This window comes from Leuciscus leuciscus (assembly GCF_965113295.1).
Source record: "Leuciscus leuciscus genome assembly, chromosome: 17".
NCBI classification, from domain to species: domain Eukaryota; kingdom Metazoa; phylum Chordata; class Actinopteri; order Cypriniformes; family Leuciscidae; genus Leuciscus; species Leuciscus leuciscus.
Window position 1 is genome coordinate 14461926 of NC_138741.1, and position 69084 is coordinate 14531009.

At 36.6% G+C, this 69084-nt stretch overlaps 1 protein-coding gene across 2 annotated transcripts; it reads right to left on the minus strand.

Moving 5' to 3' along the window:
- Positions 1 to 22275: 22275 nt before the first annotated feature.
- Positions 22276 to 60083, minus strand: prkd1 (protein kinase D1). 2 transcript variants are annotated; one of them, XM_082143064.1, is made up of 19 exons: positions 59267 to 60083; positions 42691 to 42829; positions 38015 to 38146; positions 37756 to 37916; positions 37444 to 37467; positions 35028 to 35235; positions 32920 to 32997; positions 32159 to 32357; positions 31229 to 31352; positions 31035 to 31112; positions 30539 to 30809; positions 29322 to 29374; positions 28845 to 28917; positions 28266 to 28372; positions 27515 to 27676; positions 27270 to 27368; positions 26316 to 26583; positions 24512 to 24597; positions 22276 to 23348 (listed from the first exon to the last, which is right to left on the minus strand). In XM_082143064.1, the coding sequence occupies exons 1-19, from the start codon at positions 59429 to 59431 to the stop codon at positions 23130 to 23132; spliced, it is 2646 nt and encodes an 881-aa protein (XP_081999190.1). In that variant the 5' UTR covers positions 59432 to 60083; the 3' UTR covers positions 22276 to 23129. The 2 variants fall into 2 exon arrangements, with proteins under 2 accessions (XP_081999190.1, XP_081999191.1); XM_082143065.1 differs by lacking the exon at positions 37444 to 37467 and having other exon boundaries at positions 22277 to 23348; positions 59267 to 60082.
- Positions 60084 to 69084: the final 9001 nt, after the last annotated feature.

Sequence of the window (69084 nt, forward strand, 5' to 3'; positions counted from 1 at the left end):
TCTTACGCCGCAGGCCGTGCTTTGCAGGTTTTCATGGAACAACTGGGGAGAAGTTATCACGTCAGACACAGAAGGCAAAAAGACGTGTCTGTGCCACTCAGACTCTGTGGTGTGAATGAGTAAGCAGATGTTGAAAATGGAGTGTTGATGCTGGTTCGGGAGTGATGCCCTGACAAAACATGTTTATATTGCACTTGATTGTTATCTGATTTGCACGTCATGCACTTTTATTAATTATTATTAACTGTTGGCAAATTAAAATTGTTTGTAGAAGTTGTTTTCTGTAACTTTCTTAAAAATGAGTGAACACGGAGCAGTTTTTCCGTGAGCGGGACTGGAAAACCCGGAGTGGATCAGGAGCGGAGTGATAACAGAACGCTTAGAGTGGAGAGAGGAACATGCTTTTGCTCCACTCCAGGCTTTGATCACATCCCCCTAAGCAGGGTGAATAGCTTACACCTCTTCTTTCTCATTCAAACTAAAATGAAGACATTTATTACACTATTAATGTAATTGGTGTTGGGGGAATCACTTTTTTTTCTCTTTTTCATCAAACCGCAGTTTTTGCAAGTTTCCGCAATTTTTGCAAGTTCCCGCAATTTCATCGCATAAAATTGCATTTTATCCCGCATATTCCATCGCATTTTTTAAGAAAACGTGCCGCATAATCAAGGATTTTTGCCCGCAACAATCACAAAAAAACTCCGCGTTTTTCTGGGGGGACTGATATACAAGTTAAAATAGGGGCAGCGCAGCGGTGAATGGCAAACTGATTGTAGCGCTGTCAGCCTCCTGCTTGGGCTCTTTCTGCAGATGGGGAGTGAGAGGGATGGAGGTGGAGGGGCAAAGGCACTTCATTTAACTTGCACCAAGCTGATTGGAGTGGAGAAGGCAATTCAAATCTTGAGTGTAGTTCCCATTGCAATGCCTTTCCCCCAATCTCACCCCGTTTCCGCAGGCCTCCTGTCAGTCAAAAAGCACACAAGGCAACCTTGGCAGATCTCTCGATGGTGCCCTCCATCTCCACATAATAGCGCAGTGAAAGACATGGCCTCTGCAAGACCCCCGAGTATGTAGTCTATATGAAGCCAGCGTAATTAATGTCACGCTCTAACGCAATGCGCTAAATGGAGCTTCTAACGAAAGTTTGGGAGGAGTTTGTTCATAAAGATAAACAACTGCTTACCCCTTCAAATGGACATTTTAACTGAGATGTCAGCACTCCATTTTTATAATTGGTGTTGATGCTAGAACATGACTAAAGCATTCTCGGAAAAACTAGTCTAAAAACAAAGTTTCTTTTTATGACTATTCATGCACATGAAGTCCTCAGTTGCCCATAAATACATTGTGTGCTGCCACTGTAAAACAAATTATTTTTGGTTTAACTTACCTGGTTGCCTTAAAATGTCTAATTTAATTCTGAACCACATAAATTATCTAAGTTGATTTGACAAAAGAAAACATTTTGTGAAAACAATTCATGAAAATAATTTTTACAATGTGTTGAATCGATACACAAAATTATTTGAGCAAATAAAATACAGATTGTTCATAAAACGTCACTATCAAGGAATGTCATGGTGGACAATTGTCTGAAAACCATGTCGACACTCCACATTTATTTTATAATTAGTCTTGACGGTGGAACCCGTGGCCAGTGCATTCTCGAAGTCCCTCAAGACGAACAACAATTCAAACTTATTCCGTTTATCGGTGTTGATGACTATTCCGGGCCGGTTGCATAAACTGTTTAGACTAGTCTTACAAGTAAGTCATCTAATTTTTTCTTCTAGACTGGGGCCAGTTGCATAAACATAGTCATTAAGTTAAGAGTATGTCTTAAGAACTAGTATCACCAACTAGCAGTTAGTTAGGGTTAATCAGTCTTACTTTTCGGTATCAGATTAGACTAATCTACATTTTTATGTTACTGACTTAAAAAAGTTATGAAGTCTTAAAGACATTTTTTTATGACTAACTTGTAAGATTAGTCTAGCAGTTTATGCAACTGGCCCCTGGTCATAACTTTTTAAGTCAGTTACTTAAAAAGGTAGATTGGTCTAATTTGATTTCAAAAAGTAAGACTGATTAGCCCTAACTAATTGATAGTTGGTCAGACTAGTTCTTAAGACACACTCTTAACTTACCGGCTATGTTTATGGCCCCTGGACGTGAACTTCTCAATTGTTAATTGATAAATAGATTGTGTGCTGTTGTGAAATGGACACACAAAATTAAAATGCTGTCCAAGCATAGCAACTATTTCTGCATGTGAACTCCTTCAGTTGGCCATAAATCAATAGGTGCCCTGCACTGAAATGGACACACGCAAAATAAAAATTCAGATTCATGTTCATAGCAACATCTCTATCAAAATGTTGTGCCTTCCGAGAGTAACTCAATCACGGTATTTTGTTGGGACAATTATCTGAAAACCTTGTCGACAAAGTGTCACATTACTCATCAAAGTACTTTATGGGTGAATAATGACCGCAGGTTGCGACCTCTGACCCCGCTAGACGACCTCTAGAGATATAGAGTCAATTTCACGAAGGTTTACTGCCACGCTATTCCCTAGCCCTGCTGCTTCGGAGCAGAAATTTGACTCCGCAGCCATAATCACTTTAGTACTGTTTTTGCTCTTGGTAAGTGGACAAAATATTTGGATGATCTTAAGCAAGCACAATAATTGAATATGTGATTTGGTGGTAGCAGGTGTTTGGAATCTTGAGCTTGTCTTTACATAATGAAGCATTCTGTAAACAAAAGCAAGTTGTTATGTTTCTTCGGCATGCTGGGGATATACTTAAATGAAACAACTAATTTTCTTGATAGCATACTGTAATCATGCTGTTCCTCTACCACGCACTGTGCTGAGTGGTGTGATGCCTATTAATTCATTCTTCCTCTCTCCGGTGGGAGAGAGAGCCCTCCCCTCCTCTTGTAAACTGCTATTATTCATTACACCTCTATAAGTACAAATAATCGCCAGCATTTGAAAGAGAGAAATAATTGTTGTTATTTGCTTTGATATGGTTGAAGTGTGGCTCACACATCTTAAATGGCTCGAACATGCCTGTTTTAACATGCACTCGTTCATTTGTCTCACCGAAGGGGGACGGAGCCTTTGAAATCACCACTTGAGCAGGTAAGCGACGCCTTGATTGAGTACTGACAAATAATGTACAAAACCAAATTTTCCAAAAAACCGCCTACCGATCTGGCTAAACTCAAGCGACAATCACTGCAAATAAATCCAATCATCCAATTTGGCATTTCGCATGTGTTAATAATCCAAAGTCGCAAAGAAATAACCTAACCCTGAGAATTAATTATTGAATTGTCAGAACAAGCAGCTGCACTATTACTTGGCTATCGACCTCCAAGTTTCCAAGCTACCTGTTTCAGTTGCGTCTTAATGAACAACACATGTTAAACAACAAGCTACCATCTAGTGTTGATTTTACTGCATATATGTTCCATTTATGTTTGTTTACCTGTGGAGCCGCAGAGGTCCAAGACTGGGAAGTACTTATTATTTGTGCTTGAAATGCAGTGGGAAACACTTGTGTTTTTCACTTGAGGTTCATGTTGCGGTATAAAATTGATCTATTTAATGTACGGATAAGTCATGAGATGCATATCAGCTAAGTGTTGGCAGTTTGGACACAAGGAATTCGACAATGTGTCTAAGTGCCTCGACTTGACTGTGTGAATGCAGGCATGCTTGAGCGAATGTGCAAGTGGGAGAGCGAGAGAGTAAGTAGATGAATTAGTACGCAGGCTAGCATAAGAAACTCCACAGATAAGGGAGGAGAGTAATAAATGCAGTAAAGTTAAAAGCACATTAAGCTAACATTTGAAATGAAATCATCCTGCACATTATGGGCGGTAATTATCTGCAACGCTAAATCGTGGTGGAACTGTGTTTGTTTATTTCTTTAAATAGGTTCCTACGCTTTCACCTTTTGCTTTAGTGTGACGCTTGTTTGCTTGGGCTCGGAATGTGCTGTTTCCTCCTTGTAGTCATTCAATATCATCATCTTTCTTTCTCACAATGACATGGAGCATGAACAAAGCCCATGGGTCAGATCCCCGTTGCTCTCTGCTTGTTTGGGAGGGGCATCAATTGGTGGTCACTTGCTACACACTCTGTGACCTCTTGGTCCTGCACCTGTAGAGAATCCCCTCTGTGAGCTAAGAAAACAGAACAAGAGTCAGGTCAGAGGTCAAGGGTCAGAGGGTCATGAAGAGGAAGTTGTTTTTTTCAAAATGGCCAGGCACTTATCACTCTCATCTGATTTGACAGCCATCTGTCAGTCATGGCATTAAGATACTTGTTTTGCCCCGATCCATGTTTATCGCTGCTAACGTGATGCCAATTGACAGTATTAACTCTTGCTTTCAGCTGTACGCTGAAATTTATTAGCATGTCAATATTATTAATAATATTATTATAATAATATAAGCATATTTAAAAGATCTCAGATGAGGTGAAATACGACAATGTAGGAAGAATTTTATATTAGGCTAAAGTTTAGAAAGAAAATGCATCCTGCTTACTTGTGCTCATTAAAGGCAGGGAAGGTGATTTGTTCCAGATTTTTTTTGTTTTGTTATCCTGGTTGAAAGTCTCTTCATATCCCGAAAACCATCACTATGTTAAGTGGTCTAAATGTATTTATATGTATTTATATCTGTGGAAGGGGTAGGACCATAAAATGTTATGCAGACATCAGTTACCAATCACGCAACCAAAACAGCAGTCACATTTTACAGTTCCTCTTGAACCAAATCAAACAAGCTTATGCTGCGTTCATGCCATAACAACTGTAATTTGGAATAGATGGAAACCCGTGACATTGTACTCTGAGAGGTTTGTGACTTGAATTTATGCGTTTCAATGGCAACACTATCAACACCGAAATGAATCTACAACAGTCAGGTGGTACAGGGCAGTGCTCTTTAAGTCGTTGATGTTCATTATTATTGTAATGTTATTTGCTTTGAGACATGAGGTAGTTTAATGCCGTCTCTCGTGATGCTTGTATGCCCCCTGTTGTACGCGTTCATGTGTTTTGAAGGAGGCGTGGCGCTCTAAAGGGAGGGTGGGATCTTATGCTTTCAAAGCTAGCTCGCTATTGCTAGCCTCTCCGAAAATTGTAAAAAGTAATGAGAATGTAGTTTATTATTCTCTCTAAAATATTAAAGTTGTTAATTTTTTTAAGGGAGTTGGTTTTATACCTGCTCATTAACTCTACAACATCAAAATGTCTCATTTAAGCTTAAGAAAGCGTGAAATTCATGTAACTGTCACATATTGGCTTAACTTGATAATCCAGATTCAAGATGCTTGATGCAGATGAACGGTGAAATAACATTTAATAAACACAAGGAACAATAATAAGAAACACCTACAGGAAACGTTAACACAAGACACTGAACAGAGTATGACTGAGGGTTTAAATACACTAGATGACATGGGGCTAAATGAAGGACAGGTGTAGGTGATAATTGACATAATCTAACAAGATAACAATTGAGACAAGGTAAACTGGTACATAAAACACAGGAACTGAACATAGGCACAACAAGACAAAAGGAAATCAAAGTGAATTGCGTCTCAATTCACCTATACTACGCCCTAAAATGATGTAGCCCTACTCGTTTTGTGAAGAAAAAGTACATACTTTTGAGTGTGTAGCAAAAGAGTAGACAAGCTTTGGGACATACTATCACGTCATAAAATAGCGTCTTTAAAGGTTGCTCTCTGTCGCATCCTGTCACAGTAATCTGGCCTGTCAGTCATCTAAAATCCTCCACATTTCATTTATTTTCATTTCCTACCGTATCGGAGAGAAATGCAGTAGCACGCTGATCTGCAGTTGCTGGTCTTTCATGCGGAGACCTCTCGTCATATTCATCATAAAGATGCATTTAAAAGTTAATGGCCGAACGGATCTTTATAAAAGTTCACATTGTTATTGCAGATGAAATATAACACGGATAACATTTAAATAAATATTTTTTTATCAGGTTAAACTTTGATTAGTCACACAAACCTTTATTTAAACCTCTTACAGTCAGCCGCGCATATCCGCCATGTTTTGTCGTTTTTTAACACTTTTTACTTGTATTTGTAGTTCCTCCTCCAGCTCAGTGAGTTGTATATTAGCCTTTAGAGTGTGCACGGAGCCACACTTTGAAAATGTACTGGAAATAGTAGACCATCCGGGGACTTTTGACATACTCTTTTCAACATACTATTCTTTAGGACACACTTAATAATATCACATATTTAGGATGGATAGTATGGACATTGGGATGCAGGGAAGGTAATCGTGACAGTAACATGTAAGCAGCTGGCTCAAACACATCAACAGTCCACTCTGTGGAGGTCAGATCCCCTGAGACCACTAGACCCTGAGAAGTGAGTGTTTAACAGTAGCATGACGACTTCATCAGATGGCTTATTCACGGTAATTAATGGCATAATAACCCGATGAGAGATTGTCATCAGCAAACTCTGAGTTATCCTCTTTTTAGAGGTTTGGCTGATTTGAGCAATGTGTGTGTATACCTAAATGTGAAAAATATATTAGATTACTTTTTTTTCATATACATATATATAAATATATATATATATTGATTAGGGGTGTAACGATACGCGTATTCGTATCGAACCGAACCGTGAATTTTGTGAACCGTTACACCCCTAATATTGATTATAATATATTTGCCAAATTTATGTAATGGGTAACTTTTGGGGAAAAAAACCTTACTGTATATAAAATGTAGTCTGCACTTCTAGGTTATTGATCAGCATTTTCTTGAGGTTTAGCACCTCTATTCGCCATATATTGAAAGAGAAAAAAAAAAGAAATGTTTGTGGAGAGTAATTTACAATAAATGTAATCAAATTGCGTGGGTTTATTCCTGGATATTTGATTTATCTTAAGTGTTGTCTTGCATGACCAGTGCAGAGCAGATATTAGCGAGGGAGCTTAAGTGAACTTTATAAACAGCACTCAAGGGAGTGTTGGACTGGATCAGTGAGGTCCTGGGAAAGTCAAGCATGCCTTCGTGTCAGGTGAAGTGACAAAGTATAGGTAGAGGCTGCTGAAGACAATGAGTGGTGACCGTGCAGGTAAACTCGGCTTTGGAACAGAAGACATTGGATTAGCGGCAGCTGCAAAACCCACGCATTTACTCAGCTGGCACGCCGGTATCAAGTTTCACCCGAACAATGCCATGTGTTTGGAAACAAACATGACTCCCAAGCATCTCAAATGCATCTCTGGTGAATCTGTGACGAACACAGAATATAGAGCCCATGAGTACTGTTTTTATAAATTAAGGATGTATTTCTAGCAGTCTTCGCTTTAAATGTTTTTAAGTTGTTCTGAAGTCTTAAAGTGTCTATTTAGTTTACTGATCATCTATTCTGATTGTTGATATTTTGTTTGCATGGTAACATAGAGGCATGTTTATTTGTGCACAAATGGATAGTTAATTGCAAGAACACATGTAATCGTTATTGCAACTTCCTCTTTTTGTGAATGTATTCAAAAAAGAAGGCAGGAGCCACAGTAGTTTGATGAGACACATCTGTATTTTTCCTTAAGCCATTAATAAGAGGACTTGTATGTTTCAAATAAAGCTAATAAAATCAAAAGCAAGCAGGTCCTGCAGCCCTCCTGCCATCTCTCACTGATCCTAGCAAAATTACCTAGTAAACGATTTGCTAATTCCTATTAAACAAAACATTTTTTTTGCTTCTGCTCCTTAATTACAGTTGAAGCCAGTTTTAAGCTTTGTCACTAAATTTAAATACAAACTTTGAAAAACGCTTTGGAACGTTAGGCACAAATTAAAAAGCAAATATGCTTCCTTTTAGGTAGGACGAGGCTTCTTTTTTTTTTTAAAGACATTACATTTAGCTATGCAATGACAGTCATCCTTGCCTGGGAAACATCCTTGGGAAAAAAAGCCTAATTGGTAGAGTGCCGTTTAACCCAAACTCTCCCACCAATATCAGTATCTTGAAATTGTGGGAATATAAATTCTCATGAGGGAATATGTGTGAGTGAGGCAAACACTTACCGCACCATTATTCCAGACTCTCCTATCGGCCTCTGTGTTTCGTGACAGCAACTGTGAGGGGAGGGGTTCTGATGATGGATTCTGGGATGGTGACACCTGCAGCGCCTTTGAAAGGCATGCTGTTTCTGTTCACCCTTGAGTCTGTGGATGTTGTATGGAGGTGGAGAAAGGAACCAGGCCCCTTACCTGTGCAAGACCAGGGACTCTGGCCGTGCCGGGCCTCGGTTGGCAGATTGGTAATGAGCGGCTGTATGTGGTGAGGCTCAGGCACAGTACCGACCCCCTGGGGAAAATGTGGTGCAGGATAATGAGAGGGCTGAAACTCTTAATGTGGCGGTGATTCATGGAGACCATCCGTCCGGATTACCTTTCTCACTGTGTGCACAATGTGGACAAGGATTCCCAGGGTTAGGAACAACACCACCAGATTGGCCCAGCAAGCCCTCGGGGAGATGGGCCTTTCCCAGGGTACAAACACTGTGGTGCACGTTGGGTTAATATGAACTGTAAATACCTGTTTGTTCCCAAATGCAGCTGCAGAAAAGGTATGGAACACAAACACAAATAACTGCAAAAGGCCACATAGCAGTCTGTCGAACAGTTAAAAGAGAAATGATGAGTGCCACTTTGACACTTCAGATCTATCTATCTATCTATCTATCTATCTATCTATCTATCTATCTATCTATCTATCTATCTATCTATCTATCTATCTATCTATCTATCTATCTATCTATCATCGTTTTTGGTTTTAGTTATGAAAATAATGAATTCTTTTAATTTCAGTTTATTTTAAATCTACCGTCCTTACACTCAAATTCGAATTGGAATTCTGCATCCTGTTTGCTACATCAAATCGATCTAATTACTGAATGGTACATAACCCTGGAGTAAGCAGGAACAATTTAAATTACTACAGTTTTTCTCAGTTTGGTGCATTTCTCACATCACTATTTACATTTGCACAACAGTTAATGCAGTTCTCAAAACAATTAGTACAAACTGCAAAACATAGTTGATAACCTGCAAAAGCGTGTCACTTGCTCAAAATGGATAGCTCATTCCTCAAAAGCAAGTATTCATGTCAATGAAAGTGTCAGTGTCATCAAGATGAAAAGTCCTGACACCATTGTTTATGAACAAGATAGTCAAATGGCTTTGTCATGTTTTCATTATGATAATTTACTCTGTAAATGTTTTCCAATGCAAAAAAGTCAGATCTTGGTGACACTACCTGAAAATGCTCAAGACAGCACTATATACTATTTGCACAGCCATTTGAAAAATACAGTAAAGTTACACATTACTGTATTTAGTGAGGTAACTGAGTACAAGACACTGAATATGTATGTTTCACATTTTTACTGCATATGCTCTTTGCAATTCTAATTTGTTCACAGCATTGTGCGAAAGAAAAAATACACCCTTATTTACAACAAACATAAACTCCCTTTGGGTAGAGCTGTGCAACACTGTAAACAATACTGCAGTACATATTGGACCTGAACATACAACATACATAGTACTGTAATCATTCATGCACATCCAGACGTTCCTCTCTGTCTATGCTGAAAGCTGAAATTCACCTGAGAGAAATTTTTCAATTTAGGAGACATTTTCAGAAAAGAAAAAAAAAGATTAAATTTTTTTTTTTTGCTTGACAGATTTTGACAACAAGTTCAACATTTTTGTATGTAATGACTCAAGCAATGAAATGAGGACTATTAGTTTTATATGGAATGACTATTCAGCATTCACAAGTATAGTTCATTTTGACTGACATGACATAAGCAAATGATAATGTTATAAAACAGCAGAGAGTTGTATGAAAGCAATTGATGCATGTCCAAAAGCATCTGCAATTTGTTGGAAGGAATGAGAAACTGCTACTATGATGTGCACAAATGACTAAATGTTGTGGAGGTTGAACTAACTGTTGTGCAAATGTAAATAGTGATGTGAGAAATGCACCAAAGCGACTGAGAAAAACTGTAATATGATAAGACTTAAATGACAAATTTATGTTTGGGGGAGGCTTTTGAAGTTGGGCTCAATCGTGTTTTTCTCGGAACTTATTATTAGGGTAAAATTTAATATGTGTTTAATAAAGCTGAGAAAGAATGAGAAGGCATCATCTTCATGATAAACTTTGACATGTTACCCTTGCTTGCATCCATACACACCTATTGCTGTGCTTCATTTTTCTTTTTTCTTTTTTTTTTTTGCTAAGGTGCTAAGAGTAGAGGATTGGTTTTATACTTGTTTTGTGTTTGGACTGTGGTTAACTTAAAACCCAAACCATTCACAAGAGGACTTTCATGACTACAGCACATCATTTAGTTAACTGTGATGATTGGATTAGTGCTCCTTTAGAGCCATAAATGTTATTTAGCAAATGAAAGTGGTTTTAACTGCTTATCAAAAGCATATTTTTATTTTATTTAAGCAAACAGACCTTCTGATGGGTTGATGGGTTAACAGCAGACAGAAATGTCTCAGAGAAATAGTTGATTTGCAGTTTTTAATTGCATGTAATATGAGGTCATCTGATTGTGTCCTCTTACTTTAAAAAATGTATGCATGAAGGAACAGTTTGTAAATACATTTAATGAGATTTATAAAGAATTGAGATGGTGGACATGCTATTAGTCATGGTATTATTGTTGCAGATCAGGCATCAGAATTTAAAGTGAAACTGTTAGCTTGTGAGTGAGATGTACAAACAAATGCACCAGACACTTGTATTTTAGAAAAATAGCTTGCTAGTTATGTTGCTTGTTACAGAGAAATTTGTCAGATTAGACAAAAAGAGGAATTGAAGAAAAGATATTTGCCAATATGCACAGGTTTAATCATGAATACTGCACCAAATTTAGATCATGCTCAAAATACCGATACAGTGTAAAGAAAATGCCTAAATTGTTTCATCCTGCCTTTGAGTCCTATTTATTTTCTGGACATATTTATATGAAATGACAAACATATTTGAAAAAAAAAAAGAAAAAAGTGGTCAACAGAAGAATTTGAAGTTAGTTGAGCCCAAGTTAGTTGGGCCCATGAAGGCCCAAAGCGCGCGCGCACAGTCGCACAGTCACACACACACACACACACACACACACACACACACACACACACACACACACACACACACACACACACACACACACACACACACACACACACACACACACACACACACACACACACACACACACACACACACACACACACACACACACACACACACACACTTGTCTTGTAAGAGTGTAATCACTGGTCAGTCTCTCTGAAGCACTACATTGATGAGCTATGATTGTGTCTGATTGGCTGAAACCCCAAAGACAAAGAGACAGTGAAATATTGAAAATGGCAGTTAACCAGTCGCAATCATTTCAAATGTCTACATACTTTGTGAAAGTCCTGAAATTTCATGCTGTTTGTTTCTTTTGTTCTGTTAAATTTGAAGAAAAGCAACTAAAGCTCTAACAGGATTCACCAAGTAGAAATTTTGACAGATTCTTTAAAACTTTCATGTTGTATTTTGGGGGAACCACTAGACCCTTGAGCTGAATTGTTTGATAATGTTTTAGAGGGATGCGAAGAGTTTATAAAATATAATTATTAAATGTAAAACATCCTTATAAATGTTGTATACTTGGTTTTGTTGCAATGTTGCATAAATGGTTGCATAAAAACAGGGATACATAAAATGTATTAAAAGTTATACAGCAAATACATTTATAATGTTACAAATGGTTTCAAATGTATCACAGTTAACACAAAAATATGAAGCTGCACGGCTAGTACTAAGATATCAGTAATAAGAAATGTATATTGAACAGCAAGTCAGCATATCAGAATGATTTCTGAAGGATCATGTGACACTGAAGACTGGAGTAATGATGCTGAAAAAAGGTGGTGTGTATATGTAAACATACGTTTTTTTGCATACAAACTAGTGATTTTGGCATAAAGGTCTCAGAGAATGTGATAACATTTCCAAAAGGGACTGGGTCAGCAAATAGTGTCTGACAGCTCTTGTCCTCGGGACTTATTGTAAAAGCATGAGGCCACTGTGATTTGTTTATGCTTTCTTCCATGCAAGCTGTCTGTTCAGATTCCTGTCAGTGAGCAGAGATTAATACTGTTGGATCTCTAGGGTAAACAACTCTGAGCAAGGCAACCTTAGCTATTGGGATATTTGTAAACAGGCAGTAAATGCATGACATGTCACATGTTGTTCGATGGCGGATATTATATGAATTGTCAGATAGGATTTGCTTCAGGTTTAAGGACCTAGGTACGGACATATAGAGATGCTTATTGTGTTCACATTACTGTATACACCTGTCCAAAAAAGAAAAAAGAAAAAAAAAGGGCCAAGCCCAAAATGGCTTTAATTGTCTTAACCACAAATTATTGTTCAGCAATTTTACAAAACTTTAAGCAGATGCATTACTTAAAAAGCAATTGCTGTCTCAGAAAAACACAGAATATGGGAAGTTTGATTCAGAGTGGTTCAGCAGAGTTGTGTGGAGTGATGAATCACAATGAAATACGAGTTGTCTTTGAAAATATAATAATAGAAAATATAAGAAATATAATAATAAATGCATCTCTACCCCAGTGAAGCATGGAGGAAGAGGTGTCAATGTGTCGGGAGCCTTTTTAGCTCCTGGTATTGGTGAACTGCTTTACTGTGAAAAGTAATTTAATGCTTTGGAGTACAGGAGAATATTGCAGATTGGCTAGCTTCCCACAAATGAAAAGTTGTTATCCAAATAAGAATGATCAGATGTTATTTTTCAACAAGATAATACTCCTGCCCAAATTGCAAAGACAACAAAGAAGTGGCTTGAGAACAAGTCCATCAGACTCATGTTTCGGATTTATACTGAATATTTGGTCTCATATTAAACTCAAACAAACTGGGAGACATTTTTCAACTACTCATGAGTCGTCTTCCTGTAAAAAACTGTGTGCAAGTTTGGGAAGGCGATTCCCTCCTAAGTTACTTTATCTACAGCATTTGTGCAATTCTTGCTCATTTTCGCATTTGATTAAAAGGGTTAAGACCATTAATAGACCACTAAATACTTTGCCACTTTTGGCTTGGCCCATTTTACTTATTTTTTAAAAAAGTAGGAAAAAAGCCCAGGAGTGTACATATTCCTTGTATCCTTAATCCTATTATTAACTATTATTCTATTTTTATTAAGCCTTTTAGCATCCGAGTCTCAGACTCGTGCAGTGAGATAAATGTTTACTAACCAAAGAATCCTGTTTATATACCACGGTCACTTCAGCCAGGGCGACAGTCAAGAAACTTGTCAAAGCAGCGGTTTGAAAAGGTGTTTGATTTGCTGAAATACAGGTAAAATCCCTCCAGTCATACTGAGCAAACAGCAGCTATTTTTGAGCCATGTGACAGTACTTAAAGCTGGAAGCAAAGTGGCTCACTTCATGTGACTTTCTAATTAGAGTCTTTATGCCAACACTGATGTCAGGAAGGCAAAGTATATGTGACGCGTGGTGGGAAAAAAATGTAAATATATACTTAGCATACTTAGATGGTTTTGAATGAATTAGGGTAAATTTATACTAAATACAGCAAAAAAGAAATTATAATACATAACCAAGTCAAAAATATAGTCAAAACGATTAATAATTTTTACGAATCTGTTCATTTACATGAACCTTCCAAACAAACCGATTCACTGGAATAAATCGAACTTTCCAATACTAGATAGGCTATGTGAGAGAGGACCATTGAATGAATATGATTATGAGTTTTCAAGATTATTAAGGCCGAACTGATTTACTAGAATGAATTGGATTTTACAGCGTTCTGTGTTTGCATTTGATCTTTACTTCAACGTTAAAAACAGCGTTTAGAACCATGTGGTCACGCTGTACTACTACTCGTTGGATAAAGAAGTTAATTACTGGTATCAAAAATAACAAAATGTAGTTAATTTAGTAGCATTCTACTTTTAGCACGTCCTACGTACGTACGATGGATGGATGGATAGATAGATTTTTACATTCCTTTAGCGGTTAAATGTATTTATTACAAATAAAATTGTCCCATTAAAACAAGTGTAGAACTGGATGCAGGCCTATGAAGAAGTCTATTCATAGCAGAATCAGAGTTCAGTTTGTCCCACAAACCAAATAGCACCTTTCATCTTCAGCCCTTTATAGAGCTACTGAAGTGGAAGGTAAACTTTGCTCTCTCCTCCCTCCTTTCGCTCCTCGCTCTCCTTTCTTGGCGAGCACTTGGCTTGTTCTTAATGCCACAAAGAGGATAAAGTTAGTGAATACATCACATGGGTGACAGTGATGGTTGATTTTCAGAGGAGCTCCTCACACATTGACCTGTACAACCACATGACAGTCTCATCAGCTGGAGAACAGTTGGAAAGACAATTAAAGAAAGAATGTATGGGCGCTGACAGCAATGGTATTTAGTAACCAAAAATAATTTCTTCATTTCAATTAACCTTTGCTGTCGTTGCACGGCTCCGTATCTGTAGGCTGATGACCTTTGAAAAATATCAAAACAAAGACACTCTTTCAGCATTACAGAGGTTACTTGTGGAGGGTGGGGGGGACTCCTTAAAACACCTTTAAAGACATAATAGAGACAATGCCATTTTCTGCTGAAATAATGGCGTATAGAACTTCACCAGCCGACGTTAGCTTAAAATGTCTAATTTTCACATCTTTTTGAATATGGTGGTGAACACGGATATTCCCCCATCACGGTTCTGCCAGATTACTCTCCTCTGCTCGTCAGGTGTATTAATGAATGAAATCATCTTCTTTTGAATTAAAATTCAGCATACAATTGTTTACAGGAGGAACAGGCTACAACCAGAGAGAGGGAGGAAAACAATCAACAGACTCCTTATTTTCTTTTCCTATCAAATCTGAGCTATCCTTGGATCTCACTAATGGACAGTTATTGAATTTCTCGCACTACCATTGAAATGACGTTCATATCTGCAGAGAGAGAGAGAGAGGGGGGGGGGGAAATGTCCTCATTTTATACCTTAGAACATTGGTTTATCATAAGACCCCTTATTAAATCTTGGACTCTAATTTTCTCCTTCGCACTTAGGGGGGCTTTTATGATTATGGTTACCAAGGTGATGTAAGGCACAGCCTCAGCTAAACAAAGCCAGTGTCACTAGAGCGAATAACCAAGAGCAAGGTGAGCACCACCACGGGAAATTGCATGCCATTACTGTTAATATTTACTCATTAAAACAGCCAGTGGCTGGAGAGATGCTTGCACAATTACTAATTTTTCCAATCAACCAGTGCACATACCCTTCATTATGACCTCCAAGTTCTTTGTCCTTTTGAGAAGATACGCTAAATGAAACTGAGTGTAGTCATGTTGTTTGTCGCAGGAAAGAAATGAGGCTTATGTGTTGTATATATTTGTACTTAAAGTATTAGGAGGCGGATTTGATAGCTGTTTGCTGTTAGCACGCTGCCGCAACGTTCAGCTTCTTGTGGGATAATGGAACTTTGTTTGTTTACAGTGATAGGAGGTTAATGCAGAAAGACTTTATATAGAAAACAGTTTTATATATACAATGTCAGACTATTTCTATGTGAGAGCAGCCTTCAAGCAAAGACTTTTGTGCTTTTTAGGTGGGGAAACACACTGACCAAATCGTCGAAAACGAAAAAGTGAGGAGGACATTTTGAGCCTAGAAAGGCTTTTTTGTCTCTGTGAGAAATTATGTCTAATTTGGTCCGAGTGGTTGGATTGCTTGTCAGGTGCGTTATTTTAACTGTGGACAGTGAATGACAAAACAGTAGGGCACTGAGAGAAAATTGTACAGAGGGTAGAAAGGAAAACGAAATACTGCCTCAAACCCAACTCCTTTATGTGCCGAATTGATCAAATAAAGGTTTTAGAGGTTTTAGAACTTTTAGACCATAGACAAAACTGACAAAATAAAAAGGAAAAAGAAGACGAGCTGTCAGTCGTCACAAAAAAAAAGAAAAAAATTCTGCACATATGCTAGTAGCATGATGTAAAATGGCAAATGGAATTGTCACATGATACCTGCAAAAATAATGCTGTTAAAAAGTTTTGCATAATACACCAGGTATTTATTCAGGCAAAGAACAAAAATTCAACCAATACAATTACATCACTTAAGACTTTCTGGACATAGTTGCTGGTTTTGCTGAAGATGCTTTTTGTTCCGGAAGTCATTTGTCTTTTATTAACATGCTTGCGCCTTCTGTTTTATTTACAAATTTAGTTACAAATGTTTAAAATAAAAATTGCACAACTGCTGAGTGTTATGAAGTGTATTAATTAGTGTCAAAATACAAGCTTTAGGAATGTAGTAGATTTTTTTTATTATTATTATTTTATAAAGCCTAGCTTCACCGCAACCTACATTAACAGTAATTAGCTTACAAACTGAGCATATTAAGAGGCACAAGCTATTTAACAAGGTTTTTAAATCAGAATTGTTTCACTCATTTTAAAAAGAATAATTTCATCTTCAGATAGTTGGTGATAATTTGTACTTTGTTTTTTGCAACCATTGAAAAGCCTGTTGTTTTTTGGGGGGTATAATAGGCCTATCTCAAAACTTTGTAGGGAATATCATTACATAACTCGGTTACACTTTATTTTAAGGTGTCCTTGTTATAGTGTAATTATACAACTAAGTAATAGTAATTAACTACGTGTACTGGTTCATGTTTGGTTTAGGGTTAGCTGCATGTAACTATGCATAATTGACTGTATTACTATAGTAACAACATGTAAAATGTGTAACAGGGACACTGTAAAATAAAGTGTTACCCATAACTCATGTCAACTTTCATGTTTTCTTTTTTTTCCTTCAAAATGTGTCTATATCAAGTATGACATTTTGCTGATAATTGTTGTCCTTTGCTTTATTATCTTAAAACGGTTTACTTATTGTCCAGTTAGATTCTTTAGAATTTGCTGATAAAATGCTCATAGTGCTACATATAATCGATTATATTTTTTTAAAAGTCGTGCATCTGACGAGTCTAGTGTCATACTTCCGCTTTATGTTAAGGAGTCTAAGTCTAGTCTAAGAAGCTTGTCACTAATAAGAAAAGGGGTCAGGTGCAAATTTTTAAGTGAAGGAACGCATTCAAAGGTCTCTTTAAAAGTGCTCAGCTGCTGGATTGCATTGTTAGAATCGGTTTAGAGTGAATGAACTTACGGCTGCATGTGAGAAAAGGAACACATTGAAATGATGTTATAATCATCAGTGAATGACCTACTCACAACATGTAGGCTTACATGTTGTGATATAACTTTCAACGGTTTGTTGTTTAATGTCAAACGCAAGCTTTGCGTGAGGTTTCTGTACAGTCAGTTCTACAGGAGCAGAGCAATCATCTACACACCACAGATATTTCATGTTGCGGTTAAGACTGTCCAGTCTCGCCTGCTGAAGCCGTACTAAAATTGCCCTGCTGTGCAGAGGAAGGCCTTTAATCTCCCACCACCACCCTCTGCCAAGCCTGTAATCCCACTAATCCCCACCACATAGCACGCAAACACGTAGAGAATCCCTGTGCATCCATTCTGCCCAGTCCCTGCAGAAAGTGCCCTATCCTACAGCTTTGGTCTCTGTTAGTATGAAGGGGTGGTCATTTGTTTGGGGGATGGGTTTCATTGGGCGGAAACGGACCTGACCATCGCTCCACTTCCGCTATGAGCCCTTTGCGTGCAAGGCAAGAGTATGCGAGCCAGTGCCAACTATTGAATTCCCATCACAGAGGGACTTCTCAGTGGCCCAGGCAGTGGGTTCTGTCAACCCATAATAACCTCATTTAGCAACACGTTGGGTGTGGTGGAATAACAGAGCTATTTTTGTTTCTTCGCTTCGCTAGAGAAAACGCTTTAGCCGATCTGCACGGAAATTTGCATGAGCCTCTGTTGCCCAAACAACTCTGAACTGATAAACAAACACATAAAAGCAGGGTTTAAATTAAATCTTAACTCAGCTCAGGATTTGTGATCCGTGCAGACATTGGTCGTGCAGCATTTCGGGCAGTGTGAATAGTAAAATTCGGAGTTAACATTAAGGGTGTGCGGAAATGAATACTGACCCCTCGACTCCCACCCCGAAAACCCCACGTTCCCCTTCACTGACTTCCTGACATTTCTCTGAACCATGCACTTGAAATGTTGTACTGTAATTGATGTTGATCCTAGCATGTGTGCAGGCTGCACTACAAATTAGGATGGAAAAGGTTATCATAATATTTAGCTAGTCTAATTTGTCAGCTGAACAACTTCCCAATGGAGAAATCTTGAACAGGAGGATATATTTTAAGTGAAAAGGAAAGTTTTGAGGTGTACACTAATCAACAAGCAGTCCATGGGAGCTATACTTCTCTGACAAAAGTTTTATTGAACCTTTGGGTTTAGTCTTACCTTGTTTCACAGGATTCATTCATTTAGATACTCAAATACCCAGTTCACATATTGCTCCGTTCCATAACTAGATGTACAGTAGATTCATAATTATGGAATATGGTCATACACTATAAAAGAAAAATTCAACCCACTAAAATGGATAGTTTTCATTTAGTTGCTCACTGTAAAAAATGTGGCTGCGATTAGTTATAACAACTTAAAATTTGTTGAGATAACTTAAATATCCAACTTAACTAAAGTTAACTAAACTTAATATTTTAAGTCAAGCATGAACACATACTTTTTAAAGTTGAAACAATGTTGGATTTTAAGTTGTGATAAATAATCGCAGCATTTTTTTTTTTTTTTTTGAAGTAAAATTAAAGTGGTGTCGAAGTGGTAATGAGTGGTAATGAGTTCATTGCACCTTTTAACCACTTTGAATTGATTTAATGAAAAAAATCAAGTTGAAACTCTGAAAACATGACACATGAAATTGAAATGATTGTGACAAGTTATGGATGTTTCTAAAAACATTTTTGCAATATTCCAAAATATATGAATAATTGACTACAAGAATTGTATTATTATTATTGAACAGTTTTCTTTTCTTTTTTATTTGTTTACATATTTACTTGAATATACCCTTTCTTTAGCCCATATATTTTCTCTTGGTTTGTCAAATCTGATCTTTATCAGTTTCTGTTTTGGCGTCCCCTAGCGCACCATCTAAACACTGTAATCATTGTTATAAGACAAAAACCTGCATTAAAAATGTATTGAACTTAAAAGTTAATTGTCAACGTTACTGAACAATTTTTTAAAAATATTTTACATGATCAGAATGTTTTTTTAGTTATTTTAAATTAGGCTAAAACCAAGCATTACATTAGTTGTTTTGGTGTACAAGGCAGTTTAGCCTATCTCAGCATTTTATTTCATATTACGTGTAGCCTATTTTATTCTTATTTTTAATTATGTACATTTTATTTTAGTATAAAATTTGGAGTGAGTTTTATAGCTATTCTTCGATCATTCTATGTTGAGACCAACATCTCTATGTGTTTCTAACTGGCAGAATTTGACTATAAAAGAAAAAAATGTTGAATCTTTCTTTGAATATTCTCCGTTGCAGGAGCAGAGGATAACTGGGGGTTGATGAAGCTGTCGCGCGCGTAGCAGCACACAACTAAATGCACGTGCACATTTAGCAGATATAGCTGCCTGCCACGCGCAACTTGTTTTCACATAATCAAGATTTCAATTGATTACTCGTTTATGGCAGTCCAGAAGCGAGACATGTCTGATTCAAGGTACAAGCGATAAATGCCTACATTATGTCATGGATAACTAAAACATTGCTGACTAAATAGCCTAAGTCAATGAAAAACAAATAGGCTACGCCTAATATTAAATTGCCTATATACTTTTCACCAACGAATAACAACACAATGGCCGCTATTTATATTTAGACTTTAACATTTATGATTTAAAAACTATCGTTTGAAATGAATAGGCCTATCACACAAAGAGAAATCAACTTAACTGTTTGACTCGTGAACTGAAAAGTCATTTATTCGGCAATTTTTTTCTTCTTTTTTTTTTCTTCACCGTCTGGTTTCATGTTTGCTGCTCAACACGGAATCGGGGAAAATATTTGCGTGTTTTGTCTGACAGAACCAAATAATTCAGACGTGCGAAACTATTTGTTTTCCTTTTGGTGAAATTGTCTGTGCCAACGCAGCCAGGATGAAGAAAAACTGAGTTACTACGGCAACAATCCTTTCAGGATATATCTCTGTTTCTCTCCTTTTTTTCCTTCTTTTTTTTTTTTTTTTAATATGCAATTGCAGAACATATGGTTACTCATGTCAAAGCTGTGATTCTTCATTTGCATACTAACTATTTTCCGAGTAGGCTACACATTCCCTAGAAAACATGTGCAACTCCAGCAAATACATCGTATATGGGAGAAAAAAGACAAATGTGTTAATAAGAAATCTTTTAAGGCATAATTTAATATATTTATTGCTTTTATATTACTTGATTACTGTCCCTTCTTGTTCTAGAAAACGCAGAGATATTAAATAGCTGTTTTAGCGCACTGTTAAGCCAAGTTTCTTACTTTTTTTATTCTTGAGAAATTAATGCAATTTGGCGCGTGGTTAAAAGTTCTTGTAGTTGTTTATTTTAAAGACAGCAATTCAATCTCTTCCGATTGTGGACATTCTGTTGAAAGATTTAAAGACTTAATAAAATATTCGTTTAATGTAATAAGGCCTACTCGCGTAAATTAATTTTCATTATCATAAAATAAATGTTTAGCTTAATGACAGGCTTGAACTGCACTGTTTGATCAAAATAATTTTTTTAATTATTGCTATTTATAAATAATCTTGCCCATATAATTTTCTTACATTGTTTGATTTTACTTTTTTTATATTGTTGATGTAATTTATGCTTCACAATTAGTCGAATTTCTTATTTTTTAATTATTATTTGTAATAAAATGTAACAGTCAGTAGCATACATTTTGCTTTGGTTGTGTAACACCTGCACTATTGGCTCTATTCTCCATCTATTGTGGGGAGGAGTTTGGATGAGAAAGAGAAAAAACAGACTCAAATGATGCGTAACTCGATAGACAGCCCATCTGTAAGATTCTTCCCTTTCTTTCAGTCGCTACACGAGCTCGTCATCTCTTGTCCAGGAATAGGCTTCTGCTGGTGGGGTTGTGTAAATGATTCATAAACGACGACTGCTGTTTCAGAATGGGATATTTTCTAATTAAACAGGAAAAAGTCAGGAAAAACACATTTTGCGTTTTCTTGACAAAATACATTTTGAGACGAGTTGATACCCTATAGGCCTATGCAGACTAGCTATATCCCATGCAGGATGGGGGAAAATAGAAATTAGTAGGAGAGCCTGTAGGCTATAGCATAACAGACAAATGTCGCTCAAAATAAGACTATTTAATGTTTACATTAGCCTACATGTATAACCAAACGTTTCTGTTCATAAATCTTAACAGAAAAAAAAAAAAACACGAATGAAAAAAAGAAAGAAAAAAATCCGTGTAGACGTCATAAGAGATTTAAGTCATAATGGACTTTTAAAAACTGCCATATTTAATTGTTCACGACCAGTTTTTTCAAGAGATAGCTAATAATTTGAACTTTGCTGACGATTAATGACAACAACAACAAAAACTCACCGTGTTGTTGAAAATCATGACATTTAGAATAGTCTACGGCGTGTCCCCTCACGGCCTCTTTTTCAAACGCGAATAAATAAATAAATAGGCTATATGGCGTCTATCACGACTAAAGTCTTTTTTAAATCACCTTCAAACTTTCCGTATTTAGGCAATAAAACATTTGTTGAATAGCCTATGCCATGACAAATCCAGTTCATTCCTTGATTTGAGTTGTTTTTACTATTCTTACTATTGTTTTCAACGGTCTGTCCATCTAGTAAAGTGTTGAATTGAGAGAGGTTTGTACTGTCCCACCGAGCCAACTTTTTTAGGCTTTCATGCTGCATAAGCATACAGCGCCATCTGTCGATTAGGAAGCACCTTTCCTGTGGGCAAATAACTCCTACTTGATTTGAAGATGATGCAGCAGCGTGCCAAAAACACTAGACCACAGTATATGATCTTTTTTAAGCACTATGGCTTTATCACTCACCTTTGGCCAGTTATCGTCCAAACTGCCATTCTGTGACTTGCTCTCATTCCAACCCATAATTATTAATTATTATAGTTAACATTTAATCAGCCTTTTGGACAGAACAGCTTATGAGTACATTAGTGTTGCACTTCTTCACTTAAACGGGAACACTGAAAGAAACACACTGAAAATCTGTCATGAGCACATAATACTTTATGCATACACAACCAGCTGCACTTTATTATCCCAACATATCCGAAGAAAGCAAAAGGAAAAACATCTCCAGTCCACAGGCAGTGTTGCTTTGCTCTTACACTTGCACAGAACACTAACATAACCAACCTCCAAAGTACCCCCCCCCCCACCCCACACACACACACTCACACACACACACACAAGCACATAAACACAAAACCACATAGCAGAATAATTTAATATCAATAAGTTAATAAAAGGCTTTATAGGTTCATTTTATACTTCATTATTTTGTGAATTATACAAACAAATACTGTTGATAGTTTTTTTTTCAACTGTGTCGTGCCAGTTAAAGGCAAAATAATAATAATAATAATAATAATAATAAATAATTTTATTCTCAGGTTAAGAACAAGATTTTTGATTGTAGTACTTTAAGTGCAGTTGTTTTGTTTGATGTTTTGTTGTTGTTGTAGTGATGTGTTATTGTTATATATTTTGTCTATGTAATGTATGGCTAGGTTGGCTTTTGTGGTTTAGGCACTGTGTGTTTAATGAAATTTGTGCTTGATCTGTAGTGTACTGTTAAATGAAATTGTGCAGTACTTCTGTTAGGACTTGTCAAGTCATTTACTGTTGACTTAAGTGGTGATTTCGCAGTATACAGTTGGCTTGAGTTCCATTGTTGTGCCCTTAAAGGGGTAGGCAGCAATTTACAGAACACTGACTCTGTCGCTGAGCAGGCCCATCACAAGCTCGTCAGACTCCGCCTCTTCACGGACATCGGCGTGAGGGTTGATTAAGTGGGCTGGGTACTGAAGACCATTTTGTTCTGCAAAACGCTCCCAGCGCAAATCATCGCTTTCGTGGGTGATATATCGCTCCAGCATTTTACACTCCAGAGTCCGCAGGTCCAGCCACATTTGGTAGTCCTGACATAAAGATATATATTTTTAGGGATCAAAAACGTTCCACACTGCTAAAAAATAGGGAAAATAAAGAAATTATAATTATAATAAAAACACTTTGTCAATATCTACCCTTGTGAAAAAACGACTGCAGCTAATAAAACACGAATGAAATAAAAGGTCACTTTAGAGTACAATTTCATTACTATTTAACTCACTTAAATACATTTTTTAAAACGTGCACTTTATAATAATGTCAAATTAAAAAGTACATTTTAAATCTTTGTTTTAATTTTTTTTTTGTACTAAAGCACAGGTACTTGATTATAATTTTAACTGTAGTGTGTTATTCATTATTACATTTAAAGTCAACATATCTGAAATGTACTAAATTGCAACTTCTCCATTATAATTATATTTCTATGCATGACATTCAAGTTTTAATAGAAATGTTATTAGTATATTTAATTTGACCATAAATGCTTGACAGCACAATCGCTAGTGCACTTTAATCAAATTTAGAAGGCAATTCAAGTAATTAAGAAATTACATATATACTACATATATAGATATACTACTGAAGTAGGTCAAAAAGCACTCTAAAGTTCAGCTAATTGCATTTAATATTAATTTAAACTATCATGCACTTTCATTTAATTGCACAATTTAAATGTACATTATTAACATTAACAAATTATCATTTTGGACATTAACTGCAATTGCAATTAATGTCTGAAAACATTACATTCAGTTTGCTATTGTATATTTATTTATATATTTAATGTCTTAGGTTCATTTTAACATGTGAAAATGACAGAAATTATTTTGACAAATTAAATGGGGTGGAAACGAGATATAGTAACATGATGAACAATAGTATGACAGTATATATCTTTCTGATTATAAATAGATGTTGTAAACTTCTTTTGCAAGTTCCCTACTATGTGCGAATATCTATCACATGCTCATCTATGCATGTAAGAACTGATTACGACTCAATTAATCATTGGCACTGGAAGGGTTATTATCGCCTTGTTAAGATGTTAATATTCTCTAACATGAGGGGGTAACTCCACTCCTATTTCAGTTGCCTAATGTGTCTGTGAGGGGAAAAACTGAAAGTTTTTTTGTGTGTATATCATAGTTTTTTTTTTACACAGGGCATATCAAAGTCATTATCTACTAACCTGTAACCAGGGATGGCTGAGAGACTTGTCCACGCTGTAGCGCTTCCTCATTTTGACTTGCAGCAGGTTATTAATGAGGTCAATTGCTGTAACAACAAAACAGGTTGTCAGTGACCAGGCTTTGGTGGAAAACCTGAAGGATTTTGTGTCCAGAGGGATAATGAGCAAAACCAACATCACGTTAACATTATTTCAGGGGTCACAAATTTCCGAGACACTCCAAAGTTTCTTAACCTTGAGGCCTCTGCGCTTTAGTCTGAGGGATCGTTTGGCATTATACACATGAATGGGTCGTAACAAAAATTGAGCACGCTCACACCAGTCTCTTTCTTTAACCCTTGCCCTCTTTTCTCTTCATCTTTTCTTTTCCCCTTCCTTCTCTTCAACTCTCTCTTTTACACATTTAGACAGTTTACCATCAGCTTGGAAGCAGGGTAGTCACGCAAAGTTACTACACATTAATTAAAAAAAAAAACAATTGATTGATTTAATACATTATGAAAATTATCTATATTTAAATTATTTATTATATTATAATAGAAAATATATATATATTGAAAATTACAGAGAAAATGTACATGCTGTAAATCCATTGCAGTAAAATCAAATCTAACTTCTAATTTGTTCTGTAATTTCTCCCTTTGTTTTGCAACTTGTTTTATAAAGCGTTTTTGAGATGCTCTTTGTTATGCCACTTAATTATTTTCACTTCACAGTAAACAGGAACAAATTCAATTAAAACAGTTAAAAAACAGAACGTGATTGTTAAAATGGCCATACTTGATACCAGCCAAACTATATAAATAAATAAAAGTCTTTGTGAATAATTTGTTCCAATTGCCAGTGTTCTTAAGTAAGTAAAGTGTTGTCTCTGGTTCTCTTGCTATTTTAATGAGGAAGAAAGAGGGCATTAGTAAATAAACAGGGTCAAAGGTGAGGGCATCAAAAATCTAGTTAAGGTAATGAGATGAAGGTCAATTCTATTCATACAGATTTTGCACAGATTGCATATGACTTAAACGTTAATATTACCTATACAAGACCTCAACTCTCTGTTTTTTTTCTCTGGTCTTTACTCTGAATTAATCCTGACCATATCTACCTAGATCATGAAACCATGAGCCAAGTAGGTGAGTTGAGGTCATCTATGCGTACAGTCACAGGGCGGCGATAATTAGAACAACAGGAGCTTCAACAGGAACATAGTTTAACATCTGGGCGAATATCAGTAGCAGGCTGACTAGAAATAGCAGTACATAGGTCATATTTGTACGAAATTAGCAGGGATATTAGCTAATGGAAGTTAATTCATAATAAGGTTCTTCGCATGTGAGATGGAATTCGCGAAAATAGCTCTGTGACTGGATTACCGCTTACATTTTTAAGGATTAACACACACATAACGGACTCTAAATCGCTTCCAGCTTAGAGAGGTTAATACAGCTAGCTTCTGACTTGTTTTAAATGGTTATCTCAGTATTTCAAAACCTTTCTAAATCTATGTACTGCTTAATCTAATTTGGCGACTTTCTTCTGTGGAACACAAACTAAGATTTTTGGATTTTTTTCAAACAGTTTTTGTCTATACAATGAAAGTCAACAGGGTCCAGAACAGCATCTCACCCTAATGACTTTCATTCACCAAAAATGACTGAAATGTTTTATTTTAGAATTATACTCTTTTGTTTTCCTCATGGAGTAAATGATGACCGAATTGAAATTTCCGGGTGAACTATCCCTTTAAACTTTACTTTGATTCCACATTCATTGATGGTTTTGTTCCAAAGTTCACCCCAAAACTTACCCTCTGGGGTCACTGTTTTCCAGGGGTTGGGTGGGTACATGAAAGCAGCATTCTGGATTTGATCGTGAATGTCTTCATCCTCATTAAAGGGGAACGTTCCACTGAGACTGACATAGACGATAACACCCACGGACCACATGTCCAGCGAGCGGTTGTAGCCCTTGTTCCGAAGCACCTCCGGAGCGAGGTACGCCGGGGTGCCTACCACCGAACGCCTAAAAGACTTCTCACCAATAATACGTGCAAAGCCGAAATCACACAGCTTCACCTGCAAGACAAACCAAGGAATAATGAGCTTTACAATCAGCAGACACCAGGAGGAACTGGCTATTTTACTCGACTAGGACTGAGATGCACAAAAGACCAAAAAAATAACATCCTTTTGTTCTGGAGCTAGCTTTTAACACCACAGACGTCGTAATGATCAGTTGTCACGGTTTGAACGAAAGTCAAGTGAAATTATCACCCAGTTGGATGTGGTTACAATGCATCTCCTGCTGATCTACACTTTCTACCTTTAAAACATTTGCTTAAGCACAGCAACAAGCGCCCGAGGAAACAGGAACCGAGCTCAGATGTTGACAGCTTCAGTTCTGCTTCCACCTTTGCAAAATATTTGTAAATGACACGCAGTGATTTGTTTAGTATTCTTCCAAAATGTTTGCCTGCTCTCAAACAGTGAGTCATGTTTCTGCTTGAGAGCTTCCAGAGACAAGCTTGTGCAGTAGACAGAAGAAACAATGGGAGGATAATTTAGAAATCTTTCATTAGAATGTAGAGACACACACAACCCTGTGCCTCGAACACACCACGAGAACGCTATAATTACCATCTTTTATTCTTGCACATTTACAAAAACAGATCCATTTATGTTAATTTCGGTGTGGCCTCACTTCATTCAGATATTTCCTTTCTTTTTGTTGTCGCTTCTCGTTCTGTTGGGATTTTACTCACTTGTGGAAAAGAGTCAGCGGAGGCTAACAAAACATTCTCAGGTTTGAGATCACAGTGAACGATGTTTTTGAAGTGAAGGTGGCGGAGAGCGACGAGAATCTGGGAATAGAGCGGAACAGCATTATAACTACAATACGGTGTAAAACAAAAGAAATTGTAAATGAAAATGCAAAACTTTACCATTTTTTACTTCAAATATTTCTAAGGGATTGAGTGTATACTGACTGTTCCGTTGTGAGATGTACCTGCGTAACGAGAAACTTGGTGATGCGTTCTGGCAGCCTTCCCTTCTCACTTGACAGTATCATCTCCAACATGTCGCCATGGAGCTTTTCCATGACAACAAAGACACGCTCTGGTGTCTCGAACATGCACTCGAGGTTGACAATGCCAGGATGGTGGAGGTTCTGTAGAAGACAGATATGACATCTATATTTAATTATAAAATTAAAAAATGTCCAATATTGTAATATAGATGTTTAATCTAAATAAATTTGTACAAATTTGGATTTAATATGCTTTTAATAATATTATTATGAACATATTATAATTATTTGTTATTATTATTATTATTATTAGTAGTAGTATTAAATGCACATATTAAATACACACACACACGCACACATATATACAGTACATTTATATTTATATTCTGACTATTAACTAGTTGTTTATTAGCATGCATATTATTAGGATATTGGCTGTTAATTAGTACTTAGAAAACATATATTAATGACTTATTCTGCATGAGGACATCCCTTAATCCTACCCAACACCTAAACCTAGCAACTACTTTGTACTTACTATTAATGAGCAGTAATTAGGAGCAGTAACAAGGCTTTTATATATATATATATATATATATATATATATATATATACATACACACACACACACACACACACACACACACACACACACACACACACACACACACACACACACACACACACACACACACACACACACACAGCAGTATGTTATTTCTGTGTTTACCTGAAGAATGGCAACTTCATTCCGCAGTTGACTTTCCTGCTTGGTGGGAAATCGCAGCTTATCTATGATCTTGATGGCAACATCTCTGCCCGTTTTCCTGTGTTTCCCTGCAATTTATTGGATGTGAAGTATGGCTATATGTAAATGGCTATTTACTGTAAATATTCAAATAAAGTTTATCCACATTACACTGTAAAAAATTTCTAACCTCTCCAAGTCAAAATTTTCTAGTGACTGGTCACATCAAAATTTTTAATTGGCCCAAGCGTAATTCTTGTTGCAATAGTCTGTTAACATTGGCTCAATGAGAAATAATACGTCAGACTAATTGAAAAATTTAGATGTAACCAGTCACTAGAAATGTTTGACTTGGGGATGTAATTTTTTTTTTTACAGTGTATACATTCATAGATCATTGAACTAGATTGTACCACATTTGTTCTGAAAATCTGTTACGTATTTAAATATTTGAATACAGTAAAATATGCATTAAATATTCTCCTAGTATACAGATTCCAAAACATTTCCTCACTGGGTGCCCATGTCAAAGAACTCCCTGTAAATAGACTGATACATTACCTCCATAGACAATGCCAAATTGCCCAGAGCCAAGTACTTCATCAGGGAAAATCTGATACACTGTGCTAATATCCTGTAAGAAAAACAGAAACAAAATGTAAACGCATGTGCCAAAATGGGCTGTTCCCAAAGCTCGGAAGCAATGCTTGATACATCAGATTTCTTTGGATCTACTATTTTTTTTGTACTGTAACAATGGCTGAATTCAAACCAGTAGCCTAAAGAGCTACAGTATTTCCACATCTCACTTGGACTCTGTTAGAAAGACTTGCGTAACCATGGCAACCCCATGGCCAAGCAGGTAATCAAAATAATCTCCAAGAGGCATTGTGTGTTTATATCACACTGGAACTCAAGGTTGCACTTATAGGCAAACCGACAAGAACGGTGAGCTCTTGCACACAGAAACAAAGCTTGATAGATAAAGAATATGAGATATTTTATGTCTCCAAATATAAAAAAAGCATAAATGTTTACCACATTCTCCTGGATCTGGCAGTTGGATACAGAGATGCTAATGGAGACCTCTTCTGTTTGTGTGGAAAAAAAAAAACACACACAAAAAAAACAAGGAAAAAAATCATTATGTATCTCTTGTATTGAATGCCATAGCCTCAGATTTACACCTTTACTAATTTATTCTACCTGAAAAAGAAACACTTGACAGTAAATAATTCGTTAAAATCATGACATTTAAAATACGGCTTGTCGCCTCACAGCCTCGTTTTTAAAATCATCTCAAAGAAAACTCTAAACAAATGAGAAATGAAACCTGCACGATACTGATGTGAGAGGGGACCGTGTTTTTGTTCATTGAAATAAAGCTGAAATAAAATCAAATATAAATATTCAATGAAAAAGTCAACCTGAAACGATGATTTAGCAAATAACTGAAATAAAATAAGAACCAAAATTACTACAACTGAATTAAAAATGAATTAAAGCCTAAACTAAAAATTAAAAATGAAAATTTTCAAATAAAATCTAATTCAAAATATTAATGAATACTATAATACTATATAAATAATACTAAAGTAACACTGGGAGAGGCAAGCACACTTTTCATTGTTAGAATACAATATATCGCTGCAAGTATTTCATTTTTGTGTACAAAAACTACATTTAAGGTGCTCATTTTGCTGCATAATGCCATAAAACAGTGAATTATCCCAAATGTCTGGATGTGATTTTTATAGATATCGTTTCCAACCAAAAAAAAGCCAGTGTCCAGATATTTTCCTAACACAGTATCCCAAAAGCAGTGCATGAAATGAGTAGTATGTTCATGAAAATACTGCCAGTGGACATTTTACTATCCCATGAGGCCATGAGAGAGGAGTTGTCATATTTGCAAATAGCTGAAAATTGCAGCGCAGTTAATATTGCATGTCTCATAGCAATGCCAATATGCCATATGTAGTATGCATGGATTGTATTCATACTACACTCCTGCATTCTTATAGAATGTATTTTAATAATAAGCAAGAAGGTATTTTTCAAATGCACTACATACTCGTACACAAATTTGGACACCGCTATAGTTGCCCTGCAGTTTTCTGGCAGAAGCAAAGTGTAAAACTTTACAAAGCCTAGAAAACTAGAAAGGGAATATTACAACTGCACTGCATTTCTGTATTCGTAGCGTTTTCCCCCTTGAGGACAAGCCCTTAAATGTTTCACCATGAAGTTCATACTGTGGTAGCTGTGATGGCCGACGTGAGATATGCCCTTGGCGATGACAGGCATAAGTGCATGCTGGATGGCCATCTCCCACATGCGGGCCACGTCCTGTCCCACGCCGCTAACAAGCACACTGCTTCCGAAGCCTGACGTAGCCAGGTTCTCTCCTACATAGTACACTAGAGTTGTTGTGGCAATCTCAAAGCAATGTGGGTTGGCACCCTCAGGGAGAAGGTTGAATGTTTTCGCTGGTTCCAGAGACAGCACCTCAGATAGAGGAATTTCCTGTTGAAGAGAGTCAAGACGTCTATCTGAAAGCTGAAACCTCAATGATATTGCACAGACATGCCTGTGGATCTGATGTGTGCAGTGATCCATGAAACCTATCAAGACAAACTATCAATGTTCTCTAAAGAAATTATGAAAGCCCTCAAGATACTTCCTAGATTATTTAGTTAATGTGAGGTTCAAGTGTCAAACTTAATTTTTTGACCTAATAGTTGAAGTCACCTTATAGTATTTGCTCCCAGTGTCATTCTGGAACAGGGTAATGCACTTGCTGTCTAGTCGCCAGTAATGTCTCTTACGCTAGTGTGAAAAAAACAACAACAGATACTAGAAATGATCAGGTACAGAATGGAAAGTTCACTTGGTAATTCACACATGAATTCATAAGGTTTATAATGGAAACCCAGAGCACTTACCAATGTGTCTTTGCTGGTGAAATGTACAAGCCAGCCTTCTTTCATAACACTGCTGCTTTTCCTCTTGGTGTGTTTGACAGACTGAACTACCCGCATAAGTGGGATGTTGTTGCTGGTGGAAGGGCTTACAAACACAGCGACATGTCAAAACTTTCTAGAAAATGTCAATTGCAGGTCATGATTCATAGCATTCAAATACCTTTGCTGTTTAGTTGCTATTTTTATTTTCTATTTGACCTCAAAGAAACAACGATAACAACAATATGTTTTAACTCAAATTGGTACCCAGAACACAGCAAGAATCCTCGTAAGTTCAGTTTTTATTGTTTTTGTTATATTTTTCCTGTTTGGGAATGTATTTATTTTGCATTTGTCCCTAATATTAGGTACTTTTATTTTATAAAATCTCTGTTATACTGTAATAGTTACCCTACCGTTTAAAAAAAAGAAGAAATTAATACTTTTAATCAGCAAGGATGCATTACATTACAGTTTTTTACTTTCAATTCATCAACAAAATGCTGAAAAAATTTATCACAGTTAAATATTAAGCAATACAACTGTTTTCAATATTGATGATAAGAAATGTTAGAATGATATTAGATGCATTAGAATGGTTTCTGAAAGATCATGTGACACTGAAGACTGAAATAATGGCAGCTGGAAATTCAGTTTTACGATCACAGGAATATATTTCATTTTAAAATATATTAAATAGAAAACTATTTTCAAATAAATGCAGCCTTGGTGAGCATAAGAGCATCTTACCAACCCTAGACTTTTGAACGGTAGTGTATATTTGCAGTCATTTGTTCATTTATTTTGCATTTACTATATTTAGTCACTGACAGAGACAAGTTTTTGGACAAAAGTCAACTATTTGTGGCGTTTGTTTTGTTTATAGGGCTTCTAGAGGTGTCGAGGAGCTACCTGATGATTCTGTTGGATTCATCTGGGTCTTGGTCTTGGAAATCTCCAAGCTCACCATGTCCAGCTTCCAAAAGAGCAGCGGAGTCTGCCACCAGAGACTCTTCCATGTCATCGTTAAGTGGACTATGTCTGTCCCCATCATGGTCATCACAACCCTCCTCCATGACCACATCTGATTCAGCACCAGGACTTAACAGATCTATCAGCAATAATAAGAAGAAAGGGATTGGAGTGAACAGGAAAGATAAGCATGGCAAGAAAATGTAAGTTACGTGATGTATGTGTGTAAAAAAGCTGTCAGTTTAACACCACCAACGCTAGAAAGCAGAACTTGAAAATGAGCAGTTTTGAATTTCCATTCAGAAAAGTACAGAGTAATAATATTATATTATAATATAAATAAGGGATATTACAATAGAGTCCCTTTTGCAGTTATATCATTGTTCTTTAGCCTTTACATAAAATGTTGTGCTTACTATACATTTGCAGAAAGAAATTCCTTCTTTTGTTTTTGCTCTGGTATTATAACTAATAATATAAATGACTGATAATATCAATTTTAGGTTAATCGGTTTCAGTGATATAAACAAACAGGTTCAGTCTTACAACATTACCCTGTTTTTTTTCATCTGAGCACACTGTTATGTATTGAGTATGATGTTCACATAGCATTTAATGTTTAGTAAGATAAATATTGTTGTTTTTGTCATGAAAATGCAGTGTTGATCATTGATTGGCATGAAGACTAAAGTTAGACTTGCCTCCGTTTCTTGACACCTCTCCGAGGCAGTTGTTTGGCACTTTGGGTGCACATCTTTTATGGCAGTTAAATTTGCAATCTGAGACGGTGTGAGGGAAAAGAGAGTAGAGAAGATGACAGAACGACAGAGAGAGGGAGAAAGAGTTAAAGGGGGGAGGAGTGAGGGAGAGAGTTTACTACCAATCTGGCACATAAACATATGAGTTCCTGTTGTGCCGGTGGCTGACAGGCTGAGACCTCGCACATTGAACGCATGAACATTAAAGCTGTTTGTAACAGCCCAGCCAACTGCACTCTTTACCGCTTGGCACATGGCATATATTCCCTTTACACAAACACATCGTATATAAAAGCAGCTGTTGTGTCACTGTATATTTATGTTCTGTTCTAGATGACACAAAAGGATCAACAAATTCTATGATCTGTTAAACTGTACGGTGTTATCAGAATGTAGGATCTGTAAAGCAAGCATAAATATATTAAATATTGGCGCCTGATAGACTAAGGATAGGCTATGTTTGGAATACTACACCTACTATTTTTGCAACATGTATTATGTACTACTGTGCCATATGCAAATTTTATTTATGCATGGAATGCTACATTTTATTGACTACGTTTGCCAGAATGGCAAACACAACAATAGCGCACCATTTTAACATGCTATTGACTAGGCTATTTAATAGTATTGCCAAAGGTTAGAATTTATTTTTACGCTAAACTGGATTAAAATAAACTGAATTTATTTCCAGCATGCACTAAATTAATCCTAAATTAATTAATTTAGAATTAAATTAATTCAAATTAATCTTCATGTTGAAATTAAACATTCAACATGAAGTATTTTTGTATGCCAGAAATAGTAAGTTGTATGCTAATATGCTATTTTTAATTAGGCCAATATTTGCATAATAATACTGTTTGATATTTTATGTTGAAAAAAATACAATGCACTAAATGAAACATTCAACATGAAGTATTTTTATATGGCAGAAATAGTAGGTTTTATGCTATTTCAATTAAGCTAGAGCTTCACAATTAATTGTTAAAAGATCGCGATCTCGATTCAAACACCCATGCGATCTTATTCCTAAATGACAACGATTCGGCTATGTCTATTAAACCTTTGACAAGTATGATCATAGCGAGTCAAATCTGTGCTGCCACTGAGCCAGAGAGCAGTTGACATGTTGCAGTATGAAACAGCTTCACAAACAGTGTTTTCAACCTCAAAATATTATTATTTCTGTGTTTCAATAATTCAAATTATCACAGAAGTACTGGGATGATTAAAGTTTATAGTTGGGATATAAACACTGATGTCTACGGTAATGATCCAAAGTAAATTGACGCTTCAAATAAGGATTATAGGATAGGACATAGGATCATCATTAAACCAGTGGGTGGCGACAAGTGACTGTTAAAAACTGTATTTGTCATTGAATAATTCAAGAGATTCGTTTAATTTTGTTCAACATTTAGTCAGAACCTCTAGTAAATTACATGTTTTGTTGTTGTTGTTTTTTTTTAGTGGTCTATTTAGAGAGAATCATGATCTCTATTTAAAAAAAATTAAAAAAATGATGATTCTCAATTTATCCAGAATCGTCCAGGTCTAAATTCAACCAGTATTTGCATAGTCAAATTGTTTCACATTATAGTAAAAAAATTAATAAAAATGAGTAGTTAGTATACAGTATATTTTGTGCAGTATACAGTTTGCCCTATACTGAGCTTCATTATCTGTCTAATACAATGCAAAACGTCATATCTGCTGGAGATATTATAGTGAATATTATATTAAACACATTTGTGTACTTGTTGTAATTTGTGTAATTAGTTTTATGGATTTTGTGTATGAACTGCAATGTTAATTTGAGTAAGTAATGAGTCACAGCAATTAGTGACCATTATCCAATGTAAGCTCAGATGAGTTAATACAATTTTGATTACAAAGAATTCAAATTACATGGAAACATCTGGATCAGAGGGGATTTAGTCGAGGCACATTAACATGCAAAGCAATAAGACACTAAAACAATTACTGTAAGACAATAAAGACAATAATTTCACAGCCGTAGCTTAAAAATGTTAAGGATAAGCTCCTACCTTTGCACTGTAGACCCTGACGGAAGAGGCCCTTGAGGAGTTTCTTGCAGTGCTGGCAAACGGTGGGGCGTGTGTATGAATGGATGACTAATGTATGTGGCACCTTCACTTTAGACAGCAGGATCTTGTCTAACTCTATTGGCCGACCTATATAGGACTGAGAGTTAGAGCGGCCTCTTCCAGGAAAGATGTCTGATGGTGTTTTTTGCTGTGAACAAATAATATAGATTGTAATGTAGAAATTATATGTAAGAAATATAGGACATCCGCACAACACAAGGGGCTATATGTCACCGGTTCGACTGTGTTCTCGGTACATCAGTATTTTTCATTAATGTCAGGTCAGGGTAAGTGTCACACTTATATTGGGGCAAGTTGTCACATTATGAATTTGTATGTTATGAAGGTAACACTTTAGTTTAGGGTCCAATTCTCACTATTAACTAATTGCTTATTAGCATGCATATTACTAGAATATTGGCTGTTTATTATTACTTATAAAGCACATATTAATGCCTTATTCTGCATGACCATATTCTGCATTCCTTAATCCTACCCAACACTTAATCTTAACAACTACCTTACAAGCAGTAATTAGGAGTTTATTCAGGCAAAAGTCATAGTTAATAGTGAGAATTGGACCCTAAACTAAAATGTGACCGTAATGAATTATACAATTATTTACATTTTGTGACCAATTGTTTGATATTTTTGTGCAGTACCTTTTACATTTTTGCGAATAGTTTTAGGTTTTATAATTGTTTTACTGTGTGCATTTTGCTGAAAAGCCTATAATACAGTATAACAGTGGCAGCTTACACTGTGACAACTTACCCCCATATAGTGTGACAATTGGGGAATGTTCTTTTTTTCCTGGGCAATATTTAAATGTATAACAGATTTTAGCCAATATTTTAAATTATGTATTCATATAGAAATTAACTTCCAAAAATAAACCGTGTAGCCTGGTCTATAAAAAAAAAAACTATGACTGCTTTTTAGTGATATATCATGCAAAGGTTAAATAACAAAGGTAAATAAAAAGGATTACTTTGTCACACAGGTTCTCTGGTATTATTAACACGAGCCAAGTCAGCACTACCCCGATCTCGATTAGGTGAACAAAAACACAAAGGCCCTACGAGGTTCATGCTGAGGGAGATTGTTGTATATGCTGAGCTTTGATGAATTTGCATCAACTCAGAACAACAACTTTCTCATCAAGCTGATCTTTAATGTGCTGCTGATTGGCAAAGATGCAGATGTCTTACCACCTGTTGTGAATAGATCTGACATCACGCAGGTGTGCATAATCAACTATTCAATGTGCTCTAAAGAAAGAAAATGATCAATAGCTTCCTGTTGCCATGTTGTACACTTCACCAAAGGCCTTAAGAAGATTCATGTGAAAGGTAAGGTAATCGTACAGATGCAGATCATTTGCTGTAACCTGTCTTAGGTGTAGGGAACTGATTAGAGAGCAGCTAACAGATGTTTGATTTTGCCGTCAACAGCCGATTAACAGTTTTCTTCAAACAAACTCTACATGTGTACCACAACATTTATGTTGTCAGGTTAAAATGTCTTAACCTCTTAGAGAAAAGAACGACATGTACGGCTCACTAAATTTAAAAGGAGTAAACACTCAGAACTCAGGTTCACTGTAAATGGGGCAGCAAAAGATAATTAGACAGATAAATATAAAAACGGAATATATTTTTAATATATATGTATATAAAACACTTTTATTCAGCAAGGATGCATTTAATAGAGCAACAGTGACTGTACAAACATTTATATTGTCACAAAATATTTATTTTTCAAATAAATGCTGTTCTTTTTAACTTTCTGCTCATCAGAGAGTCCTAAAAAAAATGTATCATGGTTTCCACAAAAATATTACGCAGCACAACCGTCTTCCACATTGATAGTAGTTAAGAAATGTTTCTTGAGTATCAAATCAGCTTATTAGAATGATTTCTGAAGAATCATGTGACCCTGAAGACTGGAGTAAAGGTTGCTGAAAATTCAGCTTTGCTACAGTATCAAAGAAATAAATTACATTTTAAAACAGATTAAAATAGAAAAACGGTTATTTTAAATTTTTTAATAATATTTAATAATTATTTCACAATATAACTGGATTTTTGATCAAATTAATGCAGCCTTGGTGAGCATAAAAGATTTTCTTTAGATTGTGTGGTAGTGTGTATGGTGTATGTTTATATATTTATATATAAAATATATAGTATAGTCAAAGATATTCAAACAGTAAATATGAATAGTAGATGCTTTTCTCTATCACCCCTTTATCAAACAGATTTCTTTTTTTTTTAATGTTGCATTAAAACAGGGGGTGTATGACAGACAAAATATCACAAGGAGGTTAGTCAAAGCTGAATTAGTTAGTGCCTACCTCCATGCTAGGACTGACAGGAGACTGGGCAGGAATGAAAGGATGTGTGGGGAGAGGTAGAGAGAGACAGACAGAGATTGAGTAGTGTTAATAAACAGGACACACATGCAGTGGTAGCATAAGGTCAACAAACGGGCCAAATCTACGATCTATATCAATAACATCAGAGATTATAAGGGCAAAACCTGTTGTATTTATAAGATTCATATGGTCTGTATTTTATATTTGGACACTTATATTTGAGTATTCTATATTTTGTGACTTAACATCTGATATAATGTGCTGTGGATCTGATTTTGACATCAAACTCACCAGTAAAGCTTCATCAGAGGTGCTGGGAGACCGTTCAGCAGACACAGAGCGAGTGTTGGTCAGGCCGGTGAGGGACACGTTAGATAGGCGACGTTTACGGATGCCACTGCAGTTGTTTGGGATTTTAAAGGCACACCGTTTGTGGTAGTTCAGCCCACAGCCTAACACAAATATAGTGACAAAAGATGATCACATTGTGGTCTGTTTCTCCCTCTAATGTAATGCTGACACAAGTTTAGTGGAATGTTTAGACATTTACCTTCACACTTAAGTCCCTGCCTCACTAAACCCCACAGCATCTCTCCACAGTGATCACAGAACGCTGGAGCTCGATATGAGTGAACGAACAGAGCGTGAGGTCTGATCTGAAAATCCTCCACAGTAGCTGAAGCTGAAAGTTTAAAACAAAAAAATGAACAGCAAAATGTAAATGTCATACATAATTGGTTTTACATTTTCATTAGATTTTTTTTGTGTCCACCCCTGTTAGTATTTTGTAATATCCCTTTAAAAAAGCCAGATTCCTTAATGACATCATCCTCCGGGAAGTGACATCATCACTTCATCACATTAACAGTGGATTTGATTAATTCTGTGACGTTTTGTTCAGCTGGTTTGTCTGGTCTGGTTTATTATCGTTAACTAAAACTAAAACCATTAAAAAAACACTACTTGAAATAAAATATATATATTTTTTAAATGTAAAATTTGCCAAGGCAATATTTCTATAAACATAAAAATAATCATGAACGCAACAACAAAATGACTAAAACTTTAATAGTAAAATGAATTCAAATTATATTAGTGGATTCTAATTAAAAAGATTAACAAAAACTATACTAAAATATTATAAAAATGCTACTAAAATAACACAACCTGTATATAAAATTACAAAAAAGCAAAAGATGGTTAAATATACTGTATAAAAAGTGACTTAAGATTAAAATAGGTTGACATTCTCATATAAGCTCTAAATTCTAACCTTAGCTCTTTATTTTCACCCTGTAAGGCACACAGCTAATAAGCAAATTTGTAATTAATAAAGTGCCTGAGCTTGACCACAGAGTATTTCTGTGCTGTAGACTTTCATAAAAATATGTCCTTAAATTACAACACAGGCTTTTAAAGGGTACTGAATAGCATGAATGACCCCCTTGTTCAAGAGCACAGTAATATTATTTAAAACATATATTATGTTGTTATATTATATTATATATTAATTATGGAAAAAACATAAATTGTGCAAAAAGAAATGCTGAAAGAAACTGGATGGTTGAGAGAGAGGTTTGACACACAATTAAGTAACATAATTATTCAAAATAACCATGTCACTTTACTCCCAACAGCAAGCTTTTACCCCAAATACTATCCTTTCAGTTATTTCAACATTTACTATATACATGATTGACATTCATCCAAGAGTCTTTTGTCTGTAAATATGTGATAGTTTCAGGTATTCTCATTAGCTGCGTAAATCTGCAACATTTGAAGATCAATGATTCACTTCACTTCAACAACCGCAATTGCACATCACAATTACGAAATAAAAATTGATTTGATCTTTTTCATTATGCTCCGCTAACATTCCTAATACTTGCAATTAAGATGATTTGTGCATTTTATTTGAAGTGGCTTTGGTAAAACTGTATCTGCTAAAAACATCTATGTAAATCCTTGGTAATTCATTAAAGAATATGCAATACCTGATGAGAGACTTCAAGTTTTGACAACCTTAAACTCCGAGACATCTGTTATTTGTGTGTAATTGTGGTTGTTCAAGTGAAGTGAGTCATAGATCATCCCAAGTACTTACATTTCAATTTACATCTTAAAATCATAATTAAAGTTGTTTTCCCATAACAACTGACATAAATAACCACATTTTTTGTTTGCATTATTTGGACTTTCGACTTCATGAGGGAATTTGCTTCGCTCTTAATCCCAGCAGCACTGAGTAAACATGTCATGATTAAAAAGGCAAACAAATGTTGCAGAGGGAGTTATATCTTTATTTTATGAACCATCCTCTTCCGAGCTCCCACAAGGCATGTGTATCTTTGGGGTGCAGATGGATGAGAGGGTGGGCCAAATCCAATCTATCAATGGCCAGTCTGGCATGCTCTGGCTGTCTCCACAAAACTGCCACAAGGCCTGGGCAGCAGGCTCTCTGGCCTTGCCGAATTCTAATCAGATGGGCAGACTGTGTGTCTGTCAGGGTTAATGGGCTAGAGATGGTGGTCCCTTTAGAGGGGGTCGTGGTCAAGCACTAATTAATTGAGGATTCAGTTTGGTTGAGCTTTAAAATACGACAAAGAAGCTGATTCAGAGCCACATGACATCTTTGTACCAGATATTTTCACTTTAAAGCATGAACTCGAAAAATAATTACTCACTCGAAAAACCTATGCACCACAGCATAACCTTACAGAACAGAGCAAAATCCAGAGATATGACAATTTTTAATTGCCATCCAAACTCTTCCAAACAAACCCAGCTTTATTTATATTTGCAAATTGTACTATGAAAGGGAAGCTTTTGGGGTGGTTGGAGTGTTTTGATTGGCTCTTGTTGGCTGCATGTTGACAGGACCAATAGCGGCTGAGTGGCGAGCGCAGCGGGAGAACTGCCTGACTCGACGCATGCATGTTGCCTCCTCTCCAACATGGCTTCCCCTAGTACGCTCAAGTAGAATACAATCTGATTAGCCATTCTGCAGCTAAATTACCTCAATTCATTCAAATTATTGTTTTGCCTTTTGTTTAAAGGCCAAGATATGTTTGCAAGTTGAACTACCTGTAAACTGTCATTAAATGCTTCAGGGAAATGAGTATGATGCTGAAAAGGCATCCTGAGTTGACTTAATGCAAATACTTGTTTTTCCCGTCGTTTTTTTTCCTTGCTTCTGGTGGAAATTGGACGTTTTCTGTCCCTACACACTCTGGGCTCTGATTCCTCTTTGAGACATTAAAGGCAACAAGAAATGTACAATGATTGGGAATCACTATCACTTTGTCACACTAAAGTTTATGCATACTTCTTAATCAATATACACATATGGTTATTAATCCCACACATTCTGTCTAGCGCCTGTATTTTCATGCACTTTCTATGTTGCAATTATGTTGATCTAGGCACAGCCAAACATCCTGTCAGCGCGCTTCACTGGAGCCAACCCGTGGTTACTCTAAATTTATCCAGCAGAAAATAGACTTCAAGCAGACTTTAAGAACCACAACAGACTGGGTAGAGACCCAGCAGAGAAAGCATAGGTCATATTTTCATGAAATGCTGCTCTTTTTAATTACCGTAGTAGATATTGTCAAAGTGATAATCCGAGAGATCAGCATTTATTGGCCCGCTCGTTGCACCTTTTTTCAGATTCAGGCCAATTACAAAGCATACAATTTGTGCTTTGAAAACCATATGGTGAGCAAAATCAGGTTTTACACTTTAATACAATTGAAGAATTAATTTGGGCTTTAGAGTGCGGTAAAATAATAAGTTTACTTAATTAGTTAAGGAAAACTATGAGCTGGACCATTACATCCACCTATTTTTATGCACATTTTGGGATATTAAATAAAAACGCTGGATGGAAATGCCAAGATGCGCATAAATTCAACGTATGCGTTCAATTGAGTCGGATCCATTTTTTATTTGACAATAAAACATGTACATTAACTACAATGGCAACCCATTTACCGAATAAATTCCTCGATTCGCATAAAAAAAAAAAGTAATGTGACTTTGCCATGACTGCAGATCGATCTTGTTGCAGAGCATCTGAAATGCTGTTTTTGTTATTCTGAAATGCCTGAAGTCTGTCAAAGTGGTTTGGTATCATTAGCTGCCAGAACTGTCTTACAGCAGGCATGCAGAAACAAGATAACATATTGCATTTCGTCTACACGCTCTGAGGTGCAAGTAATTTATTATACGAAAATTATATACAGTGGCTTCTCCTCCTGCAGCAACTTCCATTTTTCTTATTGATACTTAGCGCCAGTTTATCAGTAAGTGACAATTTTGCTCTCTTCGGCTCACTGGATGGAAACGGTGCTTTACTCACAAATGTTTTATGCGATATTCCCATTTTGCGCACAAGTTAAATTCGCAACTTTGGATGGAAACATAGCTATTGATTCACTAAGACGCAGTTTACTTTTGCGTCAGTAACTGGTGAAATTATAATAATCCTCTGAGAAAAGTGACGAGACAATTGCACAGGGTCCCTCTGGGGGTGTCATATTTAATAAACGTTGACCTTACTTTTGTGACAGTTATAAAACTCTTCTATGTTACTTTACAGTGAAAGCAGCTTTCAAGTGTGTCATTGAGAAGTGTTACTCCGGGCTCCCAAAGGCTCGTCTATGAGAATTTGTGCATCTGGGTGTGTTAATCACCTGATTCATCTTGTCACAGACATGCACTTGTACAGAGAAACACACCAGACCTGGTAGAGAGGCTGGGGGGTAGAGGAGGTGTCAGTCCCCGCTTTATCTCGTCAGAATAGACTTCACTCAATTACCTGACATAGCACAGGGAGGAGAGGGGGAGGAAGGGAGGGGAAGGCCTGCCAAGTGTTTGGAGAAACACTTTAGCAGTGTCAAATGCGATACCTCCATCGCTTCCTCAGCAAAGCAACTCCGGTTTTCACACCGGGTAAGGCATCAAAACTTGGATGCGCATCAACTTTTCCAGAGTGGGAAATGGAAGGACTAAGAGACAAAAAACAGTCAGAAATGGCACAGGAATCGCACTACGGTGTGTGGCAGACTGCAAAAACTTTGGCGGCGTTGCAACAAAGTCACAGTGTCTTGTCTAACTGATCTATAAATCAATGTGTTACACCACAAATAAGAAGACGATGGATGTACATATGTGTCTAGGGGCATGACTACATGCTGAGCAAAAACTATTGAACACGACACTTACCTGACAGGACGACTTCCACCAGGTCTCCCTCCATAATTTCAGCCGCGCACCTCACCAACTGCAGAATGTTCTCAGAGTTTGGATCATGACGGAAAAGAAGAATCTTTTCATACATCCCATAGAAGCCACATTCTGGGAACTGTGATGGAAGAAAAATTATGTCTGTCAGGTTTTTTTACTGAGTAAGGACTCCATTGAGTGGGTGGTGTGTAGTTTATGATGGTTAGCTTACATGAAATGCTTGTCTACTGATGCCAGACATATAATGCATCTAAAAGCCCTCCCCACACATTCAAATTGCAGACACCATTTCTCAAACCTGAAGCTTTTCATTCAGTTATAAAAAAGTACCAGTACTCAGAAAACACATTATGATCACTCATGGGACAAACCTTAATGACAAAAACAGATTTATAGCATTAAATGCTTTTTGTTTTTTTGTTTTTTTTCTCTTTTTTGACTGCTCCTAAACAGTTTTACAAACAGCAGCCTCGCAATCAATCCAATGTCAAAAGAAGAGAGCAACATATTGACTGACCCATGTAGACCGCTGGGGAAATGGCTCAGTAGCCTCATTCCCTATTGATCCCTGCTGGGTTGAGTTGCAGCAACACTGCAGAGAAGGCCTGCAGGTAATGGCAATTCAAACCTACACAATTCACAAAGGGTACTCTCATCTAAGCTACTTGGGTTTTATTATACCACAAACAAAGAGATCACAAATCAAAACTTCTCTAGCTGTCACTATGAACTTGTATTTGAACTTTGCATCTGCATTGACATTATTCTGCAAGTTCATACATCCAGAATATGCTGGTATTGAACTCTCTGTTGAGTATCAGTTACTGAAATACCACACATAAAGGAACAATGCATATGAATAATATAATATATAATATCTAAGCCAGAAGTATGCAAATGGCGGGACGTAATGTAGTGTAACAACGCCCAGTTCCAGGAATGCACTAATATTTTGTTGGTAGTACCAGTTTGCAACAATTATTAGTAAGCTGTCAACACTTCGGAAAAAATTATAATTTGTTGTTACACTACATCCTTATGCATCGCTTTCTGCCAGGACTTTTACGCGCTTTTCCCAAATCACTGAAGTGACGTCGACATCCGGGTTAGCAGTAGCATGAGCCGTCAGGCAAGTGTTATTTAAATAAACTCCTGATGTACTTACAAACTTTCCAATGCCTTGTTTTATGAGTACAGGACCTATTTGTACTACTGTAGAAGTTTGGTACCATTCTGGGCATTATTAGTGGGGTAATTTACGAGATGCATCCTAGGTTCCATTAGCGCCTGCACTAAGCCATCCGGATGGTATTTCAAAATAAGCTCTAACTTTAATAATGTTCAACCAAGGGAAAAAAAGCTTCTAGGGGGGTGTTTGGCTGGAGGTCATGGTGCAAAGGACCCTAGGTTGATTTTACTCCAAACCATCCCTTTAAGTTTATGCAACTGGTCCCAGCTCTTAAATTGCTCAATTTAGCTTTAGTCTTTATAGCAGCTGAGAGTATGTATGTGCCTGATATTCCTGTATGCATTTAAATGTACGAAAATTCAGGAAGCTGCTTCAAATGAGATTTCTAAAGAGGCATCTACAGAAAGCAAAGTATGGCAGCTGAATAGGAAGTGAACGAATGTGGAAAAAATCCAATTTCTAAATAGAGACACCGAGCAGCAATGACTAACATTGAGAAAGCAACTGTGGGATTATAAAGCGTCTCCATCCAAGATATCTGGATGCTAACAGACTGTGAAAGCATATGATGATTATCAGACTACAGGTTAACAGATTGAACGCTAATCGTTCGCCTTGTTCCCAATCCAGTTGAATAGCCGTGTCACATTTATTCACAATTCCAAATGTGCCATTTTATAGTAAGATCCTCTAAAGAACATTTGATCAGAGCTAATGCTTCTAGCGCACTGGTTTGGAGAAAATAGAGATGACTCTATAATTTTTTAGCAACCCGGCAGAGGAGCTCACCTCCGAACGCCCACACACGATGTACACTGCACCAAAACGCGCTGTTAGCATATCATACGGTTACAGAGTAAGGCGGTAGACTCGCCTTTTAAAAGCATACCACCGCAAGCACACATTCCAAACCAAAGCATGGAAATTAGATTCGAGCACCACACACAGACTCACACAACATTACAGCGTTTATTAGATTCAATTCGACACCACTTGCGGGACGGACTATCTCTTGTCCTTTTCCTTCTTTTCGTAGTTTAATTGTGCAGATTCCTACCCTTCTTGTCTTGCTCTAATGAGTGCTACACAATGAAGATACACAGAGGCAAGTGTGCTTTTGAGGTCACCATGACAGCAGCCTCACTGTAACAGTGTGGGTTGTCATGGCAGCGGACACCCAAGGCTCTTTCCTGATTGAGCACTATTCATTTGTTTGGCACAAATGGATGCACATATATCTGCTGCATGTCTGAGCCATCAAAGCCAAAGACACACCGATCCTTGTCATTAACCCCTTGGGAGATGTCTGGCTCCGATCGGTGGAATCCTCTGACAATAACTCTGTTATTGCCTCTAAGAGAGCTGCCCAGACCCCCTCGCTTGATGGTCTTTCATGACTGTCATTTTCTGCCATCTCTCTGTATGTGTTTTATAGATGACAGGCTAGCGCAGCGAGAAGAGCATCAATTTGGATGTTGTCTTCCCTTTAAACAACTGGTTGCTGAAGCTGGTTGTCAGGGTGGAGCGAGCACTTGTGTGTGTCGAAAAAGGCAGGTATGTTGGGGAAAAAAAGGGTAGGAGAAAGATGGACGAGCAGAGAGAAAGAGCAAGCGAGCACTCTGAAAGCTCGTAAGGAGTGAATCATCTGTTCTAACTGTCAACCCCCTCTCGCCTACGCCATACCAGGCTCAATGCCCTGCTCTTAACGCTAAACCGCAGTTCCTTCCTCTCAGCGAAGCTTTGACATCCTAAAGAACCTTAGCCCTTTAATTACTCAAACTAATGATATCAACCTGTTGTCATATTGTGATACGTGCATTATATTACATATAAAATACATAATGGATTACAGCTATTACAATTAAGCTTTAGCATGTATAAATACATTTTCATATCTTGGTGGATGTGCATATGGATATGTTAGATGATTTGCAATCAATTAACCTTTGCATTGATATATTAACCTACTGTTAGCCTAACATGCACACAAAATGCCTGAAATCGCATAAGGGCTTTTCACACTACGCTTAACCCCGGGTTATCGTCGTTCTAAACACCGCTTAACCCTGGGTAGGAGAATTTCACGCTTGTAATTTAGAATAGGGGTTAGCACCGCCTTTTATCCAGGGTTTTGAAACCCTGTTCTGGAGCTTTCGCGGTGTTAACTCTGCATTGGGGTGCCAAACGTGTACAGTGTGAAATGATATGGTGTTAGAACTAGATGCTAAGCAAACAACAACCAATCGCATGCCTTATATTCACGCACTTTGGGCAGTCATGGAAACAGTGGTTTCTGCGTATATGACAGGAAAAATGTGATGGAAAACACGACAATTGGAGTGAAGAAAAGACCGTTTCATTCTTACCTTTATAAACAAACTTGATATTACAGTCAACAATGTGTAATATGAGGATGTGCAATGCTAAAACCTTTATGTAAACAGGTCATGTGCTGTGTTTGTCCAGTCAGTAACATTGACACATCAAATATGCAAATAAGGACGTTGGGAATGTGCAGTGTGAAACGACAGCTTATGAATACCCAGGATTAACTGTTAACCTCGGGTATAATATGAGCAGTGTGAAACGTGAATAAAGATAACCCAGGATTCCTTTTACCCAGGGTTTACAATGACCCAGGGTTAATTTTTTTATGATTTTATAAATATTATGAATTCGGAAATAATGTTTTCCGCATATCCACCATATTTAGCAAAAAGTGGAAGTAAGCTGTTTTTTGAGAATCTGTGAAGCGTTCGATTCACTGGCAAATAACTAGAAGTATAACAATGTGCACTAAACGTTAAAACTATTTGCACTACAAGCCAGTGTGTTTATAATTACAACAATACATTAAAGTAAAATTATAAGAAATAAATACGAATATAACAAGCGGTTTTGTATAGAAAAAAATAACTAGGATTGGATGACAATGGAAGCCCATTCAGGTAAAAAATGGCCGCGCTCGCTTGTGTTAAAAATAAAGTGGATGTTGGGAAGTAGACATATTCGACAGGGTATAGGCCTATACGGAGCTAAAGCAAACACTGGGATGTACGAGGGCGGCCCTTTGACATCAGAGCCATGCCTCACACATGTTCCATTATGGAAGACGTATGGGAAGTGAAGGGAAAACAACACAAAATATTAACTTGATGCAAAATCAGGGTGGTTTATGTGACACTTCACTTCAAAACAAGCACAAATTGCAGGGAGAATTGCAGGCTAAAGATGTGGGTTATCAACAACAAAGATGACAACAACCACAGTAGCGCATATGCGGTGATGATGTCTAACTATATTAGGCTACGAAATCCATGCCAGTAGAAGAACAGACACCCGTGACGCACAGACCTTCGTCTTGTAATCAGTTTTGAGGATGATAAATAACCAAGAGGCTATGAGCAGAAGAGATTAAGCTGTGCACACTGTGCCAAAGTCAGTAGAACAGGGTGGTTTGTTTCCATGAAATATTGCAAGCCATTTTGTGCATTCAAAGCATGAGTGAGTCAAGCGTTGCACCTCAAGGAAAAGGGATTCAGTACTTTTGGCTGACATGCTCTCATATTTGGTACACATTCGTATATAAATGGTAAGCAGATGCAATACCATGTAACATATATATATTTATTTATTATTATTATTATTTTCATTTTCTTTACACAGTAAAACTGATTTCATCATTGGTGTTTTCATCCATTTGACTCATCACAATAATTCCTGGCACTTCTAGAGGAGTTCTCAGAGTTTCATCTTGATTTATTCCATTAGTTTCACCATAAGTAAATTCAGAGTGGTTGGGTGAAGTGTAATGAACTTAACACTGTTGTAACTTTGGCAGTGCAGTTTGCTGTGAGAAACTGTATGAACGTGCCAGAAGGGAGAACGCTTTGTACTGAGAAATATCATTTGCAATATTATGCTTTCCAAAACATGTCTTAAAGATGTGGCTGAAGACTTGTAGCTATTTTATTTAAGAAGGCTGTAACTGAAGCACCAATTGAGGACTGCACACAGTTGTGTGTTTAAGGGATAGTTGTATTTTATTTTATTTTATTTTTAAATCTATTGATGCTTTTATGTTATGACACAGTTAGCTCTTATAGTTCCTGTCATACTTCCTCACATCAACACACATCATGCATGCTACCTTAAATGTAAAGCAAATGTGTTGACTTAAATTTATTTTACACATATTTAGTGCAAAGAAACAAAAGTGTGCATTCAGTTAAATCATGTATAGCAGCAATGCCATTCAGACTACTACACTGTTACTAAATAAATGCTGTTCTTTTGAAGAATCCTGAAAAAAAGATATCAGTGTTTCCACAAATAGATTTGGCAGCACAAATGTTTTCAACATTGATAATAATAAAATAAATGTTTCTTGAGTACAAAATCAACAGATTTCTGAAGGATTGTGTGTCACTGTATTTTATCAAATAAAATACATGGCTTTGTACATCTACCAGAACACCAAACATACTAGATTTCACAGAGAGCCAGTCAATGAGCCTAGACAGCATGAACCAAACCACCATCAGTCAATTGGTCTGCCCGAGCCATGTGTAGTCTGCAGGTTAGTAGCTGCTGGCTGTGCTGTAACAACCACTGATCAATACTATTGGAGCACTGCTCCTCTATTTATACACCCTATACACACACACACGCACACAAGGAAACAACCAGGTGTTCTATGGAAGTAGAATAATGTCAAATGTTTTTGAAATAAAAAGCCTGTTGAATTGCACTACTTGAAAAAAATAGGCATTGCATTAACCATGCTTGCATTTTAATGCATTGTATTTTTAGTGCTTACATTTTTATGGGCTGAAATTCAACATGGTTGAATATTTAAGCTGTGAATATTTCAATTAAAAACATTTCAAACACCTTTTCATTATTAAAAATTCAATAATCCATATTCACCTTTCATATTTCACTTCCAAAATATTCAAACTGTTTAAAAATACAACCAATAATATTCAACAGGCAATTTTCGGTCCATTTTATTTCGCTTTGCAAATTCGCTTCCACAAATTCAGTGGTTCAAATTCGACAGTCAATTCAACATTGACGTCCAGGAACTGCAGGAAAAGCAGTAGATTGCCGAGCATACTCTCCATCTGCTGTTAGTCTACCTCACCAGCAGATGGTACAAAAGTGTGTTAAGTTAAGGCAGCTAAACAACCAAGAGAAATATATGTCAACCTCAAAAACGTAACATTGGATCTGTATATCCGCATCGGGGAATAACATTATAATCTCGTTCACAGTAGAGAAAGATGCATGTAGGCTACACAGGAAAAGTAACCGTGAAGACACTGAATTTAACATAAAACAGCCGTCATAATAATCACAAATACACTTACATTGCTGTAAATGAGTTTTATGAATGAATGACTTGTTCTAACTGTTGCTGGTCTTCAACATGCACTTTTGTACCATCTGCTGGTGAGGTAGACTAACAGCAGATGGAGAGTATGCTCGGCAATCTACTGCTTTTCCTGCAGTTCCTGGACGTCAATGTTGAATTGACTGTCGAATTTGAACCACTGAATTTGTGGAAGCGAATTTGCAAAGCGAAATAAAATGGACCGAAAATTGCCTGTTGAATATTATTGGTTGTATTTTTAAACAGTTTGAATATTTTGGAAGTGAAATATGAAAGGTGAATATGGATTATTGAATTTTTAATAATGAAAAGGTGTTTGAAATGTTTTTAATTGAAATATTCACAGCTTAAATATTCAACCATGTTGAATTTCAGCCCATAAAAATGTAAGCACTAAAAATACAATGCATTAAAATGCAAGCATGGTTAATGCAATGCCTATTTTTTTTTTTCAAGTAGTGCAATTCAACAGGCTTTTTATTTCAAAAACATTTGACATTATTCTACTTCCATAGTGTTCTGCCAAAGACATGGCTGCTGGATCAAGATGTTATAGACAAGGTTCATCATATGAGGTATCATATAGTATTAAGATCTCAAGCAAGTTTCAGACAGTTCACCGACAAAAGCTGTCACCGGGACGGTCACAGTACCCTTGAAAATGTTCTATGTACCATTTAGGTAATGTACACTTTTGGTACCAATATGTACCTTTGAGGTACCAATATCCGCTCTTTAGGTACAAAGGTGTACCTTTTGAAAGGGTACCACCCCAGTGAGCTTTTGTACCTTTTTTTCTGAGTGCAAAAATGAAATTCTGTCATTTATGTCATTCCAAACCTGTATTACTTCCTTTCTTCTGTGGAACATAAAAGGAATATGTACGTGTGTGTGTGTGTGTATATATATATATATATATATACACATACATATACATACATACATATATATATATAAAAATAAGTCAGTGTTCTTTTGGCTATACAATGAAAGTCAATAATTTGTTTTGGATTCAAGTGATTTCACTGTATATATCAGAAATATCTTCTTTTCTGTTTCACAGAAGAAAGAAGAAATATAGGTTTGTAACAACATTAGGGTGTGTAAGTAATTACAGTTTTCTTTTTGGGGGTCAACTATGCCTTTAATTAAATCTATACTGATGATTTAAATATGACTAATTTTACTAGAATTTGCACGAGATGGGCCAAAAAGGAGTAGAGCATTGATTTAAAAAAAATCAAGCCCTAAACATTGAGATGGTAAGGGTGTTTAGGTCTCAATTACTGTACATACACTCACATACTGTACATTTCCGTGCATAATCCTGTGGAGAATCATCCGGATGAGCGACACTATAAGATGAGACTGCACACTGTATCTAATTACAGCTCTCTTTTAGGGCTGCTAAGATTCTCATTGTCACCCTAATAGCTGTATGTTCACACTTTATTAGTGAGTATTTTACAGCTCTCTTCCTCGGTGCAGACATGCCCACTAACTAACCCTTGGCAAAGTGCACTCGGCTGGAGACAGCACAAGTTCTGTTGGGCTTTGAGGTGCTACAGCAGATCATTAAAATAGCATGACAGGCTTAGCGGGTGGTACACCTCTAAATTGACTTTATAATTTCGATATTTTGCCTATGACAAGGTGAACTGGACTCCCTCACACAGCATGAGGTGCAACAATCATGAAACAATACGTAAGCCAAGCTTTCTTCTGCAATCACTGTACCACTTTCAGTAGTTTTATATGAGATTAAAGAACAATTAAATTCTTAAGCAGTTAAAGTGACATTTTTATTGAAGTTAGCACTCATTTCAGTTTGTTTAAACATGTAGAGACCCCTAAGAGAGATTATCAAAGCTGTTTATATTTATTAATTGTTGCATGTGCCGCTCTCGTACATGTTTTATTAATCAATTACATATAAGGAAAAATATAAGAAAAAAATATTTTAAAAATGATCCTTCAGAAATCATTCTGATAAGTGTATGCTGATTTGGTGCTCAAGAAACATTTCTAATTATTATCAATGTTAAAAACAGTAGTGCTGTAATTTTTGTCAAAACTGTGGTACATTTTTTTTTGTCATTGATGAATAGAAAGTTTAAAAGAACAGCATTTATTTGAAATTGATTTATTTTATTTTTTTGTCTATCACTTTTGATCCTTGCTGAATAAAAGTATTAGTTTTGATGGGGTTGGTCATGTAACAATTACAGTAAAATGGACATTAAATAAAATAAAAATAAAATAAATTCCCAAACAGGGATTTTTTTTATTTAAATTAAAAAAGATTACACTTTATTTTGATGTTCTTTTGACAATACGTTGCACCTACATGTCAACTAACTCTGAGTATTTGTTGAATATAAGTAGACTAAGTGTGTTAGTAAGCTGACATATATTTGCAAAGTTATAGTAAGTAGAATATCTGTTGGGAGAGCATCAAAATAAAGTGTTAGCCGATATTAAGCAGACAGTCTACTAATATTCTACTAATACTCTAATGAGAGTTAGTTGACATGTCGTGAAATGTTACTTATACCTACACTATTTTATTTCAGTAATTAAAAACATGCTCATCATTGAAGAGGTGTATTAAATGCATTATGAATTGCATAGATTGGACAAAAACAAGCATCACATCACTGACCCAAAAATTTCAAAGATGCTAAATGCTTTAATAAATCAGACACTTGGACTGTAAAGTACATGCTGATACTTAAGGTTCAACATGAATGACTCATGTATACCTTTTTGTAAGAGCGTTTTCAGTGACTGGATGTAAAAAATAAAACACTACATGACCATGTTTGTGCTTGGTTATCCTGAAGAGATAATTGTGTTTTCCAATCCTGCATGAACACCCATGAAAACAACGTAACCTCCCAGTAAACTGCACTGACACTGAGACAAACACTACATATTTTTAGTCATTTCAATTATATTAGTCATGTGATTATGTCATTACTGAAAGCAATTAACAAGTTTCTTTGTTAACTTTCCTTCTTATGTCCATGTTGGACAGCGTGAGAATCCATTTCTCAATAATGCTATTAAATGAAAGCGCAAAACTCCATCGGTCCACCTTACCCATGAAACATTTCACGACTATTTCGCCAGAACCACATCATTATATACGACAGCAAGAATCCATTCAGCCACCTGACTGGTTGAAAGACCAAAGAGTGTTTTGCAGCACCGCTACACATTGTTGAAACAAAAAAAACAAGATGAATGAGACGCTATGAAGCCACGGTCCTCAAAAACAGGCGTACACACATGCACACCGTCATGTATCTCATGATAATGAAAGCTCTTTGAATACTCTCCAAAACAGCTGCTTAACAATGGGCTATGTGCAGCTCTCATCTCTTACCCCAGTGTGGGAGTGTGTGTGAGTGTGTGTGTGTGAGTGCGTGACCCCACCACACATGGCTCTCGTCATCATAATGGCACTCAGATAAGTACTTCACAGGCAATCATAATCAGTTGCCAAGCAACTAGAAAGACTCACATAGAAAGAACAGTGCTGGTGAGATGACCATATAAGCTAATATCGATAATTCAAATATAATGTCTTAGGCAATGTAAATGTATAATTGCGTTAAAATCTACATTTTGGAGGCTATTACATAGCAAAATACACTTCAGGTCTTTTATGCGCGTTTACAGAAAGACTCCATTAAACTTAGCTCCACGAATACAAGGATCTTTTTTTTAAACTTGTTTTAGACCCGTGATGGATGCATTAGGCTGACATGAAATCACTCGTCAAACACAAGTAGCTGTTCCACACAGCCGTCATCAGCTATGCTCATCTGCCAGCCACGCGTCTATGCTATGGACTGAGCAATGGATCGGTTAGCGCTTAGCATGAAGAGTGCGGCAGCCCCGCTGATTAATAAGAACACTTTGAGGAGCGGTAATGCAAAAAGGTGCAAACTTCAAACAAAGGCGCTATCACTTTAATTAAGCCTGATAATCCAGAGCACTAATGGATTCACAGTCTATTAAGCAGGCCCTTGATAGCACTAAGGACTTTTGTCAATGTGAGAAAGAAGAGGAGATGGTAAAGAGAGTTTTTATTTCTGCCTAAGATAAGGTCATATTGCTGCCCTTTGTTGCTTTTTGTTGTATATGTCTTGGTTAAGGTATGAAGTGATTTATTTTTATTTTTTTTCAAATAAGTTTTTTATAAGTGTTTGTCTTTCCCATTCCAAGTTTGAATGACTGTCATTTCGTCAAAGACAATTCTGAGTAATCATAGAAAATCCTTTTCACTCAATTCTAAATAATTTCCTCCCATCCATCTGACTCTGCTGTGAAGAGTTTCAATGCAGCAAATATCCTGTTCTGCTCATAAAATGACAATATAAGCTATTACACTCTTTCAGTTGCTTCATGGTCAAGCAGTCTTGCTCCACCTTTCTTGACTTCTTGTGATCTGACCAAGGATGGTCCTTGATCCTTACAGCTCAAAAGACATTTGTTGTCTTCTGCTGTATTACAGCACTGTCTCAGATAATAAATTAACAAAGTAGTAACTGAAGTTGATTTCAAAGGCCAACTTAAGTGTGGAACATCTTGTCCATTAAGGAAAAGTTATGCTAAATGATATTATTACTCTCCCTCATGTCGTTCAAAAGACGCTTGACTTTTTTATGGAACACAAAAGGTGATTTAAAAATATATTCAATGTAATGAAAGTAAGTGAGAACTGAAAATTACCAAAAACGACAAAAGTTAAAAATTTCCCATACTACTCATGCATTATATTCAAAGTCTTCTCAAGTCATATGAATACTTTAGCATGAGCAACAGACCAGACCAGTCAATATGAACTGAAAATCTTGGCATTCGCCAAACCCCAAAAAGGTGGTTTTCACAGCAGTGCCATAGAAGAACCATTTTAGGTTCTCCAAATAACTTTTCAGTGAATAGTTCTTAAAGGTGTCCTATTATGCCATTTTAAGTCTTCATTTTGTTATTGGGGAGTACTTACTTGATTGTTCAAAAAACACAATTTTTTTTACATATTTTACATTATTACAGCACATCTCTCCCCAGTCTGGCTTTAATATGTCTTTAGTTCCTGTTTCGATGAAGCCACTCCTTCCGAAATATGAAATGTGCTGTGATTGGTTAGCTGGCCCAGTGTGTTGTGATTTGCATGGCGTGTTTGAGAAATGATACGCTCATTACAATAACCGCGAGTTTCATCTGCTCAGGTGTAAATATTAAGGATGGGGTACATTTCAAACCAATTCAAGCCTGATTCAGACTTAAGAATGTTAACAAACAAGAGGATCATTCAGAACAGATTTCAAGCACGGATTTCACAGGACGTTTCAGAGTGGTATTTTTTGTTGTTGTAATTTTCTTATCAATTTTAGATATGTTATACACCATTTAATCATGATATTTGTAGGAAAACTATGGTAATATAAACAGTAATCGAATTAAGTCATCACAAAGCCATGATTAATTCTCATCTGAGGTTCTGGAAGCTGTTCTCTGTAAAATGTGCATCACACAGATAAATGTTGGGGTTCTAATGTTCAGGAATAGTGTTTAAAATCAGCCATAGGAAGGTCAAACTAATGAATTTTGGAAAAACAGTGTCTCTTTGCATAGAAACAACACTGTCTTCTCTAATGCAGCTCAACCAGGGCTCGTCCCCTTTTTTGCGTATTCTGTGGGCAGGGATTATTTAAATGAGTAACATTATGACTTCACAAAGCCAGGAAAAAACGCGTTGTTGTCCAAACGAGTTGTTTGTTGTAGTTCTTGGAAAGTGTATTCTGTTAAATGAAATATCTCTCTTTGGAGTGGACTTTGAGCTTTGTAACCTTACAGATCTTTTTTTTTTTTTTTTATGCTCAAACAGCAACATTACAGACGAACTAAAGTTCAAAAAATGTAAAAGCATAATAGGACCCCTTTAAAATATATATATTTTTCATATATTTTATCTACAATCTACAGAACCTTTTCCACTATAAAGAAAATTTTGTGCAATGGAAAGGTTTCAGGAATGTTAAAGGTACTTCATGGAACCAATAGCCACTTTTCCACTGTCGGGCCTAGCGGTTCTAAGAACAGTTAGGAAGGGTTCCCGTTATATTTCCACTACAGCTTGGTTCAGCACGCCATGATTATTCGTGCTGGAATTCTCAGTATGGTTAGCCAACCGTGCTGGTAGAATGCGTGTAGTGACGTCGCCACTCAGGATAGGTCACTTGTCTGTTGCCTAGCTACCAGTTTCTTGGTACCTGGCCAAGCGTGCTATTTAGCGAAATAAACACAAGTTAATAATACAATTTAAATTAATATCTGATCATCCTCCATAAAGCAGTCGCTATATGCATCTCATACTGTCTGTAAACTCTTGCGTCGCCAAGGCAAGGACTGACGCATTTGTATTACATTCTAAAGCGTTCTGTTATCAGCTTTAGAGTGGAAAAGGTAACCATATCTGTACCGGATCTCCACGGAATGGAACGGTTCAGCAACGAGAATGGTTTGGCCTGATGATGGAAAAGCAGCTAATGATGCCAATAAAGAAACTTTAATTCTAAGGGTGTAGCTTTTCTTGCTGCATAACAGTAAAGAGAGAAGTGGTGATGTAAGATTCATGAATGAATCTTTCCTTTGAGTCAGATCTCTTTGAATCATTTGATCCATTTCACAAAAACAATTTGACCAAGTACTCATTGACTCGATGATTTCAAGTCATCTGAAGCTATCAAATGGAATATCGCTCCCAAGTTGCATGGACTACATTTAGAATATTTTATGAAATTGTATGGTGCTTTTGTGTCCTTCTTGAAGCTTGAAAGCTTCAATCCCCATTTATTGTTATTACATGGAAAAGACATTTGAGTACATTATTAAAATGACTCCTATCGTGTTCCACGGAAGAGAGAAAATCATGCAGGTTTGGAAGAACATGAGGATGAGTAAATGGTGATGATGTCACTATTCCTTTAAAGACAAAATCTGCCTATAATATGACAGGGAATTGAACATATGAACAAACTCAACAGTTCTAGTGTTATAGGATTATATTGTCACACATGTGTTGTCACACATCAGACTTGCCCTAAATGTAACAATAAAAGATAAAAGAAAGAAGGGAAGTGTGACATCTCTGGGTTGTCTGAATTATTTTGAAGTGTTCTTTGCCATGTGAACAACACAACAGCACAGAGAGGCAGATAGATAAAAACGAAATAAACTCCCCCCATCCCACTAACACATTCCAACACATACAACCAAACAATACAAGCACAGCATTGTTTGAGACTGTCTGCACAACAATGTCACCTTCACCTCATACACACTTATTCAACATCTCACATCGAACTATTTAAAGTGTTAAATGCTTTGAGTGCTTATGCTCAAGAGAGCAAGAGAACGTGTACAAGGCGTTGAAGGCACCCAGGTTGCAGATCTGTTGTTCTCATTCACGTTTTTTTCTACTAAATATATTTAAACAAGTAATTCTATTTTCCTAAACTCATCCTGACAACGTCAGACCTAAAAAAAAAAAAAAAGGTGTTTCTTGTTAAGCATCACATGATGCTTGTTGTTGTTGTGCTTATCAAAATACTGCTCTGTATTTTAACACCTGTATGTCTTAAAACACAGACTGCAACCTCCACACTTTGTGTCACAGAATAAACAGGAAGCCGTGAGGGAGAGAAAGAGATTCAGGAAGAAACCAATGTTTGATTGTGGTGGGAAATGATGTTGTTGTCAACACCTAGTGTCTCATCACAAACTTTGTAAGATGCACACAATGCGTAATATAATATTTATGGAGCTAGTATCATTCTGGAGATGTCACAGCACAGGTGCTTACAAAACAGAAAACACTTTTCGCCAAAAGATATTAATAACTTGTGCAGATGTCATCTTATGTGCATTTTAAGGGGTGGTGACAATCTGACTGTTGTGTTATGCGATTTCTGAGAATGTGAATCTACACAGAAGACTTGAACTTTATTACTAGTGTAAGCACTTGTGAGTTCACATGCTCTTGTACTGCACAGAGAGGTAGTCAGGTGTGGCTTTCTCCTTCATGCCATTCCATGTCATTACACAAAAAACAATAACCACAAATCCTATTTATCATAATGAAAAGCATTTAAGGTATTTATCAGAATGCTCATTTCCATACAAGATTGGATGGTAACAAATCAAAGTCCACATGACTTGTTCGCTATATTCTAAGTCTTCTAAAGCCACACAGTTAGTTCTGTGAGGAAAAAATGAAATACTGTAAGTCGTTATTCACTGAAAACCGTAGTTCAAACCCGATGCCTTCATGATACACGAGAACTACAGATGCAAAATGCACTTGACACCATATAAGGAGGGTAATTAAACTGCACAGAAACTTCACTTCAGTTCTTGCGTATCAAAAATGAATTGTGTTTGACTGGGAGAAGGAATGGATGGAAAAGAGCAACTTAGACATGGGTGTTGCTAAATAACTTTTTTCTCTTCCAGGAAAAAAAAAAAAAATGGATTTGGAGAAAATTGAGGTAGGTAAACGATATTATTTTCACTCCTGTTACCTTAAGGCCCGGTTTCACAGAGAGGGCTTAGACTAAGCCAGGATTAGGCCTTAGTTCAATTAGGACATTTAAGTAGCTTTTATAAACTTTCCTTATAAAACGATGAATTGCGTCATCGTCCACCTTAAGTAAGGCAGATCAATAATATTGTTGAATATTAAATGTCCCCAACTAAGCAAGCCAAAAGCCAAGGCAACAAAACAATGGCAAGTTGCTTTCAGTTAAAACAGCTCAAATATGCATTTTAGTCTGGGACTAGTTTAAGCCTGCCCTCTGTGAAACTGGGGATAAGAGCTCAATTTCAAGTTAAAATTCACAATTTACTTAAGTAGATCTACCAATCTGCCAAAATAATAGAAGAAATCAAAAATTGACACACAACTATAAATATTTGTCTTGCATGTATTCTTGTCTTAAAGTCTCTGAATATGTTTTAATCTATTACAATTTAATGCCATTTACACTTATATTTATAAAGTTATAGTGTCATTTTGTCAAAGCAGTATATCTATCTCATGGCAGAAAAGCATAGTACAACTCCATAACAAAAATGCAGGTAGTGTGTTTTGTTTAGCAATTTCTATTCATTTAATCTGATAATTTCTCACATTGTGCTTTAAAACGTAATGTTTAATTATGAAGTTCAAGGCCAACTTATACAACCATCTTGTCAGGTGAACCAAAATAATTCCTTACTTGCCCTGATGTTCACTCAATGTAACATAAATTTGTACAGTGACAATTTGTACAGGATATCCCAAATATCAACAAACAAAGGAAAAATCTCCTAGACACAATCCACTGAATAGTTTTGAAAGAATGTATTTAGGAGAGACAGGCAGGCCTGCAGTAATCTGATGTGTGCTAGTACAAGCCCTTCACTGGTTCAATAAGTACCCAACGTCACCATGTCGTCATCACTGTCAATGGAAAATACAATGCAGAACAACCAGTGTGATTCTGCTGCTTCAGGTTATGAAGTAAACTCATAGTCTGACAAGAATTTATTTTACTGCCATTTTCCATAATTTTTTTTTCTTATTTACTATTTTGAAAGTTCTTTTTAAGCCTGTTATGTTCTGCCTAACAGACTTTTAAATGACTAGATTCAGACAAAACCCAATGCAGATCATATTAATATCAACACAAAAGCCAATATTTAAATGAAGCTTTCAAGTTCGTCGTAACTTAAAATTCTGTGAGTTTGGAAAGAAAATAAGCGACAAACCCCCATTTCCAACAAACGTGCAAGTAACAAGTAAAAGTTATTTCTAAACTCCAGACAGTCATTTCTTCAAATGGTATTTAGGATGACATCTATGATGTTTGTACGGGAAGGGCAATGAATGAGACATGAGGGAAAATGGAAAGTGTTACCTTCTGGTCTACGATGGAGCATGCCATCTCTCGGACCTGCGCCAGGCTGAACTCGCCGGAATCCAGCAGGACGGGTTCCCGGCTCAACCCGATCTGGATTTGGAAGGAAATGCCTTGCGACCCCGGGAGGGGGCTCGGCGGTCGGATCACCGGAGGCACGCTCATATGAATCCCCTGGTGTCTCCCCTGGACAGCGATCAAATAGGGCTGTTTGATCGAGTTCACACACCGGTTGCGCGAACTGAGGCAAACTTCAGATCCCCAAAGACGTTCAGAGGGTTAACAGACGGAAAACGCGAATTTGAAGGAAAATCTATAGCACAGAAATGCAAAGAGTTATTTTGACATTGAGAGGCGACGATGATGATGGAGATATAGACGTCAGATATGTTTAATGTTGGGCTCTGATCAGACACCGCCTCCTGGCTGGTTCCTTCATCACGGAGGCTCAGATGATGCTGCAATGGCGAACGGGGATGTGAATGTCAAAGTTTCTGTGCTATGGATTAATTCTTTCCGCTCTAAAACATAGATGCGATTATTTTCGTTTACAGGTCATATGGAATAGAGTCGGTTCCCTGATAAAAAAAAAAAAAATTGCCATGGTAACCATATTTTCCTCCAAAATACTTCCGCAAAACCATATGGGGCATATCCAACAGTGTAAGAAGAATATTTCGCTTATTGTTTTATTTAACAGCTGTTGCTAATGCCACGTTACGAGTTGTAATTTAAACAACCAGATACATTTTCTATAGAAAATCTCTTGTTATTCGGTTGCCAAAGTTTTTGATTGTTTTGTGTGTGTGTGTGTGTGTGTGTGTGTGTGTGTGTGTGTGTGTGTGTGTGTGTGTGTGTGTGTGTGTGTTCACATAGCAAGTGCCAAAACCTACTCTAAGAAAACACATAAGAAACCACACAGCAACGTGCTAAACTGCTCGGAACACCTTAGCAATGCCACTAACCACAAACCAACCATGAAACTCTAGCTTTGCAGTGTACGTTTAAAACTTAAATAAAATAACAATATGTAAAAATCTAGAATAGAATAAAACAACATTTTAAATACCCTCAAGCACCACTAAAAAATTATAAATGACAAAAAAATTATAATAATATTTTAAAGAATGTCATGTTGACTTTAAACCTGCCATGATAATATTGTCCTATAAAGCAGTGGTTTTCAACCTTTTTGCCTCCAAGGTCCCCCTTTGTCTGAGATAATATTCGAAGGCCCTCCAAGCTTAGCCAATGTATACCTCTGGTTCTTCTGTTGTAATAAAACAAATAAACTAAAGCATGTGATGTCAGTTTAATGTTGTACATCTTTATTTGTTAGTGTGTTTTAGCATTTTCAATTAAGATTTAGAGGATTTTAAGACTTACTTATGGAGCCCCTAAAGCAGGGGGCTGTGGGCCTCCAAGAACTGAGTTTTGCACTCCTGCAATAAAGGGACATGGTGATGGAAAAAATATGAGATGGTAGGGGGAAAAAAAATACTTCAATGCTTTTGTGTTCTCTCGCAAAAGTTTTGCGTTCCCCCGAGAATCTTTACGTTTGTTCGCAAAACCTTTGCATTCCCTCAGAAAAACGTTTGCGTTCCCCCAACCTGGGTTCACTCGCAAAAAACATTTGCGAGATATTTTTCCTTCCATCTCAAACATTTTTTCCCACCACCATGTCCTTTAAAGGGATAGTTCACTTTGAAATTAAATTTTGGTATGTTTTAGCTTACCTCAAGGGCATCCAAGATGTAGGTGTCTTTTTTTCCGCAGTAGTTTCAATTTTGATATTTTTAGGTCAAACCGTTCTTGTCTGTCAGTCATATAATGCAGGTCGATGGTCACCACCTCAAAGAGCATGCACAGAGTCCAAATTAAAACAATTCCCCGTCGTCCAAATTAAACAATTCCCCATCGTAAGTACACATTGATGGCCTAAGACACGAAACGAGCGGTTTGTGTGAGAAAACTAACAGTATTTATATCGTTTTTACCTCTTGTACACAGCCACGTCCAAGTGATCTGAGAGCGCAGGCGGGTATAGATATATACAATAGAAGTCGCCTTGGCTACGGTTTCGTTCCAATGAACTGCAGTCGCCAAGGCGACTTCTATTGTATATATCTATACCCGCCCCATCGACCTGCATTATATGACTGACAGACAAGAACGGTTTGACCTAAAAATATCAAAATTAAAACTACTGCGGAAAAAAAGACACCTACATCTTGGATGCCCTTGAGGTAAGCTAAAACATACCAAAATTTAATTTCAAAGTGAACTATCCCTTTAAGGGGCTCTGTTCATACTGGGGCCACCCTGGATGTTTGCTGAGGCCCCCTAGTGGGCTCCGGTCCCCTGGTGGAGAACCACTGCTATAAAGTGCATTAGCAAACTCCTTTTTCAGCGGCACTGGTTCCGTAAGTATTTTTTTACATTCATTTTTCCCATATAGGGATTTAAAAAAGACTTTGTTAAAGAGTTATAAACCATGAACCAATCATCTATGAGGTGAATCACAACACTATAAACTTTGATTTGAAGCAAAAAAAAAAAAGAATGAAAATCAGACAAAAATATATAGGTACAAGTTAATAGGCTCTATGCACGAACGCTGCTAACGTATTTCCGGTAGGATCTCAGCCAGTGTCTTTACTTCCGCATAGAGCGTTCTATGGCGAAGTGTATAGCGGCAAAACTTTAATAAAATTCATTTTCTCAGAAACGGAGACAACGATTTTAGAAACTGATTCGCTTGTCGGATTTCGCGCGATATGAGAGAATACTCACCCTCAAAGTTGTCGATGTAGCTCGAAATTGATAATTTAAAGCCCTTCTCTTTCTTACTCTTATGTGTGACAGCTATAACTGCCTCACAATATTGTTAACATCATTCACGTTAACTGCTGAAAGTTCTTGTAAACAGCGAGTGTAATTTGCCATTATCTCCACCTAATGCAAAAACGGCTTCCGACGCAGCACCGGATGTAACTGGGCGGGCTGAGACAAAACGCGGAAGCGATCGTGCATAGAGCCTATTAGGAAAAGAAAAACAATCCCATGAAGCTTTGCAAACAGCATCATGGGTAATGTAGTTTTTCACCAGGAATTTCGGTGTTAAACGGTTATTTTAAAATTAAGCTTAAATAATGCGGGCTGACGTCTTCAACAGAAGCAGATATCATCGTTTATCAACCTCGTAGTTCACAGTAGTTCTGTTTTTAATGGTTTATGAGTTGTCGTTCAAAATAAATTTCCCTATGGAGAAGTTGTATTTCAAGCTCCATTGACATATTATTTTTTTTCTCCATACTATGGAAGTCATCAGGGCCCATCAACTGTTTGGTTTTCATATTCTTCAAAATATTTTTTGTGTTCAGCATACAGGTTTGGAACAATACATTTTTTCTGGGTGAACTATCCCTTTAAGCGTTTTTGAATTACCGGAGTCTGTGCGTGTCTCTCAACAGTGTTTGGGAGCAAAATCACTACTAATACCAAAACTGTAAGTTTATCTGCATCAAGAACAGCGCCGTTAGTAAGAAATGTCATGTAGCTTTTAAGTTGCTAAACTATTTTACTGATAAAACTGTACGTCTGTACATGTGTGAGTTTGAGTGATAGAGAGAGCGGAAGAAAGAGAGTATGCTTTCCGTACATGATAAAACGTAATTTTGTGGCAAAAAACATGGAAATAATTTGTCGGTTGTATCCTATTGTTTACTATATTTACTTGCCTGGTCAGTGTCATTGTGGCTTTTGGTTATTTTGCTGTTGTAGGCTGTAGGACCTTTGAAATAATTTAAATCATTTGGCAAAGTGATATGGACATGAAATGCAGTCAAGACCTGCCTAGAACTACTTTAGCCATGAGTTTTCCTGAAAATAATTGCACACCGTTCATCAACCAATAAGATTCAAGCATTTACCTGCCAGGAAGTATAAATATAATATAATATTATTAAGTATATAGTATACAATGTTCAAATTAGTAAGGGCACACAGTTGTGGCTTTTTCCCAGACAGAGTTGAGTGGCTTATTAAATGCCTTTTATTTAGATAGAATCTTGTTAGGATCCAAATAACTCAGACCAGGCTTGAGTGGGCCAACTGTGTTCATGCACCTCCGTGTGTGCCGGCATTTTGTAAACAGAAGGGCTCAAGGACTTGTAGTTGCTAGGAGAGAGGCCAGCTGATGCTCGCCTCCCACGCATAGAGCAACTGTGTTCATCACTGATGTAGTACGATACAGAAGGCCACCAATATCACTCGATTCAATTAGAGAGATCACTAACAGGACTGCTTGTTTTAGGTCAAATTAGACCCACACAGATCTACCGCTTTTGTCAGAGAGCAGACAAATTTCCCCAAACAAATGATGTGTTGATTGTGGCAACATTTGTTTCACAACAGGAAGTGTTATATGAAGCTATATTGTTGGCTGTTTGTCATAAGTAGTTTTTTTTATAGAAAAAAATGAATGACTACAGTGGAGTCCGGAGCATTTTTTGCCTAAGATATAATGTTTTGAATGGGTAACGCACTGTGAATCTAATTTCTAAGTCAACTGTACTGTTCCACATTGACGGATTCATCATGATCACTTTGCAAAAAAATAAAAATCCATGTCCTTTTTTAAATAGCTGTCTGAACACCAACACTTTTCCCTAGAGGTAATTTATTATATGTAATTAAACAGATATGCCACGTGCCATTCTAAACCTTTATGACTCTGTTTTGTTCATAAATTTAAAGTCAGTCAGGTCCAAAACAACACTGAACCCCATTAATGTTTATCATATGAAAAGAAAAAAAAAAACACTTTTGTGTTCCACAGAAGAACGAATGTCATACAGGTTTGGAATGATGACAGAATTAAAATTTTTAGTGTAAACCAAGTCATTTTTCTTCATTACCTCATGCATGTTTCTTTGTGGTTTTGTGGTTGGTTCTGTACTGCGGCAAAGCATTTTGTTAAGGTGACGCAAACATCTCGCATGCTGCTTCTATTCCAGGTGGCTAACCTTTCCATGTGCATCGATTCTTGTTTGACTTCGTAAACTCTTCACGACACCGAATTTCTTATTTGACAAAAAGAACTCAAATTATTCCACTCATAAGCCTGTGAAATAATCTTCCTTAAATAAATCTAAATTACAGAAGACAGGAAGTCAAAAGATTATCGGAGCATGTCGCACAGAAAGAGCGAGAAAACGCTGGCATATGCCAAAGCACCTCTTGACAGATAATAAGGTTTCTCTGTGTTAGGAGCCATTACAGGTCAGGACCCCCAGCAGCATGTCATGATGACTTCTAATTGCAATTTATGTAATAAGTGGGAAAGAGATTTAGTAACATGGTCGAAAAGGGAGAATAAATGATTAGGGGCTTGGCAGAAATGACAGTTTTCAGTTTAGTACCCCGCTCACTCTCTCTCTCTTTCTCTAGCTGTGGCTCACTCAGCAATTAACTCAACGCCCATTACATCCTCAGTGCTGATCTGACTGACAGGGAAAATGTCTATATTTATAATTATGGAGAGTGGAGTGACTGCTCCATCAAGCCTTTTTGTGACATGAAGGTATTGACTGATACGGTTGATGTCAGGTGTGGTATATTGGGGAAGTGCAGGTTGTGCTTTGGTTTGGTTAAAGATGCATTTCACGCAATCCAACTCTAAATAAGAGTCCATTTCCAGCTAATATATTTTCCATATAGTAGGGGGAAAAAATATGGTCAATTAGTGGCAAAGAGGAAATCCAAGTTTCAAAGTACTACAATATTTTGATATTGATTTTTTATTTTTATTTCACATGAATATTGGGGGAAAGGAAATTTACCACTATTCAGAGCAGTTTGTGTGAATGTAATAAACAGGGTTATTATTGTTAACTAAAACGGAAATAAAAATAAATAATAGTCATATAAAAAAACCGAACAAAAATGCCAAAATTTCTACTAAAATTAAACTGAAAATATAAAATAAAATCTAATAAAAAAAACTATAATAGTTTGTAAAAAATGTTGCTGTAAAATTACTGTGCCTTAACACAATTCAAACAAAGATTCAGCCATGCGTATAACTGAGTGACACACCAAAGTTCAAGAAACAAGTGAAAGATCCTAAGATCCTAATATATTTGGAATAATTATTCACTAGACTGTATCCACAAGAACCAAAGAATTGCAAATATTAATAATAATAAAAAAAAAATCGTATTACCTATGTCATATTGTTCCAAATATCGCTATCACATTATCATCTGGATATATGCTTTTATCATTCGGGAATATTTAGGTAATTTGATTTAAAAACAAAGTTTTTTTATTCTTTCTCAAATCTCAGAATCAAATGTTTATCTCTATAACATACAATGTAAAATCACCAGTCATCAAATATAAGGTGCACACAGAACTGAAATAAACTCGTTATGGAAATCAAAGGGTTAAAGTGGATGCATGCATCAAAGTAAAATAAGCATGCCTGATGTGAAACCATTGTTTGACAAGAGCCACTCATCAATCTTTTGTGGGCCTCTTCAGCCACTGTGCCCTCTCTGCATGCTCAATCTCATTCAGTCCTTCATTCACTGACCTTTTGTTAAAATTCATTATCTTTTCTGCAGATATCTTCAAAGCTAACAAAACTTACAATTCAAATGATTTGCAATTGGGCGCCTGCTTTCCCATGGAACATGTGCACTATTTGCTAATGCTCAGGTTCATGATGTAGTGGGTAATGCAAAAGGTTCATTTCATATGATAAACTATCTATCTATCTATCTATCTATCTATCTATCTATCTATCTATCTATCTATCTATCTATCTATATATATATATATATATATATGGTGAGTAAGACTGGCTCTGACAGCTCATCTTTCCAGCACAAACGTCATTGTGCAAGGCTTGTTTATTTAGTATGTGGTCAGCAGGGATGCATATTAAATATCTGGAGAGAAAAAGTCTTCGTTTTGTTGGCTAATTCTGTTTGTTTTATATTCATTGTGATTGTGACTTTGGCAGCGATTTAAATCCCCACAGCGAAGACGCCTTTTCTGTAATGACACTTCTGAGGACTCTGCAAAAAGGTCCTGTTTAGAATGTTGTAGTTTTGCTGGGTGAAATTCAAATAACAATAGGAAGCATATATAACAGGGTATGTAAATGCCAATACCCCGATAGAAGTGTGAAGTAAAGTGTTTTGGGTTGGGCCTGCACATCTATTCTGTTTGTTCAGCATTTAACTGCATCATATTGATTGGTGGAAAGGATATCGAGTGTGAAAGAAAATGGGCCCTAAATGCTGTTATTTTCTGTTTGATCAACCAAAATGCATTAGTTTAAGGCACTTATCATCTTATTTAGCAAAATAACAGTTAAAGTATTAGTTCACAGGTCCTTCTAAGCCTGTGTGATTTTCTTTAATGCAAAAGAAAAATGGTATTTTGAAAAATGCTTCAACTGTTTGTGTTCATACAATGAAAATCATCGGGGTCCAAAACAACTTTGACTTTAATTTTGGACAAAAAAGTACAATGACACCTTTCCCCCTCAGAAGAAAGAAATGCCAATCAGGTTTAGAATGGCATGAGGGTGAGTAAATGATGACAGCATATCCATAACTATCCCTTTAAGGCCTTGTAAACGTGTTTGTGGGCTGGTGATAGATGCATAACTTCAATGATTCTTTATCATATTTATTTTAGGCTGTTGATGAAATGATGTGGAAAGTTGTTTGTGATTTATGTATGTTTGTTTGCAGGTGTGTGCATATATTGTGTATCTTCTCCATGCTCTGTCTCTTGTCTGGAACCTACAAGACATTTAATTTGAGGCCTTGGGAATCCTCTAGTGACAATGTGCTCACAAAACATGTAGAGTCACAGAGCCCTCTGCAGAGCATTGATAAATCTATAAGAATTATAAATCATGCCTAGAACTTGCATTTGAAATAGAAGGTAAATTCTGTACCTTCAAACAAACAATTGATGTTCTATTGACTTTCTATTTCTAAGCTCTTTCTTTTTCTATAAACACGTATGTGCAGATAAATCCACGGAGAGTAAAAATTTGTTTTAACGGTTGTATTTCACACCTTCATGAATATATATATATATATATATATATATATATATATATATATATATATATATATATATATATATTATACATTAATTGTGTGTGTGCGTATTTTATATATATATATATATATATATATATATGTGTGTGTGTGTGTGTGTGTGTGTGTGTATAATATATATATATATATATATATATATATATATAAAATATATGCACACACACAATTAATGTATAATATATATACTGTATTTATATATATGAATGTGTGAAATACAACCAGTAAAACTAATTTTTACTCTCCGTGGATTAATCTTCACATACATGTTTACAGAAAAAGTGCTTTAGACAGAAAACATTGCTTTTGCATAGATGTTTATCAACAAGTGGCATGTTTAGTCTTTATAACATCATGACGAAGCACGATCATGGCAGTATGTAAATAATTGACATGATTACAACACCCTCACATGAGAAATTGCCTATTCGTTATGCCGGCCAGGGCTTATTTTTGATACTTAACTGGGAAATTGAAAAGCAAACATCAGAAAACATATTGCAACACTGCCAGGGGCGGTCCCTCAGCACCCCAAATAAAAAACAACAAAGTGCACCTTTAATTATTTTGTGTCTCCCAATAACAACTTTAATTGGCTTGTGGAGGCAGGCAGGGACTGTGGAAGCATAGCCTGCGTTCAGTTGGGACTTGATGAGGACGGATACTGTCCCCTAATGGCTCACATCACTAGTTCTACAGTCACAGGCCGCTAATGACTCGCTTGTCACCCGTCTCGTTAGCAAGGGGCAGACCTCGGCAGGCCCTCCCCTTGCCCAGTCGCCAGGGACAGGCCTAATTGGGTACTGGGTGTGGCTGGATTTAGGGCGGATGGTGGTCACTGTTGCGTACACTTGATAATAGATTCCCGGGAGATTCCATTAATCTACAGTTTCAAACCTGTAAATTGAACACCCGTGGTCTGGCCTTTCTCTCGCCGCCCCCAACAATTTGTACTCTTTTGTTCAAATGTATGGAGTTATTTGTTTTGGACACAAGTTGGTTAGTTCTTTCAGCTGGCATCACACAACAACTCTGCTGATTGAAGTTTAGGCTATAGATTTTATAATTCTTTTTATAAAACGTATTCAGTCCTCTACCCAATAACTTCCAGGCGTCCCTCATAAAAATGCATGAATATGAATTAAGCATATATTAAATGTGTTTCATTTGTACCTGCTCTCCAGAGGACTTTCCGTCACAATATTATGTCAAGGAATGTCTATAGGCCACCAAAGTATGCTAAGTACGATTCAAATCGTAGATTGAATTTTCTGTCCCCTGAAATTTTTCTTTCAAAAATCACTATGGAAAAATCTGTTACTTTAATGTGACATTGACATCAGAGAACATTCTTGACAACGGAATGGAAATATGCTATAGGACCAACAATAGCTTTATTTTAATATTTTGTAAAACCAAATGTTCATGTAAAAATAATTTTGGGAATAAGTACCTGTCTCTTTACTTTTTTGTTGTTGTTTTGTTTAGTTTTTTTTGGTCTCACTTACAGATTTGCCGCATATTAAAATCTGGACCATTTAGCTCTTGATCCATTTGATGTTAATTTGGCTCAGGTTTGTGACATCATTCATTTGAAGGTATTGATTGTGTTGTGGCAACAAGATCTATCTTGGTCTCATCTTAAATAAAAAAAAATAAAAAAACATATATAGG

Bases quoted from the DNA above. Each gene is read 5' to 3' on its own strand.
- prkd1 (XM_082143064.1), bottom strand. From the start codon at position 59,431: ATGAGCGTGCCTCCGGTGATCCGACCGCCGAGCCCCCTCCCGGGGTCG. The intron at 37,917-38,014 runs GTAAATGTCTAA...TATTTGTGTTAG, and splicing joins GCAGGGACTTAAGTGTGAAG to GCTGTGGGCTGAACTACCAC. The intron at 35,236-37,443 runs GTAGGCACTAAC...ATTTGTTCACAG, and splicing joins CTGTCAGTCCTAGCATGGAG to CAAAAAACACCATCAGACAT.